Raw genomic sequence first — 69,859 nt, 5'->3', positions numbered from 1 at the left:
GCCTTAGACTGAATAGATTTCGCTTACTCCCAGCTGCTGTTGATAAATAATCGGAAGTGCGCTTACTGCGAACTAGTTAATCGAAGTCATTAACAAAAGCAAGTGTGGCGATCTGGCATCACAATAATTCTCGATCGATACTATCGATAAAACATGATCTCTCAATTACCATCATTAGTAATAAGAATACATATAGACACTTCTTAAGCTTCAGCGCGACACATCACATGTGCATATTACATCAACCTTAATCAATACAATTTTAGCAAATCATAGCTGTGTTCTAATTTAATACAAATAAATAGTGACGCATACATTCTCCACAAAAACCAACAAACAATATTTTCATAAATGGGAATCCCCACATTCACATACATTCATCAACTACACCCATAAATGGTGACCCCGAGTTCAAATACGCGCCGTTGGTTTTTCACTAAATGAGCTTCTTGATCAGCAACACACGCTGACGATCACTTCGGTAGCAAACATTTTAGCTACTTATTTTTACATTACCAGTGATCTCAAAAAGTTTTATCAACAAAGAAGTGCAACAATTTCACAGTTCGTCGCAGCCGTCTCGACATACACACACATAGCCAACACGCGCTATTTCACAACGAAGCGACGCGCAAAAAACCGATGCGGAATTACCTACAGAGAATACTTCCAACATGAATGCCATTTTAAGCAAATTACCATTCCCTCAACTAAATTCAACAACATCTATCGAAATGTTTTTCACCAAACTCGAAGGCTGGTTTGAGCTGCAGGGCATCGGTACGCGTAAAGAGCACGAGAAGTACACTGCCGTTATAACCTACGCAGATCCAAAATATCTGGAGCAAGTGCATGATCTAGTAGTGAACGAGCCAACTTCAAATCCATACACCACGCTGAAACAATCAATTCTCGCCAAATTCGCAGAGTCTGAAATGGTTCGTCTTGATAAGCTCGCAACTGGTATTCAACTCGGCGATGGACGCCCTAGCCACCTGTTAAGTCAACTACAGCAAACTAATGCCACTAATGACGAATCTGTTGTTCGACGTTATTGGATCAAACGATTACCACCTTCAGCTCGAGCTGTCATCGTTGGAATTCTTCAAAGTGCACCAAACACCCCACTCAGCCAACTTGCTACCACAGCTGATGCTGTCATAGATTCGCTCAATTACTCAGGTGACAACATCCAAGCAGTGAGGTCTATCAACTCTGAGGACACGTCACTGGCGACTCGCATGAGTCGTTTAGAGAAACGAATCGACGACCAAGATAAGTGTCTCCAGGAGATAAGCAAAAAGCTTTCACAAAGCCTTAACAACAACAACAATCGTCGATCTCGCAGCCGCTCATCAAGCAATCAACGCAATACTTCACAACAGAGCAACGCGAATCAATATTGCTGGTACCACAACAAGTACGGTAGCAGCGCTCAACATTGTCAAGCTCCATGCAACTTCAAGTCAAACAACAACGGGACAAAAAACTAATCACTCCCATCGAGGTTTCAAAAGGCAGCGTCGATGGGCAACCCCAACACGCCTTTCAAAATAGCCCAAAACTTAAGGTTGAAGTACATAGCATTTCCACTTCTAATCGTTTGTTTATTCCAGATGCTAAGTCTGGTCGAAAATTCCTCATCGACACAGGAGCAGACATATCTGTAATACCCACCTCAACAATAAACCGACGATTAAATATCTGCAAGGAGAATCCACTATTTGCAGCCAACGGATCCACAATCAACACATACGGCACAACTCGCCTTACACTCGACCTTGGCCTGCGTCGTCCGTTCACATGGAACTTCATCATAGCAGACACCACTATACCAATCCTAGGATCAGATTTCTTGCAGCACTTCAACTTACTCGTCGACATTAAGCAAGGAAAGTTAATCGACGCGCAAACACTACTTGCACGCAGCGGCATCTGCAGTCTACAATCGCCGTCCTCTGTCAAAACGTTTGACACATCATGTCAATTCGCCAAGCTTTTGGAAGAATTCAAGGACATCACTCAACTCAACTTTGCAGCACCCAAGCCCACAACATCGGATGTCACACACTGCATCGACACCCGAGGGCCTCCCACTTTTGCAAAGCCACGTCGACTAACTCCAGACAAATTTAAAGCAGCAAAAGCTGAATTCGAATATCTGCTCAAAATCGGCGTTTGCCGACCATCAAAAAGTTCATATGCATCTCCCTTACATATGGTACGCAAACCCTCAGGCGATTGGCGACCATGTGGCGACTACAGAGCTTTAAACGCACAGACAATTCCTGATCGGTATCCGTTACCTCATATACAAGACTGCACCCATATTTTCTATGGCAAGAAAATATTCTCAAAAATAGATCTCAACCGTGCCTTTCATCAAATTCCAATAGAACCTGGCGACATCCCTAAAACAGCTATCACAACACCTTTCGGTTTATTCGAATTTACATATATGACGTTTGGATTATGCAACGCTGCCCAAACATTCCAACGTTACATGGACACCGCATTCAGAGACATGGATTTTGTTTTCGTCTACATTGATGACATTGCTGTAGCATCCGCCAGCAAAGAACAACACAAACTTCATCTCAAACAAGTTTTCGAACGACTTCGACGCTATCACCTTACAATCAATCCTGGTAAATGTAGTTTTGGTCAAACCTCAATCAAATTTCTGGGACACAACGTTGACTCCAATGGCATAGCACCTCTGCCTGATAAAGTCAAGACCATCATCGATTTCCCGTTGCCCAAAGTAGCAAAGGAACTTCGACGCTTTCTGGCAATGATCAACTTTTACAGAAGATTCTTGCCCAAGGCCATCATACATCAAGCACCGCTGGTACAGCTCATCCCGGGAAATAAGAAGAACGATTCTTCGCCTATATCCTGGACCGAAGATACCATCAAACATTTTGAGGAGTGCAAACAGTCATTAGCCACTGCAACTTTACTGGTACATCCATCACCAGACGCTAGTCTCTCACTCAGCACGGACGCAAGTGACACAGCAGTTGGCGCTGTCCTTCATCAAATCATCAACGAAGAACGCCAGCCATTGGGATTCTTCAGCATTAAACTTACTGATGCACAACGCAAATACAGCACGTACGACCGTGAATTGCTAGCCATCTATCTCAGCATTAAACACTTTCGCTACATGTTAGAAGGACGAATATTCGATGTGCGCACAGATCACAAGCCACTAGTTTTCGCTTTTACGCAAAAGCCCGAAAAAGCTTCACCTCGTCAACTTCGTCAGTTGGACTTCATAAGTCAATTCACAACATCAATTCAACACATAGCTGGAACTGAGAACACTACAGCAGATACATTATCTCGCATATCAACAGTAGATTCAAATATAATCGACTACAACAAAATCGCTCAAGCGCAAATCAACTGTTCTGAACTGAAGACGATTCTCAAAGATAAGACTACAACTCTACAACTCAAGTCAATAAGCTTACCTCACTCTTCAACTCCAATCATATGTGATTTCTCCACTGACACTGTACGCCCATTCATCCCTCAGCCATTGAGAAGTACAATCATCAGCAAAATGCACAACATTGCTCATGGAGGCGTTAAATCAACACTTCACATTATCAAACAACGTTTTGTTTGGCCCTCCATGCACACCGATGTCAAAAACTTTGTTAAACATTGCATACCATGTCAAAAATCAAAAGTTACACGTCATGTCCACTCACCACTTCAACAATACGCACTCACATCTCAACGATTCGAACATATCAACTTGGATCTGATTGGACCACTACCCCAATCAGGACAATACAGATACTGCCTCACTATCATCGATCGCTACACCAAGTGGCCAGAAGCCGTACCTATCGAAGATATACAAGCAGAGACAGTTGCAGCAGCATTAATCAACACTTGGATCTCTCGTTTTGGAGTTCCAGCCCGTATAACTACAGATCAAGGTAGACAGTTCGAATCTAAACTTTTCAACGAACTATCGCAACTCCTTGGCATTAACCACCTACGCACAACAGCCTACCATCCACAAGCAAACGGAATCATCGAACGTTGGCATCGTACTCTCAAAGCTTCAATTATGTGCCAAAATAGGAGCGGGTGGCCCAACAAGTTGCCAATCATATTGCTCGGACTACGATCAGCATACAAGCCTGATATTCAAACCACAGCCTCACAACTTGTCTATGGCACAACGCTACGCCTGCCAGGAGAATTTTTCCATATAAATAGACAGTTTCAACCACAAACAGAGTTCGCACAAGAGCTAACAAGGATCATGAGTGATCTACGACCAATTCCAACAGCCAACCATGACACTACTAAGCCATTCGTTTTCAAGGATTTAGCAGAGTCGACACACGTTTTTCTACGCAATGATATGGTACGCGAGTCATTGCAACCACCATACGATGGTCCATTTGAAGTTAAAAGCAAGCACCCAAAATTCTTCAACATCATCATCAAGGGACGAGACACTAAAGTTTCTATCGACCGTCTCAAGCCTGCCTACATTGAATCAGAAAGACAACTCACACCTACCATCGCAATCACGCCATCATCATCACCTCCACCACAGCCAGTTCCTCAACATATGCCAAATCAACCAACTGGAAGACCTCGCCGCACAATTAGACTTCCCGTTCGCTTCACAACTTGAAGTCTAGGAGGGAGTACTGTGGCGATCTGGCATCACAATAATTCTCGATCGATACTATCGATAAAACATGATCTCTCAATTACCATCATTAGTAATAAGAATACATATAGACACTTCTTAAGCTTCAGCGCGACACATCACATGTGCATATTACATCAACCTTAATCAATACAATTTTAGCAAATCATAGCTGTGTTCTAATTTAATACAAATAAATAGTGACGCATACATTCTCCACAAAAACCAACAAACAATATTTTCATAAATGGGAATCCCCACATTCACATACATTCATCAACTACACCCATACAAGTATATATTGTTTAACTGAATATGCTGATATAAAATAGTGGTCCAGTAAGTTTAATGGATCCCATATCCTTAATCAGCTCACCTTGCACTACGACGAAGTAAAGCACTTCCATCTAAGCTACAGAATTGATTCCTGCTAATGAAAATGGAAACTAACAGCACAATTTCGGTATTTAAAATGTATCACATGAGTCCTCAGTTAATCTCGAGTTCCCCATATCCCATGGGTCATGCAAGCCAACAAGAGGGGGTAGAGATCCCCAATCCAATTCGCTTGGAACTACTCCCATGTATTTAAATCAAATCAGTCCAGTTCACTTGGAACTACTTCCAAGTATTGGCAATAACTAAATACAGCTTTGTTAATGGCCCATATCCCATTCCCTTGGAACTACTCAAAGTATCAGCTTACGCCCTGAAGATGACATTAGAGACTGGTCAAGCAGTTCCATCCGAAGATGAAGTTCGCAATGAGCTGGGCTTTGGCTGTGCTTTAGTGCAACTCAATTGCGTCCTTCTGCTGCTTTAAAGGCCTCTCAGCTATTGCTACGAAGAGCCTGCTTGTTTGTCTGATTGTATGAAAGGATATTGTTATCTTTGTTATTGCAGCTGCGTGTGGCAAAACGTGGCAGCAGTCGACCGAGGGACTCGGCCAAGGAATTGCCAAATTTTGTATTGAGCTCGATTATTGCAAAGTGAATCTACTCGATATATATATATATATATATACACGTATCTACACTTACATACATACATCAAAGTTTTCTTGTTGGTCTATGGACAGCGACAGCATGAGCATATGCCAGGGTATTTAGCTTTCAGCATTCCCAAAAATAGTCATTTTTCCTTGAATTCCAATTTGGTTTGCTGTGTGTTGCTCTCTCTATGCAAATAAAAGAAATCAATTCATAAAATTGAATTCAATAAAGCTGTTTGATGATATTCGCTTTGTTTTTCACAACAACAATTAATATGCGCAGCCAAAATAAATACTGTAAACGTATATAGATATCAAATATATATAAAGATATACACTATATATATATATATATATATTTTTTTTTTTTTTTTTTTTTATATATTTTTTTTTTTTATGTGGTGACAAGAATTGTTTTACTTTTATTGCAGTCTTTAATATGTTTCATACATAATTCAATCAATCGCGGACATCGCCATCGTTTTCACACGTTGCAAATCGCATTGTCCTCTCGAAATGATAAATCGTTGTCTTTCTCTCATTAATATACACATAAATATCCAAAGTATTCACTTCACTCTATTACAGATTTTTCATATTTATTATGAACTGAGTATTTATGTTATATTTACGCCTGATTGACAGGGTCACTTACATGGCCTATAGACCGAGAAGTGACGTCCTTATTATTCAGCGCATTCCAGTGGATCCAAGTGGATGCTTTGATGGCCTTGTGCTCGAGTTGCCAGCCCGACGAACGAAAGTTTTCATTGTTCGGCTCTACCCTGTAATTCGCATCGGCTGCAGACTTCAATTTCTACTTGAGGGCGTTCCAAATAGGCGTGACAGTTACTAAAGCCCCGACCGAGACTGAGACTGAGACTGAGCTGAGGCTGTGGCTGATGCTGATGTTGATGTTGTGCCTGCGCCTGTGACTGGGACTGTGACTGAGGCCGATGATGTGCCCGTAGCTGAAGGAAGGCAGGACTTTCACTCAATAGCAACGAGTTGTTAGGAAAACTATTTTACCGCTCAATTGATTTTGCAATTTATTTGCGCGCATTATGCAAACGCACACAGACATAAACAGAGGAGCACACACGGGCGATGGGCGATGGGCAATGGGCAATGGGGCACGGGGAAAGGGTAAGAGGGTACGGGTATCGGGTTACGGGCAAAGGGTAACGGGCAGGGGGTATTGGGTATCTCAATGTGTACGAGACAGCAGCAGCAGCAGCAGCAGCAGCTCACGTGTCCTCAGCCCAAAGCGAGCTTTTGCCAGTGACGGGCGCACTTTCAATTCTATTTACTCCCAATAATCATCATCAATGTCAGTGGCGCCTGCATTAAAGTAAAATAACAACAGCAGCATCAGCAATATCAATGGCAACAATGGCAACAAGAGGAACAACAGTCTTCAGCACTGCACAAAAGTAAGAACGGCAACAGAACAATTCACGGTGTTGCGGTCGGGTATCACTGACTCTCAGTCAAACAGTCTGTCTTCGTAAGGAAGACTGATTTAAAGCGCATACTGAACTAACTTAACGCATTCACTTTTTAAAGAATTGCTGAACGAGTGAGGATTTGATTATTATTATTATTAGAAATATTCAAATTGGGAACTTCTGCTCCATTCGTTTACAAAGGCAAAAAAAATAAAAATAAAAATAATAATTACATACAAGAAGGCTCTAGGCGAGACTGCTCGACTAGGAGATACCCTGAACCCTCCAAGCTGATATTCTAATTATTCTACACTTCTTTTATACAAACATACATACATATGCATTCAAACGCAAGTATAAGCCTACGCTCTGCTAACTGCGCAGTAAGCAGCGACTGCGCGTGAGCTGCGCTGCAATCTGGGTCATACCCTAAGAACTTACTTGTTGAGTAATTTCACTTGCAGTGGGACTATCTGTATGAAATTAAATTGTATATTCCGAAGCACTAGTCTATACTACTTAAAAAACGTTTTTACACGTTGTTCTGCAAATGTATATAAATGGTAAATCTGTAGTCTCAAGGTTTAAAAGTGTTCAAATTAGGCTGAAAAAAAAACAAAATAAATTTTTCGATTATTCTCGATAAAAAAGAAATCGGATGAGTTATCGAAAAAATATGAAAGACTTGTACTGCTTATGGTATACATGAGTATGCATACAAAATTTCAGCTCTTTAGCTCGTATAACTTCCGAGATCTAGGCGTTCATACGAACGCACGGACAGACAGGGCTATATCGACTCAGCTCGTCGTTCTGATCAAGAATATTTGCACTTTATGGGGTCTGTCATGCCTCCTTCCGCCTATTACATACATTTACAAAACCACTATACCCTGATTTCCTATTGAAAATGGGTTCAGCGTATAAAAGGTTACAACTATCACCAATATAGCAGCGCAGCGAAAGAAATATTAACTTAAGAGAGCTTCACCTCACTGCAATTATTAGCTTGTATTTTGTTGAATAAATTTGTAGGATTTATAGATACGAGTTCCAGTGGGCGTGCCTGAGACCACTACAAAGTGTTCTGTATACATTTTAAGCACTGCACACATTATACTTCATCACTTGTGTTGGCAAGATAAAAATAATACTAAATAATAAACTAATTTTAAATGCCCTAAATTGTAATAAATTAAAAAAATACCATATATGATTAAGCTATCACAAAAACAATTATTATTTTATTCCTCATATCATTTATTTCAGATTCAATTGATATTATAACAATGTATGTCGTGAGAAATAGATTAAAATAACCAACAAATGAAAAGTATTTATGAATTACTGAATCGTTGCTTCGTGTATACATGTAAATTAATCGACATCTCTCATTCCACCATCCAATCATTAATCTCCGTAAGTTGCTAAATCATAGATGTCTCAATTTAGGCTTTTTTATGTCTCAAAAAATAATATATTTGTTGGTAAGAACTGATTTGATACAACATTCGAGTACCATAACTCCGGCCCAGTATCGAAGTTATTCATGAATGCATTTTCCATGGGTCGGTGAGGCTTGAGGATAGAAAGTGGACATAAAGTGAGCAGCTTATGGGTGTGTGTGTGTGTTCTCTCTCTATCTCTCTCACACACACACACTCTGTGTGTGTAATAACAGGTTCTGTTTACGAGGCAAAGATCCCATACGCCATTTGACGTAGGGACCCTCAGCTTTACGGCACGGCGCACCTGTCCAACGTCCCAACGTGATCCTGGCAAAGTTAAGTGTTTCTTTAGCTTAATAACGGAAATATTTTAGTTGCTGGTTGCTGGTTGCTGCTTGGACGATACACGCTTACACAAAAACACATTTAAATGCTTCCGGCGATGTGTTAAAGCTGTACAAGGACGTTCTTTTGGCTGCTGCCCGCCTCTGCGCTCTGGCCGTCTTTGGAAAAAGGCCCTCCACTGCCTGTAAATAACTCGCAGCTGGTGTCGGCGTCATGGTCGTCGCTGGCTCTGGTACGCCCTCCGTGGTGGCGCTCAAGAAGACGGCCAAGCTGCAGAGTCGACGTGCGACTTGCGACTTGCAACGTCCGCAGTCCGCAGTCCGACGTCCGACGTGCGATGTGCGATGTGCGATGTGCGACGTGCAGCCGAAGGCAACGTTTTCTTTTGATTACACGCCGTGGGGTCTGGCCATTGTTCGGCCACCCGCTCGCGGCCCCCTCCAAGCCAAGCCAGGTCTTGCCCACAATGTAGGTGTAAATGCAAGTGAGCATGAAAGATGAAATATTAACGCGTCGCCTTCCAAGTCCCTGGACAGTCTTCGGCGACCAGCGCCCTGCGTCCTGCGTCCTGCACTCAATTTCAAAATGCAATTTCTACTAAGAGCGCACATCCGCCAATCGAGCGCCCAGCAACGAGCTGAACAAGTCAGCAAGCCAGTCCCCAGTGAGGCACCACACAACAAAAGAGCTCAACACAGATGAAAGAGCTCCGGTCGAGCATACCAGACCGACGAATACACTCTCTATATATGCAGTGCATTGATTCAGTTGGAAATGCCGAACAGCCCAAAAATAAGTTTGGTTTACATTTCTGGAGACGAATCTCTCTCTCTTTCTATATATATCCTTATATCTGGGTATACCAAATGTTTTCTTTTTTAACTCTGTCGTTAAGCTCCTTTGTTAATTAATCAAAACCATTCTCACATTTTTGGTTTCTTAAAGCAGAGATTTGTGTGTTATGGGCATGGCCAGGCTCTATCTAGAAAGAAAATATGAAGGACTTCTGTTAAAAATGTTTCGTATAGTGCTAAATTCAAAACTCCCTTTGCTAAATTCTAGTTATATGAAGCTTGATATAATACTTCAAACGGGGGTGGGCCCTTCGTACATTAGACATTTGCAATCACAGACTACCGCTATGCGCTCTTTTAGTATCTACTTTTCAAGAATATACTTTTTTGTTCAGTTTCTGTGCGTCCGCTGGCAATCATAACGACCCTGACCGAATAACCTCATTAACCATACATTCGGCAATACATATCTTAGTGTATTTACCTTTCTCTCTCTCTCTCTCTCTGTCTCCCTCTCTCTCTCTCTTTCTATCCCTCTTTCTCAAACTCAAGGGCAACATGATAATATGATTCGCAAATGCAATCGGATAGTAATTATAAAAACACCCTCTCCATTCTACTTCTAAGACTTGCACGAAGACTGCAGTCACGAATCGGCAAACTGAAATGCGAGGCTCTAGACAAAACAAAGTGATACGTATAGTATTGTATGTAATAATTCACTTAGGTTTTGCAAGTGACGCAAAATCTTAATTCAGCTAGAACCCTACTTCAAGTAAACAGAGTACAAATAGTCTAACTAGAGCTAGCTAGCTAGAATATTTGCTAGGAGTGCGAGAGCTTGTGGACCAAAGTTCTTCCAAGAGAATACAAGTTTTTCATCAAGAATCGAATCGATTACTTTTGTGTCATACTCATATTCACGAATATTCAGTTCAGTTCAACCAATCACAGTACGTAAAGAGCTGGATTAAAGGTATTAATTAATAATAATTTTTAAGTTTCATAATCAAGCCGAGCTGCAAGAGAATTCAGCTCAAATAGGGGTAGGCCATCAGCTCTGGCGCCACTCAGTCCACCTAGACTCGATGTCAAGCGAGATACAAAGGTGATTGTAGAGCAATTGTGAAGCAACTGAACTCATTCCTGCTTCCCTAATAGCCGACACGATACAAATTGATGTAGTCGGAGTCAGCTGAGCCAGCAACAAGTTGAAATTCACAGCGAGCTTAAGGCCAACCACAAATGCCAGAGTGTCAACGACACATGCAAAAATGTTCAACAAACCTGGCCAACATGTTGCACGAATCGCTCGATTAGGCAGCTGGCAGCGGCGACTGCTTAATGCACACAAATGCCTCCCTTCTCCCGTTCACATTCTCCTCTGATGACGCCTGCTGCAATCGCTTTGACCAGTGCTAGTCGCTAGTGTGTGTGTGTGTGTGTGTGAGTTGAGTTGCTTCTTGGTAGACCACATGATATGTTCATTTAATAGATTTGTCATCAAAATAATGAAAGCACAGTGAAAGAGAGTGGAGAGACAGAGAGAGAGAGAGAGAGAAAAAAAGATATAAAGAGAAGTTCAGATTAAATATTATTTCACTTCAAATATGCTAGCATATGATGCAAGCCAATGGAGATGAATAATTCGGGGACCGCAAACAACAGTTATGCACTTAAAAAAATTGAGTTTTATAATAAAAATTTTAAATTTAGAATTTAAAAAAAAATTGAAGCAAAGGAGCTAGATCATATATGTATAGGCATATATATATGATCTACGCATTCATATTCAGATGATATATAATATGTATGTAAATATGTACATATATATATATTTCATTATACCCTGTGCACTTTACAGTACTTAACAGCATGTAATGTGTAGTCGCAAAAGAGTGAAAGAGATGGATTTAACTAAAGCATAATGACACACGCACAGTGGGTGTCTATCGGTCAATGCATTTTATAAAAAATAATACAAAACCAAAACATTGTTCAATACTATTAGTATAAAAATCCTAAAGAATGACTTCTGGATTCTGAGAAAAAGTGTATATTAAAAACAAGTAAGAAAACTCTAGTCGAGAGTTCTCGACTAGATACTACCCTGAACCCAACAAATAAAAATGCCTATTTAATATGGCTGAAATTTCAATTTCGATGTATTTAAAAATATAAATAAAATACCAAACTCATTTAATAAAATATAAAAATATTTTGAAACAATTAAAAAAAATTAACATCAGTTGCATCGATCGGGATTGGAACCGGGACTTCTCGATCGAGCGTCATGCAGCTAACACACTAGGCCACCCCACTCCTGCTAGTGGCGCTGGCAAAACTCAAATAGATTCACTGCTGCAGCGCCATCTACCAAAACTAAACGAAACTAAAACAAGTGAGAACGTTGCAGTTGGGCGTTACCGACTGCGGAATACTCATTCACATCCCATCAACAATTTAGTAGTTAAGTTTCGCTCTAATACTGTAGAATATACAGGGTTTTACGATTTGCCACGCCCCAACTGGGCGTAGACACCTCATTTTTGGTCATAACAGTACCCTAACTGCAAAGTTTGAATGCTTACTCTCAAAAAAAAAAAGTGAAAATTACAGGGTATTTTTCGATATGCCACGCCCCTAAAGAAGCGTAAAAAATATTTTTGGGGAATCGTAGAGGAGGCTACCAGTAACTCAACTATCCAAATTTGAAGCTTCTAGCTATTATACTTTAGGAGATATAAATTTTTGCGGTTTGCCACGCCCTCTGTGGGCGGACATATATCCGACAAAGCTTTTTGGTCTTGGGTGATCAGACCGAGTATATATACAAAATTTGAGATCTCTGGCATCAATAGCGTTAAAAATATAGCAGAATTCGAAAAATCACTATATCTTCAGGTCCGATTTGCCACGCCTCTAATGGGCGTAGACTTATAATTTTGTCTTTAGCTTTTATAGAATCATAACATTAGCTGACATGCAAAATTTCAGCATTCTAGGTTTACAACTTTAGGAGACACAGTTTTATCCGATTTCCCACGCCCCCAATGGGCGGAGATATATCCGCCATAGCTCGTGATCTTGGGTGGTCGACGCGGACCTACATACCAAATTTCAGCTTTCTAGCTCTTCAACAAACATGATTTCTGGTATATCGGAAAATGCATTTTCCGATTTGCCACGCCCCTAGTGGGCGGATCGGGAAAATTTTAACACTTTATAAATCGGAGATATACACGAGTATGTGTTCCAAATTTCAAGTCTCTAGCTTCAATAGCGCCGAAATAGATTGCGTTCATACGGACAGACGGACAGACGGACGGACGGACAGACGGACAGACGGACGGACAGCAAGACGGACATTGCACAAAACCAATATACTGATTCACTTTCGTGAATGAGTATAAAAAAATTCAAGTCTCTAGCTCTTATTATATTCGGAAATCGACGCGTTCAAACATACGGACAGGCGGACAGACGGACGGACGGACAGACGGACAGACGGACAGGCGGACGGACGGACGGACGGACAGACAGACGGACAGACGGACGGACGGACAGACGGACAGACAGACAGGGCTAAATCGACTCAGTTCGTCGCCCTGATCAAGAATATATACACTTTGTGGGGTCTGCCACGCCTCCTTCTGCCTGTTACATACATTTCCACAAAACCATTATACCCTGATTTCCCATTGAAAATGGGTTCAGGGTATAAAAAGTATAAAAAGCGACACTAAAGGTCCGATTGTCCCACTGTGCAGCAGAGTGATCCGTTTAAAATCTATTTTTAGAATTCAATTTGCGATAAGAAGTGGTTAACGCAGCATCGTTAAACTTTTTGTGCGCATTGTTTCTTTTATAATTTGGTGATTGATTGCGATAAGTCGTAAACGTGATGCTATTGTCCGCGAGTTTTTTTGCTTTAAAGCGTTCCTTTAAGGGCAATTACATCACGAATTTGAAGAGACATCTTCAGGAGTGCCATGCCAATGATTACAATTAGGAAGACAATCGACAAGCGAGGTCAAAAAAGCGTGCGTGCTATTGGTGACAGTTGAAACAAAGTCATACTCAGTTTTTGATTCTGCGCCGTTTAAATCGCTGACAGACCAAATTTTTAATGGGATGCAGATGAGCCCCATTACATCACGGAATATCATGCATCACGTCACAAAAAAATATGAGCGCAAAAAGTCCGTTTTAAAAGATCGACTTCAAATGGACCTTGCTTCTTGATATTCGAAAGGTATTCTGCGTGTAAACGTCCAGTATTACAGAAATCATGCCATTGAAGTGAAGAAGAGCTGCAGCGAGAACACACAGGACTCAATTTGAGCATAGAAATCGAAAATATTTTGGCAGAGTTTTCGATTTCAAAGCAGACAATGGATGAAATGTCATACAGGCAATTGCTTGTTTGAACGAAGACCCGGAAAGTTGATCTCGAAAATGAGCAGCTGATGGACAGCAATAAGCCGTAAGATTTGTTTTAACATGCAAGGGATGCAACTGTTGCAGTGCGCGAAAACTTGGAAAAGCATTGCGCACACCGAAACTCAGGTAAGCATACAAATTAACGAATTTGAATTATACCAATGAATAGTTTTTCTCTTGTGTACTGAATTTAGACGAGCAATTTCTACCACAGCGCTACCTCTGCCTGATGATGATGATGTGCCCACCATAACTCAGGCTAGCCTGAGTTCATATGTTGAACTCCATCTGGTGGGCACATCATCATCGCAGCTAGCAAAGAAGCAATGGGCTGACATCAAAGCTCTGTTGTCTGGGCTGGAGCCGATTTCAGAAGCCATAAAAAAGCTGCAAAGTGAACAACTTTTTTTTTTGGGGACCTCTACAAGCTTTTCTTGGAAACCAAATTAATGATGAAGTCTATGGCCAGCAACATTCACAGTGAGGATCTAGCCAAAAGCTTGTATCGTGATCTTATCTTATCTTATCTTATCTTTCATCGCATCGCATCGACAAGTCTCATATGTATATCTACTTACTACAGGTTCTTCATTAGAAAATGGAACCGTTTTCATTTGATATGAGGATATAGCTTTACTCTTTAAACAAGTATCATACAGATTACAGGGTATTTCCTGCTCGAGCGCCAATTGTGGCAACAGTCTTAGAAATGGCTTAAAAATTGCTTTTCAGGGAAATAAAAAAAAAAAAAAAGCTAGCAGAAGTTGAAGATAAAACACCAGAGATATGAAACCAATTGAACGAAATTTTTGTGACACCTCCAAATGCATAGAGAGGAGAGCGAGAAGAGAGAAAGAGAGAGAGTTTGGGGGGCTGTGGGCGTAGATTCTCTCTATCTTACGTTGCATATTTCGCTTAACTTGCGAGAGACTTTTTCGCTTTGCCTTTGGCAATTTCTTACTGCTGTCGCTGCACACAATTTATATGCATGGTTTGGCGTTGATGCCACGCCTCCCGCTGCCATTGCCGCTGCCTCTGGCGCTGCTGCTGCTGCTGCTGCTGCTGCTGCCACTGGCTGCCCTTCAGTGTGCTCTGGATTTTTAATGACACTGAAATATTGTGTTGCAACTTTTGCTTTATTATCGAGCCCACAGCTACTGGCCGCTCAGGTGCCCCGAGCACCTGGCCCCGTGGCACATCTTATGCGGGAGCTTCTGCTTCTGCTTCTGCCTCTGCTTCAGCTTCTGTTGCTGCTCCTGCTCATCCTCATCCTCCTCCTGTTGGCTCTGCATTTGTTGTTGGCGTTTTTGTCTCACTTGGATGCTGCGATGATTGCAGAGTGCTCGCCTGCGCTCTACTTGAAGCGATTAAGTTTCCGGCCAAAACAAAGAGCCGTTGCGCAGCATTCAATTTCAAGCGTATACAATTTAGTTAATAACTTTTAAGCAAAGCGCATCATAAACTCTTCTCGCTGGCAGCGCTTTGTTTTAACAAATGGGCGGCAATAAACTAAACGCAGCAGATTACGACTGCTGCGACTAGGACGAGCTATCCCTCTCTCACTCTAACTCGAGCACTTTCTAGCTCGCCCCTGTGGGCGCGGCTCAACGTGTTGCTGCCACTTCCACATGTGTCAGTGTGTGTGTCCGTGTGTGTGTGTGTCCGATGTGGACCATGGGCTCGTGGCGTGGCAGTTGATATGCTTTTGCCGGCGCTAAGATGCTTTTAACCAGGCGCCGAGCGGCAGCAGTGACAACAAAATGCTGCAACAACTTAAGCTTAGCAATGACAGAAGCCCCGCACGACATTCTACGATATATATATATATGTATACACATATACACGCATGTATATATAAGCGCACACAAACGGAGACAATGCGCAAAATTGTAAGACACTTAAATTGGCTGAAAAGACTCGCCAGCAGGCAACGAGTAGGTTGATGTTAATGCGGCTGCCCATAAAAGTGAGCAACAATCTTCATTGTTTATATGCAGCCTGATGGCAGCGTATATGTATGTCTATCTATACACATATATGTTTAGATAAATATGTATATACATGGATATATATGTGGATTTCTTCCTTTCACTCTAAGCAGACATTATCTAGAAATTCAAAAGCAAAGAGGCTGCTAAAAACCCTTCACTTAGCCCTTTTCAATTTAAATGTGAGAGAAAAATAAAATTAAGAATCAATTAAAAATAAAAAATACAAATAAAATATTCTTAAGAATTCGAATGGTGCTTTACTGAAAACGCTTTAGTTTTAAACACACATTTTCGAAATTCTAATTTTAAAATTTAAAATTAGATATTCAAACAAGTTCCTCCGTTCTGTATCCCCTATATACCCAAGGCTTATATTATACATATATGCAGATTATATATATTTACATATATATAGTATATTATATATGTAGATGTGGCGATAATTCTATTCGCTCATACTAGCAAGAGTAAACATTAAGAATTTAATCAATTATAAAATGTTCGAAGTAAGTTTAAACGTAATAAAAATGTATTTTAAACTTTTTAAAAATAATATATATTTATTTTCATAATTTGTTGTTTTATTTAATTGAAAATGCTATTAAATCTATAAAGTAAATCTTTACGTTCTATATGAATAGTGTCTATATAGAAGCTATAAGCAGTGCATTTAATCTAAAGGAAGCAAAGGCCAGTAGCTAACCTGCCCCATTTAAGTAGAGCTCTCAAACCAAGAGAAACGAATGACTTTTTTTTCTCAAATTAGCACAATCTAAAAGGAATAAGGTAAAAATTGGAGTGTGTAGCTGTAAAGATCTAGGAGATATAGTAGGCCACGCGTCCACTATATGTTTTCCGTCTGGGGTTGTCGATTATAAATTCCAAAATGCAAATCTCAAGATTGAAGATATATGTAGTAGAGCACGAACAGTTCGTCGGAAATATGGACGAACTGACGAGAAAATGTCCTGACAAAATAGATGGACAGACGGATAGGTGGGAAAACGAACGGACGGATGGAGATAAATTGGCGGACACAAAGACGCCTAGCAGACAGACTAACAGATAAAAAGACCAAGACACCGACAGAAAGGCACGCCCACGGGCGAGCAGGGGGAACCACGGTTTGTCAAGCAAAGGGTCCAAGGAATGAACCGACGGACGAAAAAAAATGGTCGGACAAATAGATAGATAGATACAGAGTAACGGACAGAAAGACCATACAATATTCACTACAAATAATTAAAATAAAATCATTTTGCTCAGAAATACTAAAGTTTTTCATACAAATACATGAATTTTATGACTAAAATCACATTTTTCATGTATGGCATACCACGTTGCTTTTAAAATTGAAAAATATCTTGCTTGGTTCCATAGTTCGTACTGATATTTGAGTGCTTACTGTAAATAAGTTTATATCTTTGAAGCTTCCAGTCTTTGTCTATTCTAGCGCGTATCCATAGAATGGACGGAGAGCTTAATGCATTCCTGATGGGATGAGGACAGCCACCTGCTGCCTGTTGGGTGCGCAGGCTTGCACAAGCAACTATACGCCGTAAACCCATTGTCTAGTTAGAAATATAGATATTAATAGAGATACAGTATATGTACATTACATCAGTTGGGTGCGGCCATCGGGGCTAATCCCCGAAGGCTGTGAAGGCGCTTTAAGCCCCCTAATTACGACCGTTTGTGTACGCTGCATGTCCAGGTGGCAGTAGTTCCTGAATAACGGGCATCTCAGAGGACACTTGAAGGCGATTGGAATTCGGAAATATATTTAGCTGGAAGAGCCTGTAGACCCATGGGAATATCTTTAAGTCAACGTCTGCACTTTGGCTGTGTGAGGAGGGGTCTTCCTTGAAGTAGGGCTTTTACAATGTACGTGAATAGTTTTCATGATAGTGATGATCTAGTATGTCTCTGAAATATTTCCAAAATGGCTGCAATTAATCCAAAAATATCTGCTCATCTTTCATCTATTGTTTCATGTTAATTGAAAGCTTTTAGATTGATTTATATGATCTTATTAATATGATTAAATGCCTTGTAAGAAATATATCAATATGATTCTGGATAAGCTGACCATTGGTAAGGGTACTTTAAAGTACTTTCTGGTATTTGATGTCTGCGTGATAGAGAATCTCTCTCTCTCTCTCTCTCTCTCTCTCTCTCTTTTGTCTATCTACTATCTCTCTCTCTCTCTCTCTCTCTCTTTGTCAATCTACTATCTCTCTTTGTCTATCTACCATCTGTCTCTCTCTCTCTTTCTCTCTCTCTCTTTCTCTCCCTCTGAAACCTCGTTCTGTTGCAGAATGTTAAAAAATAATGTCTTCTATATGCAATAAATACAATGATAACAAACTGCATAGCTCCAGCTGCTTGGACAATAGACTTGGCAGTGTGAGGCTAAGGCTCTCTCGATATTCTATGGCTTTGAGCAGCCAAATGGCCATCACTAATGCTCGATGGATGTAAAACTCTAATTCCCAACTGGAATATGCATAGACACGGGCAACATTTACCATAAATACACATGTATATATCTTTATGATAGATATGCTATATATGTGGGTATATGTCGACCCATTGCTCATGTGAGTGGCAAAACTTTTGAATACATTCCACTGGTTGAAGTCAATGTGTGTGTCTCTTTCTTTCCTTCTTTCTCTTCCTGTTTTTAGCTTTCTTTTTTTTTTATTAGAAATTCATTTTTATTTTATATATTTTTTACGAGGTCTAACGGAAAGAATTTCCTAAGCGTGAAATTAAATTTGACTTGCGCCCGCGTCGATATCATTTTCATAGTTTTTTTTTTTTTTTTTTTTTTTTTTTTTTTGGCTTTTTGGGGAGGCTTTCATAAAAAAATGAAACAAAAAAGGGCTAGCCATACAATAGAGCAAAAGTCCTAGCTCTTCCAACTATTTATTATCATTTTTTTCTTTTCTGGTTTCTCTGCCTCTCTCTCTCTCTGTCTGCCTCTTCTTTTTTTTGCCAATTCTATTATCTTTTATTTGGCTGCACGCAAAGCAAAGCGAAGCGTAACAAAAGTGATGTCCACTATGGATTTTTACTAGGCACTAAAATTATATTTTCATTGTTATCTATATGTGTGTGTGGATGGGTGTGTGTGTGGGTGAGCAAGTGGCCTATGTAAATAGAGCCGGCAGCATAGTCGAATAGTCGAAGCAGAACTCCATTCTGGATAGAGTCGTTCAGAAGCGGCCGCACAGCGCATGCAACGATGTTCCCCACACGAACAGCTGCGGCGTACTGAAAGCACGAACCTAAACTTTGTGTTGAATTTGCAATTCGTGACGACGTTGCTGTGGTGAGTTTCGGCTAGAGTAGGCAGGCGTGCGAGAGAGCACTTGGAAGTGCCAAAGCAACAGTTGGTCGCTGGAAGCATTGGAATAATTGATGACTTGATGGGCAGATGGCTTAAGCTTGTCAAGCAGTTGACAGTTGTCCGCTATAATCTCTTGCAAGTGGCCAGCAGATATTAAAATAAAAATAAAGGAAAAAGAAAAAAATAAGAAAAAACAAAACTAATTTTGGTTTTTTGGCCTTGATAGGAGAGGAGAGTGCCAAGAAAATTAATGCGCGCTATTCAAATAAACGCTCGACTGAGAATTTTAGATTTTAATGCTCCCTGATTTCAAAATCCGATAATATATTACTTTTTTATCTTCCCTCGAAAATAAATTTAGATTGAATTAGATGCTAAAAACAGTTATTTATATGCATATTCATAATATATAATTTATATATAAATATAAATAGGGTATGTTGTAGTCCATCAATTCTAGCTATAACAATTTTCATTCATAAAACTTCAGATTTTTCGTTTCGCTTTAGTTACTAGCGAGTTACAGGGTATATGACGGTCGTGCACGCCCCGCCAGAGGAGTTTTCGACAAAACTTTTTGTTTTTCGTTTTGTCGGGCTTTGTTGTACGCAAATGAATATACATGTATTTTTAATACGCAAAGATATTGAAAACACGAAGCCGATAAAATATTTTTACAAATACCAAAAGCCGACATTTTCCAACTGCATATTACGCTATGCATTTTGCATTTGTAGTCTGTGTCTAGTGCACAGCCGAATGGAACGGAATGGAAAGGTGCGGTGCGGTGCGGTGCGGAACGGATCCACACACAGCAAGCTGTGTGGCTTTGCGGGGCTCAATTGAGGCGCAGCGAACAACAGATGGCGCTGCGCAGCGAGTTAACCGAAGAACAAATCAGTTAAGCTTCATTGAAACACATTACAAACAAATCAAATATACATATTTTTAAACATACATATGCAAATGTACAGTTTTTATTCAGCATTTAAGCTCTTTTAGCAGGTGCGAGCACCTACTACGCACCCCACGCGAGTTGGCCAGGCTAACAAAGTCCGTTGGCATTTTTGCCCCTGGCTGCCATTAAAGTTGATCAGAAATTGTCTCGCCTATTATTGGGGCCATGTGGTCAGCCGGCCTTTGCTCTTTTGTTTGTTGTTTAAGCCCAGTTGCCACTGCCAATGGCTAGAAGAGGGCGTCATCTGGGCGGCTGACGAAACGTGTTGTGGGCGGGGCAGCTGGACTGAGCCAAAAGAATTAAAGAGAATAATTAAATAAAAACAACCAAGAGTGCTCTGGTCGAGACTGCTCGACTACGAGATTCCCTTTACTCTTCCAGAACTGATAACTAAAGAAGATCCAATAATTATAAAGAAAAGAAGAAATATTCGTAATTGAGTAAAGGTCTATCTATCTATGCTTATATGTATCTATACTTGGTAAATGTCTATATCTGATTTAGATTTAAATCCATTTCATATCAAAGGAAGATATAAATATTATGGATTATATGTCGGATCTCAGATTTTAAAATGCAGAAAGAATATATATTATATAAAGCTCATATACATTTCAACAGGAAATTATATACCCCGTGAACACACCACAAAATAGCTAGAAGTTTCAGACAATTTTTTCAAAGATATCCCATCAATCAAAACTTAAGCCTATTGTATTTCGATACTAAAAGATTTATTTTTCTAAACATGCGAAAGTAATCAAGGATAGACTAAAAAGCTTGCAGGTACAAGAAATGCCAAAGGTTTGTACAGGGCATCTAACAGTCGACTATTTACTGTTTCACGTGTCGAAAAACTAAATAATTTGAATATTGAAAAATATTTTCGCATTGAATTCTTCCTGCCTTTATAACTGTTTTGACGCTCTGCTCGTAATCAATAAAATGTGTGAGCAAATGAAATTTATAGAAATGGAACAGAAAAAAATTTGTAATGCTTCCTTCAAAAAGTCAAAAAATAGTTATACAGATAAATACATATGTAGATTACGAAGTTGATTTGATTTTAGCCACATATGCATGAATGGATAACATAGTTTATACATATGTATGTATGTATATTTTTATTAAGTTTAATCAAAATATCTTCCAGACTGATTAATCATACGATAATCCATGTCCATATCTAGAGAACTTGTTTGTTTTGTCTATTGTCTTTTATATTCACATTATAAAAAATTTTCATAAAAACCAATATACCTTATTGGGCTTTTAATAGGTATGTATGCGGGGGAAACTTCATCCATACGCTAATAGATTTCATAGTCAACTTTTCGTAACATTATTCCCAGACTAGTTGACGGTATTACGCATGTTACAGTAAATACTGAATTGTTATAACTTGAAGTCATTTGAGCATTTGCGATCTTTACTTCACCCCATAGTCAAACACACTTACATACAACCATATGTACATACATATGTATGTACATATGTCAACTGCATTAGTGAAGCATTCCAGCCTCGAGCTTTAAGCTCTCCATTGTTGTTCTTCGCGCGCTCTTCATTCATTCGCTTATGCTCGACAGTCTATGCGTATGTACATGTACAGTTACATCACTCATGCACATGCAAGCACACACACATACACATGTACATGTATGTATGTAGGCATGTACTCTCGCTATTGCTCGCCGACTGCTCTTATGCAAGAGCATAACTGATAAATAATAAAAGCAAAATAAAAGCGAAACCTGCCCTGGCGTTTGCATAGTCGCTATATGAGTAGCTGGTGCCGCTTACACCGTTTACTACTTTACAGAAGTTGGATGAGAGGTGGGGTGGGAGGTGTGTTGCTCATGCGGTGCAGCGGCACAGCTGCGCAGTTGCCGCCGTTGCCGTTGCTCGGTCAGCTGCGCAGTCGTCGTAGATGCCGTTGCTGCACTTTGAATAGCCCGAAGACGACATCGTCCGCGCTCTTCGTCGCTCGCTGCTGCTGGCTTCGTACAGTGGTTTGATGTCGGCAGTTTAATGGATGAAAGCTGAACTGTGAAGAGCAAAACTTGTGATATTCATAAGAATAGCTCAAATGTTTAAAATGTGTTTCTAAGCAATTAAATAGCGGAATGATATTAGTATAGTAAAGAAATGGTAACCAAAATTAAATATAGCATATGTATATATTATCTTTAAATAACAATTTGAATATGAAAATGTTTATGTAATCTCTCTATTATATAATATATACATCAAGTGTAACTCTCATAATTTTTATTTATTTTTGAGCTTACATATTTACATGTTTCTTGGCATGTAAGAAGTGACGCGAATGTGGTGCCACTGTGCGCAGTCCGGTTCGGACGACGTTGTCAGCTCGGCTGTGGATAATTTACTTATTTTTGTTATTTCTGCTTTTTTTTTATTTTTTTTTTTATTTGGCTGCATAGAGCTTAAACAATTTGGTTGTCGTTGCGTTTAGTTCTCTTTCGCGTGCGTTTAAATCAAGTAATCCGAAAACATTTTTATGCTCGGTGCTCGCCCAGAAATTCAATTCGTTTTCGGTTACACTACAATATTTTGCTTCTTCTTTTTGTTTTGGTTCAGTTTTCTAAATAAATTTATTTATTTATTTTCATTTTTGTTTATTTTTGTTTTCGTGTGTGCGTCAAGTGAAAGCGAGTGAGTTTATTTTCTGTTGCTACAATGTGATCCAAAATATTTATACTTTAATTATTGTTGTCGGCCTTGATGTGTGAGCTGGCTGGCCTTTCGATACTAATCGGTTAGCCATCGAATGTGACTTGTGATCTGTGAATAATGAAAATAGTTGGAAGGATAAAGAAGAGATAAATTTTGAATATATATGCATTACATATATACTATATACTAATGTACAAAATAAAGCTTGAAGAATTATCATCTGAAGATGATTAATCTGCCGGTTTTGATTACTATTTGTGTATAAAGCCTGACCCAAAAATTTCTTTAAAATTCATGTGCATATATGCGGATATATCCTCTTTCCAAGTACACACATGCATACATACATAAATAAGTCGACTGAAGTGAAGACTGATAAAAATCGATATATTTGTATCTAATTAATTTTAATATTTGATCAAAAATCGGTAATCAAAAATATATATTTCGAAAAATCGATTCAGGCGCAATTTCAATTTATCGATAAATTTATTAGCTCCATAATTCGGATGTGGCCTAGTAAGCAAAAAGCGAATACCTATTATAGTGCAAATATAATAGTAATTTATAAATAAACGTCGACCATTTTGATAGTGTAATTATAATATTTTTATTTATAAATATGCAATAGATCGAGTGGAGTGGATATTGATCAAATTTGATAAAAAATGAAATATGATTATGGATGTCTGTATGTTAATAAATATGTTAGAAATCAATATGATATTTAAAGCGTGCGCAACTGACACTTAGGAAATATCGATTTCAGTTTATATATTTACATACATACATATGCACATACAGGTGTATTTGTTTACTCCCTTTCGGAACAAGTGCAGTTGCAGAGCTCCTAAAGAGATATTTAAACAAATTGGCGAATTCCTCTAAAACTTTGTTTAGCTTAGCTCAATTTGGTAATAGTTGTCGATACGATTAGCCCAACTTGTTGTTATTGTTGGTCAATCCGCAAAAAATACAACCAAACAGTAAATAGTAAAGAAAAAAATAAATAAAAATTAAAATAACTCATAAAAAAACTCACTGACCTCGGCATATTTAACGCTGCTTAAGTCAATGTCTATTGAGTCACCAAGTCGACTCGAATACCATAAAAATCAAGGTTAAGTGTGTGTTGTTTAAATGCTCGTTTAGCGAGCGGTAACGGGCATATTGGCTTGTCTAATTGAATATCTGCATAAATGCAAATCCTTTGCTTTTTATATTAAATGATCAAAATGAAGTAGAATATGCAGAGTGATATGTCGCCGAGATAGTTGTAAGCGCGCATGGCGCAGTCGGTGCCACCCGATATGAATCTGATTTTTGCTATTTTTTCATGTTTGCTTTGTTTCATAGATCGTCTAGCAGGTGGCACCCGGCCCGAATTAAATTTCGAGCATGCCAAAGCCAACTACAGACAGCACATCATTTGCTTAGGCAACTGTTTGACAGGTGGCTATAGCCGACTGCAGAATACTCTGTACTCTATACTTTGCTATCTCTCTTCTGTATATTGTCAATCAATTTTTTTACGATCTATTTGACGCTTTAACTTCATTCAAAATTGAAAGAGTTGGGAACGAGTAGTTGATCTATAAATAGAGCTACACACAAATCTTGAGTATTATGAAGGCTAGGTAATATAAAGCAGCTGAACAGAGCACATCATAGGCATATACATATATAACCATTCAGCTTTAATCTGTCAAAGCTCACAGTTTCAGCTAAATTTCAACTTTGGCTCTTACCTTTGGTCACCATTGACCAATTCGTCAGGCAGAACGAATTCTATCAAACATATGAATGTTGAATGTTGGCATTACTTAAAATTCTAGCATATTTCTGCTTACCATACACATACACACACACACACCCATGCACACATGTCCTGCCGCTCGATAGACACGTATGTGTATGTATTATTTATTGAGTTGCTTTTGCTCGAGGTTGCTCTTGAGCCATTCGGCTGCTGCGGACTCTGCTCCAGACTCTGCCCGGGCTCTGCTCTGACAGTTGGCACGTACATTGCCAGTCTAGAATGACGTGCCGGACATGGCTGCTCCGAACGCAGCTCCACTTCGAGCCTGCGCCACGCAGCGTATACGAAATGTGTGATTTATAAGCCCGCCTCGGCGATCACGTAGCCGACCCGTTTGCCGTCTGCCTGTCTGTCTGTCTGTCTGTCTGTCTGGCAGTATCATGCAATAATGTTAATATAACAATTAAATTTGAGGCGATGCGCGCTGCAGCGGCCGATTGCATTGCGGGCGCAAATTTAATTACAGCGGCGCAAACAATTCGCGAATTGCAGAGCAGCAAAAAAAAAAAAAAAAACAAAAAAAAAAAAAAGACAAGAAAATAAAAAAGAAAAACTAAAGGAAATAAACGGGTTCAAACAACCAATTCCAGCTAGTTGTTTTTGTATTTGTTAACTTATTGCATACCCTAACTGAGCGAGAGATCAGTGTGAAGTGTGTCGGACTTGGCCCGAAAGTCTCTAGGGCAACAGGTCGAATATGACTTAGATATATGGATGGCTGACCAAGCCAACTAACGACTTATCAAACTTGAAATCATCTCAGATTGGGTTTATTGCATTTTCAGTGCTTTTGAACACTTCGGGTCTTGAGATGAAATTCAGATGACGATAGATTGAGACTGAGTCGCTATTGGCATTGAGTCAGCATAATTCATACTCTGATACATACACTATTTTACTATATACTTACTTAAAGCTATACATCTTCTTTTTATAAGGCACACTTTAGTTGATTAAGTTGAACTTAGGACATCAATCAAGTTTTATGCTTACACTAGGTCAATGCCATCATGATTGTGCTTGTCAATTCATTTGAAATAATAAATCGCAAATTTATTTATTTGTTTAGAGGCTAGAGATAATAGGAAATCAATGCTTTATAGATCTACTGCTTATAGAAATATATATCAAACAAGATCCATCGTTATATCACAATAATCATGTGATGAGTATAGAATGACACATGGTATATATATACTTTTATCGTTCGTTCCAGAAAGTAAAGAAATCAATTTCATTGTTGATCACTGATCAGGGATCACACAAATATAGCCTTGGCTATGAGTTTATTACGATCTTAGCACTTTAAGGAATCGGAAATGCAAAGAAGATATATTCGTTTGTGGAAAGTTGCAGAAATTTACATATATAAGAAATTTCAGCAAAGTATATCGAATAGTAACAAACAATTGTTCATAGTATGATGTCAAATATATTTATATCGATTCAAAGTTTTCACAGCTGCAGCATTTATGATATGGCTATAAAGTTCCAAGTCTTACGGTAATTTTGGTAGTTGATCAATCTAAATGAGCTGAATGAAGCATATGTTATATTTAGTTCGGGATCAGATAACGATTTCATCAACCACTTTTTGGCCATTTCTGTTGCTATTAGTTGATCACTCTATAAGAACTGGGGTATTGTTTGCATATGCTAGAAATAGCTCAGGATCAGATACCAATTTCATCGACCTATTTTTGGCCTCTTAGTTATATTTGCCAAAGTTCTTATCGAGCTGCCTTGGGCTGGCAGAGTATATTAGATGCGGCCAGCTGATTATTCTGTGCTGTTGTCTTCGCCACTGTTGACTGTTTGATGTTGCTGTCTGGCGGCCATTAGAGTCACAAACATAAGTCAAACACAACGGCAAAGGCAAAGGCAAACGCAATAGCTACGGCTACGGCCAGCGACTACTCAGCGAGAAAAGCAATTTTCCGGTTGAGCTTACAGAAACCGAACGCCTTGCCCTGCCGTGCCCAGAAAATAAATAACATATCCCACTGAGAGTGTGTGAGAGAGACAGAGAGGGAGAGAGAGAGAGAGAGAGACGGCGAGAGGGGGAGAGTGAGACAGACTGTTAGACTGGTCACCTTTATGAGTTGCGTGAGGCAAGCACGCCGTCGCCTGCATGTCCCATCCAGGGTATACATATATATTGCTGATGCCTGCGATAGGATTGTCGCCGTCGTCGCTGATGGAACTGCTGGGGCTTGAGGTGTGGCGCCGCCTCAGCCCCAATGCACTCTGCATAGTACAGCAAGTACAGCAAATCCCCTCTCGCTCAATCGAGCCGCACATTAGTTGCTGTTAATATACGACAGTTATGAATCGCTATCCATTCGCTAAATGAAATTTCGTGCTGTTTTTATTTGCGCTGGGCCCACAGGCAGGTGCCAGCCGAAAAACACGTTCAAGCACCAGCCATACGTATGCATATAATGTATATATGTATGCATATGTATATGTTTAAAACGTGACACACACATGGTCAATTGTGGCAGGTCCTTTTGGTGTGCGGCAACTATTTTCGGGGCCATCGTCGTAAAGCATTATTTACATTTATTATGCAACCCGTTCTATGTGCCAGCTGGGTCTAGCTCGGTCTAGCTCGGTCTAGCTTTGGGCCTCGGTTTCGGTCTCGGTCTCGGTTTCAGTCTCGGTTTGTAGTTGTGTTTTATGATCGCCTCCTCGACCTTCATCTTTTAATTTAAATAAAAATACATTTTATTGCCAGTTTGATGGGCCAGCACTGCCATATGCTGCCGCCCCGAGCATTTGAATTTATTTCTTTCCAATTTAATTATAGCAAGTATTTTGAGCGCCAGGTCGCAATTAAAGACCAACTCGCCTCTCGCACGCTAGCCCAGAAACTTGGGAGCGTCATTTGGGCGCCAATAAAACCACATATGGCTGTAACGAAATTAATTGGCCCCAGCTAAGCCAATGCCAATGCCGGCAAGAAGCAACCAAAATGTTGCATTTATTTCCAATTTCATTGTTTTTCACACGAACTCCAATGAAAATCAATATTCCGACAACTTGATGGAGAACCGAATGTGTATACATACGTACATATATATGCATATATTGATGAAAAGAAATTAAATACAGTTATATGTATGTATGTGTATGATGTAAATTAAATAGATACAATTAAATCATCGGAAAAGCAAATTTTGTATCTACTTTGACTAGCAGGCATTACCAGGCGGTGCACGGCACTAGCTTATTATATTTCGTTCCTCTACTCCGCCCGTTTATCGGTCCATTCGTCTGTTTATACATCCGTTCTTACATCCGTATGTCCGTCCGTTTGTTTATGTGTCCGTCTGACCATTCTTCGCCCATCCGTCCGTTCCTGATCGTCCATTCATCAGTTCGTAAGCTGTCCGTCCGTCCGTCCGTCTGTCCATTCATATGTATAAGCGAAAACCCAGCTAATGGTACTTGAAGATGTATATAATCTACCATAAGTTGGTAATAATAATGCAAATACTCCTGTTAATTTGGCTATCTTTTAAGTCACAAATATATTTATGATATATTGTATTACTGTCCATATCATTATTATATTATATTGTATATCACCACAACTGAGTTGTTAAATAGTGACGTTCGCTCATGTTAGAGGTATTTGCTTACTGTGAAGTAGATCCAACTGTAGTCGTACGATTGCCAAGGTGTCACAGCTTAGCTAGAATAAGGGCGAGAAGAGGAAGCCTAAGTAGTAGAAGAAGTTTACATTCTGTGAGCGTTAAACCGAGCTTATTGGCTCATTAGCCATTATCAACGAGTACAATGCAATACTATATATGTATATATTTATGAATAAATATATACACATAAATTCGTTAGTGGATAGCTATTGCTTGGTAACATCATTTTAGACTGAAAAGGCCTTTAACGACGAATAGAACAGAATTATGTCTAATTCAATGAAATACCACAAGCCACAATATGTAGTGTAAGTAAATATATCGGAAAGAGACTATGGTTGCAAATGAAAATTAGATACCAAAATCTAAGATACCCTAAAAAAGCAGTCATTCAAGAGAACGAGAAAGAAAGAGAGAGAGAGCGAGAGAGTTGAAGAAAGGAAGAAGAGCAGAGCAGGAAGGGAAAGAAAGAAAAGAAAAGTAAGTTCGAGATAGATAGAGAGAGAGAGAGGGCGAGGGACAGATAGATAGGTATGGATATAAGAATACTTGTTTATAGATATTTATAAGTATATTTATATAGAGGGTTTGAGATATATATAAAGAAAAAGATGAAGCAAAAAGTATTAGATATGGAAATAGAAATGACAGAAAGAGAGATATCGAGAAAGAGAGAAAATGAAAAATAGAGAGATAGAGGAAGAAAGAAGAATAGTATTATATATTTTAATATATGATTAAAATTTTAATTTTGAAAATAAGATATTTATTGACTAAGCATGGTTGGAATATATTCGTCACATAATATAATAATGAACTCACATCAAGGACCATCTAATAGTATTGACTATTTCGTGAAAAGAGAGAGAAAGAGAGAGAGAGTTAGACAGATGTCTCTGTTGGACTGCTGCATAGATTCATAAGAAGTCCTTGCTGTCTGCAAATGTAAATCAGCTAGTGACGATATGATAAGATATGATATACCACAGAGCTCACAGCCAACATACCCGAAGTGACATTATGATATTATTCTGGATTTGTTCATATTAGAGCAAGTTATGAGATCTGTTTTTCAATTGACATTACTTTCAGCAGATGCGCCAATGCAGCATTAGGCCAAATGAAGGATGTGTGCGCGTGTGTGTGTTGGTGTCTTTAAATAAACATGTTTGCTTGTAAATGTGTTGGTGGTGGAGAGTGAAGAGGCTGCTGCTGCTGCTGCTGCTGCCGGCGTAGCAACATATCGTCAACATTTAACTCAGTCTTAAGTCCTATTTAATTGGTACTTAACATGCAAATGCAAAATGAAGCGAGAATCCAAGCAAAATTGTCCTGACGTGCGCTATCTCCCTCTCCAAGAAGACGTCTCTGCCATTTTGTGTGCGAGTGTGTGTATGTGTGCGAGCATTAAAATTATAAGTTGACTGAACGGACGAAGCAATTCAGAGCTATTGTTGCGAGCATAGAGAAAGCCGTGTGGACAGTGGTCGTTAGATGTGCATGTGCATGTGCATGTGCATGTGAATATGAATGTGAATGTGAACGTGATTGTCCTGGCGACGGGCGCAAGAGACGGAGGAGCTAGGCTCGCTTGTTGGTGCTCCTTGTCTTGGCCACAATCAAATTAAATTAAATTTAATTGAAATGCAATGCAAAAATTTCGCACCAGCATAAGAAAATTGATTGATTTTTGACTATTGCAATGCTCGACTTCATGCCAGATGGAATAAATTTATCGCACACACATAGACACACACACACACACATAGACACACGTCGGCCAGTTTTTTCTCTCCGTTTACGGACGCTGCTTGTCTGACCAGCAGCAGCTATTCATTGATATAATTACAAAGTTTTGTTGGCCAGTTGATGAGCCAGTTGGAAAACAAAATCAAGAATGCGATTGCCTTGGTCGCTTTTCCGTTTGCCGTTTGGCCAAAAAGTTTTAATTTCAAAATGAAGTTTGTTTCAATGCTCAGCTCAGGCGTGGCTTGGTCTGCACAGCGGCGGGCGGGGGCGTGGCGGGCTGGGGTGGCAATAAAATAATCAAAGCGTGCACAAAAGTGCAACGAGAATTGCCGAAAAACTGGTAACAAAAGTAAGCGAAAGGCGGCAACAGGAAAATCAGGAAAATCTCTGCCAAGCAGAGCGCAGCCCGAATGCCTTGCTCTAGCAAATTTGGCAAAATATTATTATATGAAAATGGGAGCAAAAAACAACGAGATATATGCATATATATAGTACATATAGATCAAATTGCAATGATAATTTAGAAAATTTAAATTGCAATTTCAATGGAAGTGAAAAGTGTGCAGTATAAAGCAATAACAGTATTTACTAAATTCCATTCTGTGCATTCTGAGCTGAATAAATTTGACATTGCTCGAGCTATTGCATATTATATATATATTAATTAATTCTATAATAATAACAATATATTATGCTGCTTACACCATCGAAAAATTACTAGTTTTACACAAAAACATGGCGCAAATTTCACAATATGATTATAAAATATAATTGAAATCACTTGAAAATTTCTGGGAAAAATATATTGTAGATTCTGCCTTGACTATGACAATAGGCCCTTGCTCTAGAAAAACTGAGAAAATATTATTATTAGAATGGCAACCACAATAGATGAAAAGTATGTAGTCTATGGTAAAGTTCTCTAGAATAATAATGCATGAAAAGATCTCTTAATATGAATAATCTATAATTGAAAAATAATTATACATATAATACAGATTCAGCTTTGGTTATAACAATAAGCCCTTCCGCTGTGACCCGAATACCTTGCTCTAGGAAATGTAGCAAATATTATTATTATTACTATAATATTAGAATGGGAGCAACAATAGATGAATAGATAATACATATTTTAAGATCAAATTTAAATGACTAGTTAGATAATATCGACTGTATATTCAAATAGAAACACAACTTTCTATGGAATACTAAGATGTCGTAATATTAATAATCTCTAATTGAAAAGTTAATTTATATTACAGACTCGGTTTTGGCAATAACAATAAGCCCTTCAGCTTATACCCTACACTTGGCAGGTTGAAAAGGCAGAGTTTTCGCAGAGATAGAGAGAGCCAGAGAAAGAGAGGGAGGGAGAGGGAGCGAGGAGATTTGCACCTAACTGCGGGCCAGTGCAAATTTACCTGCAAACAGTGGGATGGACGGCCTGGACGGGGCAGGACGGGCAGCAAATAGCTATTCGAAAAATAGCTAAAGTTGTGGAAAGTGGCAGCGGCAGAGGGATTCCGAAGCCAATGAAGTTCTTTGGGGCGTAATGAGCAGCTCGCAGCTCGCAGCTCGTCGCTGGCCCAGCTGCCAGTGGCGAAGTGGGGCTGGACTCGGAAGCTGGAGACAGATACAGAGGTGGCTGTTATGCGCCATTAGGGTATAATTAAAATACTCCAGTTGCACAGCGGCTGCTGTGTTGCTGCAGCCTGCTGCCCAAATGACGAAGACGCTGACAACGACAACGGACAGCAGACAAGAGACAGCGACAAAGGCAACAAAGTTGCCAATGCAAACTTGAGCTGGCCGAGGAATGAGGCGTGGCTAGTAGCTTGGCTTGAGGCTTGCGGTTGTCAACAATCGTGATTTGGTCATGAGAGCCGAAACACCTGGCCCGCCATGCTCCACTCTCCCCCTCTCTCGCTCTCTCTCTCTCTCTATCACTGTCGAGGGCTCTACAAGTCGACAAACTCAAGACACTATATGCAGATATCATATGCGGACAGCAGCATATTTACATATCTCGATTGAGCTGGCAAGTTTTGTGATGAAAGTCAATTGCAGAGTGAAATGTTTTTCTACTGATTGCCTTATGCTGCAGTTAGCAATCGATATACACATATGCGCATATATGTATGTATAGAGACGAGCTAGGCTACATACATACACATACAGATATGCATGCGCATGCTACATATATGTAAGCTGCCCGCCGAGGGCTTCTATTCGCTTCTCAACTCTGTTCATTTCATTTCATTTCGTTTCGTTTCGTTTCGTTGCATTGCGTTTGGTCTGCTTTGGTTTCGTTTCGATTCGTTTTTGCTCAGCCCAAAAGGAAAAGTTAGCACTTGAAGTAGTTTTTTCCTTTGGCTTGTTTGTTTTCTGGTTTTATGTGTATTACTTTCGATGCCTCGCTCGCCTCCGTTTTGCTGTTGTTGTCGTCATCGTCGTTGTTGTTGGGCCTGATGCAGCGCCCGTCTGGCAAACAGTTAAGCACTTAAGTAGCATTAAAGCAATCACGATGGTCCAAAGGATTGCCAGTTACGGCCACGGCCAACTGGGAACAGCAACAGCAACAGCAACAGCAACAATATTCAACATTCTCGATGATGAATTTTTTCTCTTTTTCTTTGGCCATATTCCATCATATGTGCGTATGTGTGTCTGAGTGAGCACTGCAATAATTGCATATGCATGTTTATTACCTGCAATGCGAGATAGGCAAGTGCAGACCCCTAAGCCGGCAACTCTGGTTGACTTCCAAAATAATTGGCGTGATTTTAATTGAAATTGTGCATTGTGCATGCAGCACTTAGTCAAATAACTGACACACTCACACACACACATTCACACCCACACACGCCAAGCTAAAGAGAAACCTTTCGCACATATTAATTGAGCGCAAATATTTACCAGCAATTTATGCATGGCCCACAATTGACAGGCATGAATCATTGGTCGATGTTGGCTGAGCTTCCATAAATGCGATACAATTTATTTGATGCCTTTCCGTATGTTTAGGTTATTAATCTGCCCAACAACAGTGTGAGTCTTACTTGGCGCTCACGCGGCGTATGCGCAATTTGTCAATTTGGCAAATGGCAACTGTCAGAGCGCCGTGGCGGCAGCTGAAATCTGTTGTTGCGCACTTATTTGCCAATCGTTTTAGGTAAATTTGTTATTGTTGGCCCTTCATCATGTCGGCTGGCAATAAAAGGTTAATATTGCCCCACTTTAGGGCCAATAAAACAGCTCGGCTTGCGAGCGAGTCTGATATGGTCGTTATCAAGTAAGTCGAGGATGAAAACTCTAAGTGAACAATTGAATCTCGAGTGGAGTAAAGCGTAAAGTATAGTTGTTAAGGTTAGTTAAATATACTTTTAAGCTATATACCCATATATGTACATATTTTGGTATGAAATCGCTGAAGTGGCGAATCAGAGACCTCCCGTAAGGTTTACTGTCTCAAAAGATAAACTTATCTGATAAGATATTTTGGATATTCCGGATTTCTGACTGGCTCTCTGGATATTCTGTGATATCTGATTGGGATATCTTATTAGCTAATCTGGCTATTTATGGATATCGGATAATTTGTTCTGGATATTTTTAAGATATTGATAAATTAATCTGGATTTTTCAGTAGGTCTAATATGTTTATTATTATTCTATGATATCTGATTGCATTTTCTAGATATTATTGCTGATTTATATTCTAAGATATTTAACTGGATAATCATGTGTATTTTATTAGCTAATCTGTATATTCCAGGATATCGGATAATTCATCCTAGATATTATTGGATATTTATAAGTTAATTAATATGTTATACTGGATACTATTGGATAAGACGTTCATATTGTCTATTAATATTCTATAATATCTAATTTTTTAGATATTATTGAATTTTAATATTTTATGATATCTTCTTGGATTTTCTTGAAATTTTGAAATATCCGGGTTGTCTTATTAGTCAACTTAAATACTCCAGGATATCGGATAACTCATTCTGGCTATTCTTGGATATATTGTACATAAGATATTCAAGGATTGTGAATTCGGGATCTTTTTGGATATCTGCTAACTTATATCTATTGTTATGTCAATACTCGGCTGAAGTCTGTTCGCTGATAAAGGTGCCACTTGAAGGAATATTTTTTAAATTTCGATTTTTATTTTTTTAATTTTCAGAATGAATCATATGAGAACCAATCGACTGTTAGCACTGCTTTTGCTAGGCAGCTGGCTGCTGGTGCTGGGCTTGGCTACAGCGACTGAACAGGTGGAGCGACTGCCAGTGGCTGCCAGCGATGAGCCGCACATTCGCAACAAGCGGGGCATCTTCTGGGACTTCTTTCAGAAAATGGTCATAACCAAAAATCTGATTGTCGATGTATGTGAGCCAGGCTGAATTGTAATTCACTAATTAACAAATTCTTCACAAATCTATCTATTTACATGACCCGACAGCAATACACAGACACGCGAAACACTCTGAACGACATCTACAACACCGTAAATGAGCAGTTCAGCGACCCGGCTCCAGCGAAGCCGACATCGCAGCCAAGAGTAACAACCGAAAAGCTGGTAAGACGCTAGATGAACAGCATTTAGAATACTCTGCTCGCATGCCTATAATAGCAAAGTCTTTTTGTGCAAGTGCTGTATACTATATATTTATATCTAAATATGGACATGGGTTAGCTTGAGATATTTCCATGGTTACAGAAAACTAGGGGAGCTGTGCTGGAGAACGGCGTAAATACCGTTAAGAATTTAGTCTACATAAGTAGATGGGAATTCGATATACTCGTTCATAACATAATAGAGTAACGTATGCCTTGCCTTCCGTCCCTTTTGAGATCAAGATTACTAGACAATTAGATAAACTTATGTTTTACCTGCATGGACAGATTAAAGCTGAAATTATGGAAAAGAACTTAAAGTTTTTTTGATCAAGATCAAAATCGGTATAAATGTTCAGTCATTTAACTCCATTTTTGATCTTTACACACAATGCCAACTTCTATTTCTTTCTATTAGCCATTACCGACTAAATGTGTTATATTTCTATAAAAATGAAAGTTAACTTCCGATATTGCAGGCTCTGAAAATTATTATGCTCTTCAATTAACAAAATTGATTAAAATATCTTTTTGAATTTATATATACATATATATAAGTATATTACACATGGAAGCTGAAGAAAGACAGGAAGTCTATCTATCTCTTCCAACTACCGATTCGTTGAATCAATTCTTAGGTATTCCTCAATTAAAAATTGTTAATTTCCCAGTTGAATGTAGTTTTGTTAATTATTCATATATGCTCTTTATATAATTCATCATACCATACATTCCACTTGCAGCCATCCAGTGACGAAGATGATCAGACAGTGAAAACAACGACAGAGGGCTTCGCCATTTCCCGGTACGAGCTGGGCCGTATCCTGGGTCGTAACTTCCGCGGCGTACAGCGCCTGGCCCAGATCGAGTTCAAAGACGCCCTCAATGTAAGTCGCTAGTATATGGTCGTGTATACGCCTTTATTTCGCTCTGTTTGCTCTGTTGCAGGCGACCCACTACAATCTTCAGCAATACAAAATGGAGGCGGATAAACAGTTTGCCAACAGCGTGGGCGTCGAGAAGAAGAACAAGCTGAAGAGTCTCGGCCTGGGCTGAGCCCAGAGCTCCCCCGACTTCTCTTCTCCACTGCCACAATTGTTGTAATTGTTGTTATATAAATTGTTTCTTTGTGGGCGTTGATAGCGCGTTAATTAACTCACCTGTGTACATATGTTACGGTTGTTACTATTTCTAGCTTATAAGTAGCATAGAGGACCCATTAGAACTAAAATTACCAGAGCTAGCATAAGGCCTTGTATATATCTCTGATTATAACTATTTATTGTACAAATTTCCATCGAATAAACTGCGTTGAAGGGAGCTAACAGCTAGTGTACATATATCTTGTAGATTGTTCTGGTTTCTATAAAATTATTTTTGTGTTTTGGGCGATGGTTTCTAACTCATCTATGAGGTAAGTGTTGCAGCCTGAACTATGGTGACTTGTATAAGCAAGAAAATGAATATCAGGTAAGCTATAGATGACAAATGTATTGAATCGAATAACTTCAAAATAATTCACAGTTTAAGCACTACAGCTGCCGTTCTAGTTCTAGCTAATAGAACAGTCTAAGTCAATCCCTAGAGCCGTTATTAACGAAAGTGTTACATTTGAGGAGTAAGGCTCAAAAACTTCAGAAAGTACAAAAGGTATCAATAGAGGAGCTCAACAGCAACTCAAAAATAGAAACTTTAGCTTTCAACTCTTAATCGAATTTGCCACGCCCCTATAGTCTTAGTTTGTAGAGCTGAGGACTTATTTATAATAGTTATGAAATTAATGGTAATATTACTAGTGTGCCAGATATAGTGATTGCTGATTTTCACTCATCTGTATGACTCGGGACAGACAGACGGACGGGCGAACGGTGGAAATAACAAATAACAGGACGCGTTCACTTCGTACGTAAAATAAAATAGCAGCAATTTATTAAAATTCCTCAAAAATATTAGCTGAAAAATACGATTTTGTTGGCCCCTTGAATAAACATAAAAGGTTTTTTTTTATGATATTTTGAAGCTCCTAAGCATTTTCTGTGGAATACATTGTCTCTTCATTATTCGCCTTTAAGTATTCCAGTATAAATTGCTTAAACTTATGGCTTGGGAGGCGTGTGGGTGGTTCTGCTCGCCCGACTTCATATTGGAGAATTGTGTGTTGGCTTTGATTTATGTCAACAGCTGTAATGCAATGCTTGAAATGCAGTCTTAGGAACCAGGACCAGCTGCAGGCGGATCGAATCGATTCGATTCGATTCGATTCGGCTCGAATCGATGTTCGTGCAACTTTGCAGACGTTGCAAGGAGCGTGGACAGCGGCCGCAGCCGGTGAGGAGCTGACGGCCTGTGACAGCGCTGCGGGCGAGGTCAGCAGGCGGTGCTGAAAGCGGACAGACTGCTGATATGCATCGCCGGCCGGCCCGAGGCGCTTGCCATTGGCAGAACAACAGACGCAACCTGGCACTCATTATCGGCGTCAAAGTTTTTGGCCAACGTACTTTCGAGACAGGCATCTCATGGGCATCGAATTATGACACTTTTAGTGGTTTTTGCTAACTATGCGAGTTGCCTTCTGCCACTCGGGACTGCCGCAGAGTGCCACACAGACTGGCTCCGTCTTTTGCTCTCGCCTTTGCTTCTGCTCTTTGGGTTTACTTCAAACTTTACTTCGATTTCACAGCCAAGAACAGCAACATTGTATGTATGTGTGTGTGTGTGTGCACATGTACAGGCATAAAGGAACCGCATTGTGCTTATGTGTGAGAAATATTTATACCCTCTAGAACACCTCTGACAGTAGGAGGTAGCTGCTTTGAACGACGTATTTGCAAAGATGCAGCAATCTATGAAATAAACTATTCCTTCATATTTCTCTCATCTGATCTTTATTTTCATTATATAATTCCATATCCATATTCTTAAGGTCTTCCCTCGCAGAGTTCACTTCACAAAGTATGCAGCATTTTATTGTTATTGTTGTACATTCATGCAGGGTATTTTCAAGTCTCTCTAGTTCTATGTACTCCTTACCGTCCCTTTGTTTTGGCTTATTTTTCCACTAGAGTGCCTCAGTGGCAGCAGCACAATCACGAAGTCAGGCTTCGATTACCAGCAACAGAGGCAAAAAGTTTTCTATTTTTTGTTTTCATACGTATATCATTTTAATTAATTTCGTTTTTGTCATTTATGAGGGTTTTCCTTTTTTTTTATTTTTTCGAATGAAGTAGCACTCTAAAGGTTAAAAGTCATTCGAAATATGGACGACTTAGAACTGCTTTTAGCCGTAGGTCAACTCTGGCTAATGGAGCCACATGATATTTATTTAGAGCGATTTCCATATTGGGCTAAGTGCATTTCCTAGTTGAGAACACTTCACATAATCACTTCAATTTATGAGAGTACTGTCATTTTGCATATTGATTTTGGCTATTGCTCGTTCAAGCGTTTCAAATATACATTATGTATATGTATATATATATATATATATATATATATATATATATATATATATATATATATATATATATATATATATATATATATATATATATATATATATATATATATACATGCACTTTCGGACTCTTTGGAAGCTTTTGAAGAGATGCAAATTGTGGTAGATTCTCATATGTAGCTTCGTCCAATGGTGTTCGAGTATGCAAACTGTAATATTACTCCAACTGAAAACAGTCCAATAGGGGCGTGGCAAGAGTTAGTGTTAGAGTGAGAGACTTGATCCTGGCACGTGAAGAAGTCTTTTTTGTTTTTTCACTGTGAATGATTCAATGTTTTCAATTTATGTTAAGATCTTAATCGGTTCCATCTTGATCATGTATAACTCTAACATGTTGTACGTAATTTAGTCAGCGACAAATGTCTTTTCACTTCATAAGCTGTCGCAATTAAACTCAATTGTATATAAGTGTCATATGAATCATATTTGTTATGTGTGAATTTTTTAATTTTTTTTTTTTTTTTTTTTTATTTTTTTTTTTTTTTTTTTTTTTTTTTTTGGGTACACTTGTTAATTTAATGGCACATTAAATATTAAAGCTTGCAAACTAGAGAACTTGATCACTTGTCATATGTTTTGTTTTGTTTCGTTTTTTTTTTTTTTTTTCAAGTGGCATTAAATCCGTCAAAACGTTTAGCTATTGTTGTATATACACACACACACACACACACAAACTCATGCACACATGTCCATGTGTGTTGACAACAAATTATACCATTTGGTTGTTAGATAGCATGACAAACATATGCATATACATATATGTATGTATGTATGTATGTATGTATGTATGTATGTATGTATGTATGTATGTATGTATGTATGTATGTATGTATATATATATATGTATATGCGTATAGCATTTGTACAAACTACTTATAATTGCTGTAATTACTTCACGTGCAAATGGACACTTGTACGTGTATGTGGCGGGCTACCTCTATGTATATGTATGTGTATATGTGTTTACATTTGTATGCATAGTGTATGTTGAATTGTGTCGATTAAAACTAATTGAAGGTTGACAGCATCAAATGCTACAAATAATATCAACCACTTTAATCGTAAGCGAATCAATGTAAAAAAAAAAAAAGAAACAAAACATATTCATCAATCATCCTGCTTAGAATATGTTATATATAAAGTGATCGACTTGTAGATACTCTAGGTATACTTTTTATTGGTCGCGCTTTAGACTCGGCTAACTTCTAGTAATAACTCCTTAGCTCCAAATGCATTATTCATTATTCATTCCACCTTGCGTGATAATGCTGTATATACATATATACATATGTATATGTATATTTGGCATTAAGCTTGAGTAGACTTTAAACTAATTTACATTTAAGCCTACAGTGAATAAGTTCGCAGTACTCGACTCAGCTGACTCAACACGGCTAAGGTCAAGCACTTTTATTGTTCAACTCAGCCAAAGGCTAAATCTGATTATGCATTCCCGGCTACAATGACCCCCGGAACCGAATCCCAATGCTGGGCAACAGCAACGACAAGGGAGCGAGGCGGAGCTGGCAGGGTATTGCAAAATCAAAACATTTCAGAGGCAAATACTAAAATATGATTACAAAATAGCGCGAGCCCGATTCAATCAAATCACGCAAAGCTAATTAACACTTTAAGCTGTTGCACAACCAGCCACTGACAATGGAGCGACAGGAACTACATCAACTATGACAAGTGGGAACATTTCACTCGGCTTCCACTCGATGCGCTTTAGCAAAACATCTTCGAAAATGACAGTCGAGCCGTCTGCAGGTGCCGATGTTGGCAATGCGATAGTTTGTCAGCCAAAAAGTACGCCGATTCGATTATTGGTGACTTAATTATGTTATTTACCTTGCATCGGCTTTGAGCAAATCTGGGAAGTTGTTTATCCAAGACGTGCTCAGCAGAGCGCATTTTGTTATTTCAATTTACTTTTTCCTGTTTGTGTGGCCAAGTTCTGGAAATGGTGGATTAGTCAACCATTTTTGTGAGTAATAGCCTTCAGTCTTTAGCTGGCCTGCAACGTCTTTATCGAGAGAGTCTTTATATAGAAAGATATAACAGATTGTCCTGGGAGAGTCCTGGAGAGTTCACATTTTGCTTATATCGGGCAGTTTTGGCTCCAGAGTCTGCAGTGTGAAATGCCCAAAGACACGACAGAGATGTTTCTGAATCTGAAATTATTCTTTTATATAGGATCTTATTTGATTCAGAGATTCTAGAGAGTCCGTTGTCTCAATTTTCATTTCTGAATCTAAAAATTGTCAATAGATGCAAAGAATAGGCTCCAGAACCTTTATCTGCGTAGGATCATATGTGACCATTTTAGATCCACGTTAGATTCCGTTGGATCCACTATAGATCCATAAAAATTGTTGTTTGCTCTAGGTCTATAATTGTAAGATAAATGAAAATAACATACGGACAGGGCCAAATCGACTCAGCTTATCGCCCTGATCAAGAATATATATACTTTGTGGGATCGGCCACTCCTCCTTCTGCCTGTTACATACATTTCCCATTTTCAATGGGTTCAGGATATAATAATGCCTATTAAATATGCAAGCTTTGCAAGTTCTGAGTGGTCATCGTTTGTCGACTTTCAGCTAGAGCTTTATACGATGAAGATAAACAAGGTGCAATGATGATCATAAGATCGATATCATATAAATCATATTTGATTGTTCTAGTTAGAGATCTTCATCGAAGATTATAATAAATATAATGTAGAGAAAACGCGTTTGGAAGACGGTATGAAGAAATTTACTTAGTTGGTTATTTAAGCCATCAACAACCACTGCATATATCATCCGATCCATAAGCGATCTGAAATAGTACTCTTCTGTGAATATATACTTATATGCATGTACTCTCAAACTACACTTAGCCCCAAATCTGATCCAACAACACCGTAAAAAATTTGAAAACTCAAATCATCCTTATCAACCGTCCGTAAGAGTTAACTTTGCATAGCTCAAATGCCAACAGTGCTCTAGCTGCCTTTGATCTTAACGAAGAAATCACGAAAATCATATAAGTAACAAAAATCAATTTCGATTCAGGTTTTTTTTTCTTATTTTAGAACAAATATCAAAAACAAAATAATATAATAGGGAATGAAAAAAAAAAAAAAAGAGAAGGGTTAGCTAAGTCAACAACAAGTAAGTCCTGTATATATGGGATTTGGCCTTGCGAAGATTTATCCAGCTGAAAGGTAAAAGCAGAAAGCATTTATTGTTTTTGGTGTCAGGATACTTGCAGTCAGGACTTACCAATGGGTTGAGCGTTGCCCACAATTTCAGCTGGCACGGTTGGCGCAATGGGCGCCAGGGGCACGCGCTCCGTCGGCGCGTCGACTTGGGCGACGAGCGTGCTCTTGGGCGTGGAGGCATCGTCGGTGAGGCGGTGCTTCAGCTCCTTGTACTTCTCGACCACGGAGCTGCCAAGTTCCTTGGCGCCTTCACCAATCTTGTCGGTGTAGGGCTTGGCCGCATCAGCGACGTCCTCGGCGCCCTGCTTCACCTTGCAGCCGATGCTCTTGAAGAAGTTCTTGAAATCGCTGTCCTCCGGATTTTTGACCTCGTCGCAGTCGGCGGCGCGCGCTTGGCCACTGAGCAGCGCCAGGCAGAGCAGCGCGCAAAAGATGATTGTTGATTTCATTTCGGCGTTTGTTTATTGCTGGACTGTTCTCCACGAGCTTGGCAATGCGACTGAGCGACGCAAAAACTCGACTCGCAATCGTACGGGGCTGCTTAGATTAGCGGGCTATACCGGTTTATCAGCGTTTCGTGGAACTGCCTCCGGTTGGTCCCGCTCTCCGACAAGCCCTAGCTCCACTCCGACGTTTACTAATTAATAGACCCGACAGTTTCAATCGTACACACACATGTCTGTACCTGACATACATACATATATAAAATCTTGGTTTACTTGGAACGCAAACTAGGGCTAATCTATCTTGGCCTCTGTTTCAGAATAATCCCAGCTGACCTATTGCAAATTTGTAGAAATGCGACCGAGACTGAGCGCAGCTAATGAGAGAAACTCAACGATTTCAAAATATTCTTTCACCATAAACCGAAGCAGTCGACTGACTCTGGAACGAATGCGATAGTTTGAGAAATTGCTTACAGAGTGCCGATCAACGTCAGCTTCGATATTGACGCTAATCACTTGATCAGGTTATCAGAGACCTCATATACTGCGACTTATACATCTGATGTTATCATTGAATGATCTCCAATTGCCTGAATATGCAATTGGCTGTAAACTGTATTGTGTTTGATCTTTCATAAATAGTAGCAAACCATCCGGCGTAATTGACGAAGTTGAACGGACAGATGCGATAATTGACGCTGTCTAAGACTGGAAACTTCTATACATATCGAAAATATCAAAGATTTTCGAGACTATATCCTTAAATACGCACACTCATACATATACGTGGACATAGTATCAAGCGATCCGGCGTAAATGACAAAGTTTAACAGAAATACACTAGATGGCGCTGTTTAGCAATGGAAACTTCTATGCATATCCGAAAGGTCAAAGATTTTCGAGAATATATCTTGAAATATTTGTAAAATATACATGAATATATATGTATTTATGTATGCATGTATGTGTGTATTTATGTATGTATGTATGTATAGTTATAAATGAATATGTATACATACATATTATATATAGGTACGTATACGGATGTATGTATACGTATGCATATGTTTATGTATGTATATTTACGATACATAGGTATGTATGTATACGCATGTATGTTTTCATTTATCTACATAGATATTCACAGATAAAAAGAGAATACTTGTTTACAGGGTATCTCTTTGTCGCACACTCGAGTCCAGAGTGCACTTACTCATTTATTACACGTTTGTCAAAAAAAAAAAAAAAAAAAAAAAAAAAAAAAAAAAAATAAAGAAAGAAAATAAAATCATGTTGTTGTGGTTTGTGATTCACACCGTTTGACATCTAAGACTACGAGTACATTTCATTAGCAGTAATCTAAAACTAGATAAATAAATATATGTATGTATATATAAATTGTGTATGTATATGTAAATTCGCTGTGGCAGGCGCGTCTACTTGAGCGGCTCTTGATTTGTAATTTCATTCTCAGCCTCATTGGGAGCGAGGCCATTCGCTGGCGATTCTGTGGAATGCGTCACCTGTCCAAGCTCCACATCGGCGTCTGCCACAGCGTCGCGCTCCGTGCTCTCAGTGGGCGTGGCTAGGGTCGTGGGCTTGCCGGGATCAGCGCCTGCTGAGGGCTTCCTGTTGCCGACCGTGCTGAGCAGCGAGTCAATCAGATCCCCGAAGCGATTGACGATGCTCAGGCCGACGCGCTTGGCTGTCTCCTCCAGGCGCTTGGCCTCCGTTTCCAGGTCCTCGATCCAGGGCTTGGCCTTCTCCAGCGTGCACTGCACATTGTGCAGAAACTGATTCACCTCGCTGGGCTTGGGCGTCACCTCGGCGGACTCCGACGACTTGACACTCGCCTGCCCATCCGATCCGCAGATAATGGGCGCGGCCTGCAGCTGCCCGAAGCAGATCGCCAGCAGGAAAATCAGCAGCATCCGCGTCTGAGTCATCATTCCAATTGCACCAAAGTTTTCTTTATAGTCGGAAATAATTGCTCTGGCGTCTGGCGTCTAAATTGTGGCGTCTGGTGTCTGAATTGTGGTGTCTGGCGTGTGGCGTGTGCAGCAACTGAGACCAAAAACCTGACTGAAACTTGTTTGCAGCCAGCGGCAGCAATGGGCTGCCCAAGCTTGGCTTTCAGCTGCAGATGGGTTACAGATCGTTCGACGGCAAGCTTTTTAAGAAAGTCGTCAAGCCAGTAAGACGCCAGACAAAGCCAACGAGAACTTTCAAATCGGGTGCAATCGACCAGCAAATACGCTGCTCCAGGAATGTTCGAGCAAAGCGAAGATTGGCCGCAAGAGCTGAGGAAGGCAGCCAACCCAAAGCATATACCGAATATTAATTATAAGATCTTCAGTCCATACTTGGGCCAGAAACCAATATACTCTGCTTGCTGCGAGCCAGTGCACGCAAAGGGAAGTCTGGACTGGGACTGCAAGCAAATACACTCGAGACTCTCAAATTGTTCTTTAGATAGACTTGCCGACCTCATTTACGATCGACGGGAATGACAAATGGGTCTTAAAACAAGCCAGCCAAGCCAAGCAGCTGGTCATGTCAATTGAAGAATATGCTGATGGAGTACCTAATTGGATAAACACATATCGTGTCTAGCGATAATACGCATAATCAACTCTTTGATTATACTCAATTGTTTAGCTGTAAATGGCTAAAGTGTGGCGGACGCACCAACTACTTTTATTCCCTTAATCCGATAATCGAAATGCAATTTTGATTACAATATTGGCACGCATGCCTACGACTCGACTAGCGAATACTCTGCCGCATCAGAGATGGCGATGGAAGTAGACCTAAAGGCCGTCTCTCTGTGTTATGATATGATACCCATACAGTGAAATAAAAACAATTAGCTCTTTATGTTGCAAAGCGCTTGCTTTTATTTTTACTTAGAAAACAAAACAAAAAATAAAAAAATAATAAACACACAAAAAAAAAAATAAGAAGAAGCATCGACTTCGAGCGGCTGAATCACTTCCTTAACTTGCTGCAGTTGCCCAAGGCGTCCAGGATGTGTCCGTGTCCGCACTGCTGCTCGCCCTTGAGCAGGTCTGGATTGATGATCTCGACGTTGGCCAGGAAGCCGCGATCTTTGCTCATGTCCTCGGCCGAATCCTTGGACAGCTTGTCACGGAAGTCGGCGATGCGATCGCTGATGTCGCTGCCCAGATCCTTGGCGCGCTCGCCCAGCTTCTTGGCGCCCTCCTTGATGTCGGAGCCCAGATCCTTGGCCCTCTCGCCCAGCTTCTTGGCGCCCTTCTTGATCTGGCAGCCGACGCTCTTGAAGAAGTCGCGCACCTCATGCTCCGAGCTGCTGCTGCTGCCCGTCATCTCCGAGAACTTGTCCCCGATCTCGGACAGCACGGCGGGCACCTTCTCCTCGCAGTCCAGCAGATCGGCCTGGCTGTGGGAGAGCCCCAGCAGGAGCACCGTCAGCACACCAATTACAAATAACTGTCGCATGTCGATTTATTTAATTTGAAGAATAATCGCTATAATCCCGTTGTCGTTAAGTTCCTGAGGCGCCCGTTTCCACACTGAACCCGACAATTGACTGCGCTTGACTGGCTGCGAGCGAGGACTGTCCACGCGTTTTATCTACTGCCTCGGTAGTGGCAGCCGAGGCACAGTAATAACACTATAAATAAAGGCCACAGCAACAACAACAACAACCGCAGCAACAACAATGGCGATCGTATAACAAGTCAGCCCCGTATTTGTGAAAAATTGTCGCCATTTGTTTGTTAGTCTGTTTGATTGTTGCCCAGATGCCTTCGCCTTTCCGCTTAATTCAATTTATTGGCTGACGCCAAGTCGCAGTCGCAGTCGCAGTCGCAGTCAGAGTCGCTTGTTCGCTTTTCTTAATTCATGAGTGCAAATTCAATTACAGACTCTACAGCAACATCAACCTAATAACAATCAAGAGCGCTTCCCGCTTGCCCGATGACTTCCAGCTGCAGCAGCATCCAAATATGCCTACCTGATCTCAAGCGTCCAAATATGCCGTCATATATGTACTATAGATTACCTTATCTAAGCTCTCCAAATCTGAACAAAACAAAAAAACAGAAACTGTGCACAGCTATGCCAAATCTATTCGCAGCTTCGCCTTTTGTTCGCATCCGTGTCTGAACTCTGATAAGGCAGCGCCTCAGGCCTGTAGATCATCATATAGAGCGTATCTAGCCTCTTCATATCTCTTGGCACACTCACTCACCGTTTGTTTATGTTCGACGGACTGGGATAATCATCAAATATATCTTCCTACGCTCTGCTGACGCATGCACTTGAGTCCAGTTATGATTTTGTTTATACTAGGCAAGCATGATCAGAGCTACGCACGAACGTTCCATTTGTCACATTCCAGTTTTCAATGCGCTCAACTAGACGCACTTCTCGCCAAACCAACAATAGACTGCGAGTGCTCTAATCGGCACTGCACGATTGGATGATACCCTAATCCTGCTCCCTATTATCACTCCACGCACACACAAAAGTACGTATCTAGGAAACTACGCAGTTTGCGCAGCGGCTGCGTTGCTTCTGTATACAGTGAACTACAGCTAAGTTGGTTATTATGAATCCTAACATAATTTGATTCATATTTTTATACCCGGAACCCATTGAAAATGGGAAATCAGGGTATAATGGTTTTGTGAAAAAGTATGTAACGGGCAGAAGGAGGCGTGGCAGACCCCACAAAGTATATATATTCTTGATCAGCGCAACGAGCTGAGTCGATATAGCCCCGTCCGTCTGTCCGTCCGTCCGTCTCTCCGTATGAGTGCATCGATCTCAGAAGTTATAAGAGCTAGAGAGCTGAAATTTGGCTTGCATACTCGTGTGTACCATACGCAGTACGAGTTTGCTTTATTTTTTCGATAAATCACCAAATAACTTTTTTATCGAGAATAATCGAAAAATTGACATTGTTTTTTTAGATTAATTTGAACACTTTTAGACCTGGACTCTTCGAATTTGCGTTGTATATAAAGTTAATCGATATAAAGATTTTGTAATTTACAGATTTTGGATACCACGCCCCCTTTTAACTCAATTCGTAAAAAACGCATTTCAAGTACTAGAGATATGTGCTTTAGAATGTACACACATTTTTACTATATGATTACGTTCTGAAACGTTCATTAAGATCGTATGTCTACAAAAGAAATTATTCAACAAATAAATTCTCATTATATTGCCCACACTGCAGCGTAGCCTTATGCGTGTATGTATCTGTGCATAAAAGAAGTGCAGAATGATTAGAATATCAGCTTGGAGGGTTCAGGGTATCTCCTAGTCGAGCAGTCTCAACTGGAGCCTTCTTACTTGTTAGGATCATATGTAGTACGTATGCACCAAAGCCCCAGATTCTATTTATATTTATTTATACGTATATGTGAACGTGAACGCCTGGTTCATCAAATGTCATTTTTGTTTACTCACTGTATTTACATTTATTTATTTCTTTACATATATGAACACCTGTTTATTAATTTTCAAAATTCTTGTTTACTCGCTGTCAAAATGGGAGAACAAAAAAAAAAAAAAAAAAAAAAAAAACAAATTAAAGAATATTTCCTTTATTTGTTCTTTATTCTCCATACTGAGTGTCAGTGTCTGAGCACTTTGAGTTCCCTCTCTTTTCAATATTGTGATTCTGCTTATCACCCTTACAGCCCACGAGTTAAGCGTACCCTGATTTGTGTATATTAAGGTTTCAAGGACGGAAAGTTCTGGGCCATCTTATAACCGATCGCTTGAGGTGTTGAAAAGCAATTGTAAATTGGCAATATTTTATTATTGTATGCATTATTAATTCATCTGAATTTATGATAATGTGCAATCCGACAGTTAGATACAAAAATGCACAAATACAAAGACATTGACGAAATTAATGCTGAGCTTATTATATTTATAATTAGGAACAAGAGGTTATCAAGAGGAAGGACCCTATGTGGTCATATCGTTGCCGCCAATGCTGCCGCTGGGATTCGAGAACTCGTCGGCGTCCACATCGATGTCAGCATCCGGGTCATCAACAACATCCTCGTTGTCCTCCTCGTCGTCCCCCTCTAAGACGTACGCGTCCTCCGGCTCTTCGTCGGGCGTCTTCTCGATCTCCGTTGAGAGCGTTTCCAACAATGGCAGGTCGGTGGTGGTGGTGGTGGTGGTGGTGGTGGTAGTGCTGGTGGTGGGCTTGCCGGTGGTAGTTGTGGTTGTTGATGCTGGTGATCTGTCGCCGCGCCAACTGTTGCTTGGCTCACGGTGGAACCTGATGCCTGTCGTGAAAAGAAATGAAAAGGTCAAAAGGCTTCACGGCCAATAGTTGCTCCGGTGACCCACTCACACTGGGGCAACGTGGGCTCAAAGTCACATCGTATGCGCTGTTCCATTTCGATGTCGTCCAACCACTTGATCTTTTTGGGCGGCGGCGTTGGGCGGCGCACGACGTAAATCTCGCGCACCTCGTACACCTCCAGATCCGGATTCACCGCAGACGGGCGATGACGAACGTAGCGCTTATACTTGATAGGATTGGGGGGTATATCGGCCGGATATGCCGCCGACTCTAGCAACAGGCTAAAGCCGCAGAGCAGCATTAGACTAAAGAAAGTCGACAGTTTTGCCATTGCTGCAGTATGTGAAGCACTGACTTAAGAACCGCCGGTCGTCGACTTGAATCGACTTGGTTTCCTTATCAAATGAGATGTTGCCCACAACAGGGTCCGATAACCTATTGACTCAACGCCGAATTAACAGGCAATGCATACTTTTGGGCTGACGTTTTAATATACATATGTATTTCCAATAATTACAGCAGGTAATTAATTCGACTTGGTGCGATTTGTTGTTTTCTGTTTTCTCGTGGCTTAAACATGTCAAATAATTCGAGGCAAGTGAATACGAAACACTCCAACTAGACTCAGGCATAGTTCAAGCTGTCGTGTCCGGAATTAAAGGAAAATTTTGAATTACCAACAAGATTACAAAACTGGAACCCAACGAAATGGGATATCTGTCTATACAAAAGTGTACAGGGCGTATCAGACTATTAAGTACTTGTAGCATTGTCTGAATGTACCAAATATCCAAATCACCAAAAAAAACGTGCAGCAACATCTATTTTCCTCTCTTTCTATGTATCTCTCTCTATCTCTTTCTGCCCTGTCTCTGTCCCACTCTCTCTCTCTCTCTCTCTCTCTCTCTCTCTCTGTATCTCTCTCTCTCTCTCTCTGTATCTCTCTCTCTCTCTCTGTATCTCTCTTTCTCTCTCTCTTCCCTATATCTATCTTTTTCTGTATATCTCACTCTGGCTCTCTCTCTCCTTCTCTATTTATCCCTTTCCAATTATTCCTCTCTCTCTCTCTCTTTCTCTCTCTATCTCCTTCTCTCTGTATCTCTCTCTCTCTCTCTCTCTCTCTTTCTCTCTCTGTATCTCTCTCTATCTCCTTCTCTCTGTATCTCTCTCTCTCTCTCTCTTCCCTATATCTATCTTTTTCTGTATATCTCACTCTGGCTCTCTCCTTCTCTCACTCTGCTTCTCTACCCCTATATCTCCCGTTAACTCTCTCGCTATCACTCCACTACGATTCAATACAAGCCTCAGACCCACGCTATAAGCTATATTATAACATAGGTATATAAAGAAAAATGTCAGGAACTCATTTATCGAATTTTGATGTTTTAGCAATAAATATGTTGAAGTTGCTTTGTCTGAGTCTCGCAGTTCTTAACCATAGATAAAATCAGCTGCTCTATTATACAACATTTTCATTCAGTGTTCAGCGGCTATAACATACAATATGTATTTTCAATCAGTATTCAATTCAAATCAGGGAACTAATAGGTAATATCTTTATATTGAAGCAATTCATTCAGATTTATAAGTTACTTTACTACGTTGAATAACACCAATAGATTTGATAGGCTGACGCAAGGTCTATATATCCTATATACCCTAGCCCGCTTCAAAGACTGCAGGGTATATAGAGATTCATTTTAAGTCAAGCGCATCGTGCTGCATTTGTTTTGCAATAGTTTTATCGCATTGCCCAATGTACCGGAATAGGTACAAGAAATTATCTACTTCCCTCAAATCGCATCACGTTGCACGTCGCTGTCAATAGGCAGCGAGTGGGCAGTTGGCTGTCAAAAGCGCATTGGAAGGGCATGATGGGCTTGCACCAGCAGTTTTCTTCATATGTCTCATGATTGTGCATTTTATCATGGGAATCGAAAAACTGATCAGCTTGGGCATATATAGAATAAAGCCATTCACATATGAGTATATGCTTGATAGGAACCGACTTGGAGGCACCATGAGCACAAGGCGAATATAAGTATTTTTAGGCAAAAGCCAAATCATTATTTATTTTTTTATGCCGTACGACAAGAAATACATTAAGTTTATTGATTATCACTCAATGTTTATTTCGCTAAGCATACTTGATCAGCATTCAAAGTCTTCGGCTTTACAATGTATAGATGCACAGTAAAAAATTTATACCATATTGACAAGTCAAACATTTTCAATTACAGGGTATGACTATTTTTGCAATATATGTATGTATACAATTCACAAATTTTGGAAAATTGAAATGGGTATTCGGATTTTATTTATAAAATATAAATGTTTATATATGTAGATGTATTATATATGTATGTATGTATATATATGTTTATAGTAGCTTAAGTTCACTAACTTATGAATTTAATAATAGTGCATACAACAATCTCATTCATATTTCTGACAGGGTATAAAGAGCTTTTCATTTGTTGTCTTTTTTTTTCATTTTCATTTTCTTTGTAGAAAACAGCTGCCCCAAGAAGCAAGCCATTGGCATTGTGAGAGAGCGTGAAAGAAGCAAAGTCGCAGCGGCATTAAATTAATGTTGCCCCCGGCTCCTGCTCCACCCACTTGGCCACATTTGCGACCATAGCATCGCTGCTCCGGCCACTGCTCGGGGGCAGCGATTCGAGCAGTTGGTGGCTGCTTTCGCTGGCGGGCAGACGCGCTTCACACACGAGCACGAGTGTGTGCCGACCAGCTGATCGCACAGAATCGAGAGAGAGGGCAACACTGAGAGCGGGAAGGCACGACGAGCGAATCGGCCGTGAGAGAGAGCGCCGCGTGCGTTGGAGCGAGACGGACAATTCGCTCTCAGTGCTAAAAATATTTGATTCTTTTTTTTACGCGAATGTGTGTGTGTGTGTGTATGTTTTTTTTCTTGTTACACAAATTGAATAAAACTGTGTTTGAAGGTGCATTCAAATTTGTAGTGCAGTGTGGCTGTTGTTGTTGTTGTTGTCGAAAGTGGCACACCTAAATGTCACGGGAAGGCAAGCAGCAGCAGCAGGTAGCGGCAGTGAATGCCTACTAAAAATATACCCCACATACTAAGAGCGCAGAGATGAAAGCATCCAAGAGCGCGGCGCGTGGGTAGAAGAAAAAAAAAAAAAAAAAAAAAACAACACAAAGCAGAAACGCCTTTCATTTCATGCACACAGACAAAGAGAGGCGGCAGTTAATATATATACAGAAGGCATACATACAACATAGTATAATTGTTAGCATAGCTGAGATAAACAATAAATTGGCAGCCAGCCAGCCGTAGGGCGGCCAGGAAAAGCGCTTACGGCGTACTCTCTGGCTGGCGCGTCGCGCAACGGACAGCAAACAGGTGGAATCGTCAACAAAGGCAGCCAGCTGCCAGCGCTGCCTCAGCCAAGAGCAATGTCAAAGCAGCTGCACCAGCAGCTGCAGCAACAGGAAGAACTGAATACAGACTCCACGTCCGACTACGAGGAGCAGCAGGAGCTGGACCAGCAGGCGGAGCAGGATGCGTATGACCCGCTGTCCAATCTGCTGCGCCTGCAGCTGCGCAAGCCCAGCCACTGGAACTGGGAGCTGAACACCTCGCGCAGCTGCAGCAACATAGCACTGCCCCGCATACTGCTCTACGATCACACGGGCGCCCTGCTGGTGAACGCGGATGGGCACAGCGAGCAGACGTACCGGCCCAGCAGCGCGCAGGACTGCAGGCGCAAGCGGGCCTCGAGCAGCCTCAGCAGGAGCCTGCAGCAGGCGCGACTCGCCGGCAGGCTGAATGGCCTCAGCATTGGCGAGGCGACGGCCAGCAGCGAGACGCACTCGGCCCTCCGCTCGCCCGCGAGGCAGCAGCTGGCCGGCAGCTGCATTGAATTCAGCACCCACGAGCTGCCCGACTGGCAGCCGCATGAGGTGGGCAGCTCGCGACGCTCGAGCTCGCTGCGCGGCGTGCGGCTGGCGGTGGAGGACGAGCGGCAGGCCAAGCCGCAGCGCACACAGGAATCGGCGTACCCCACGCCGCCGTCCACCTCGACGCTGACCACTACGGCGAACTCCTCCTCGTCCGGTCCGCGGGAGAAGCGTCGCTACCGACGCTCGCATAGCTCCGGCCAGCACTCGATACTGGAGCGGTTCAGCATGACGCGCGGGCGGCACTCATCGCCCGAGTATGCCCAGGAGCAGGAGCTGGAGCACAGGCCGCGCTATTACCTCTGCAGCAGCAAGGCGGGCACCCTCGTCATCCAAGAGGACAGCTTCAGTCGCGTGCGGCAGCGCCGGCGCCGGCAACGGCACTCCTCCGCCGACAACGTGCTGTCACCTCATGGCAAGAGCCCCGCGGATAGCGACGTGCAGGTCACGGCGCCCAAGCGTCAACAGTCGCAGCTGCGCTGCCGGCAGGCGCCACCATTAACATCCGACGAGGACGCCGACGCCCTAGGCCAGGGCCAGAGCCACAAGCCATTGGCGAGGCACTCGCGTGGCAGGCGTGGCAAGCGCGCTTGCGGCAAGGATTCGCCGGCGCCAGGTGAGCACTGTTTGGAGCTAGACCTGTCTGTTCTCTGGACAGCTCAACTATTTCCTCTCTCTCTCTTTCTCTCATGTTTCCCAGAGCTCATCACGGTCGATCCAGGCAACTGCATCTATAGAGCGGAGCCCTGCGCGACGCAGCGCTAACTCGCGGACGGGATATGCTCACGTGAGCATCGAGACAACTTACTGTTACTTACATATATAAATATATGGGCCACCTCCTGCTTTGTTTTGGTCTTGAAAGCCAACTCTATGTAAATTAATGCAAATAAAAAGAATAGCACACACAGTGAATGGCAAAGCTGCGTATGATCTACGGGCATATCGAAATACCGTTACGTATACGCCATGTGCACGTTTAGAGATCTGAATGAACAAAGCAAATATCGAGGCAGTTGGATATGGATGGACATGGCCTGGCCTAATGCTATATAAACAGTTTAACTATCAAGATTTAGGCTTACCTGTTACCTGCGATATACTTCGATTCTCAATGCCAACTCATTATCTGAGTTCTAAAATAATAACCTAAGCTTGGGTGTCATTATAATTACTAAGTAAGGTCACAAGTCAAAAAGAGTCTTACATTATAGATATGCCAAGATTTAATGTTCTTATTTATATTATAGTTGACTCAATCTCTCGCAGATAATCTTACACTGCAATGTTCTTAAGCCTATATCCCTAGATAGCAACATTGTTATGATGTTCTATTAGGTTCAGGAGCTGAGATAAATTCCAACTTTCTCAAAATCTAACGTGTCAAAAGGCTTTTACATTATTCAACTGTGTTAAATATCTATATATTTGATATGATGCCAGAAAATTTCTATGCTATGCAGAGAAATCTATGATCAAATGCTCTTCTTCTACAGTCCACAAATCAAAAGAAACTCAACCCATTCGAAGCAGAAACATCTTTCATGTATACCCTCTACATAGATATATATACATATACTACCTAACTAGTATATTAGTATTATTATTACGAAGGAAATACAATTTATACCACTGGGCAACAATATGCGCAAAACAAAGCTTTTTATTAGACATTATAATTTAAGTGACTTTTAAACACATTCTCGAAGTGAAATTCAATGTACGTTTTGCTGTCTGTCTGTCCGTTCATTCGCCCGTTCATATGAACGAAAACCATTTCGTCACCAATGGGGTTAGATACTTTAAATTTGGTGTGTATATTCCCGTGGGTACATTCGTCTATATAGAGAGTGAATATTTCAATATGCTTCTTAATTCGGACAAATATCCGGAAAATATGATATTTTGTTGGTTTTTTTTTTTAATTTTTTTTTTTAATTCATTCAAAAGGTTGATAGTACTAGGTAGTAGGCGTGGCATACAATTAAAAGCTCCAATTAAAGATGTTAGTGAAATCTTATACATGTATGTCACGATCATTGGGGGCGTGGCGCATGTGAAAGACATATCTTATATCCTATGCATTATTGTGAGGTCTGTTAAGGCTATAGAATATTATAAAAGTATATACATATGTACATATCAGGCAATGATTTGACGGTAGAGCGCAACACTTAAGTTACTACAGACTCCTTTCCGATTACTTTACCAAAAGAGATTCCATTGTCGGTGACCGCGAATGGGTATTGTGCAGTCGGTAGCGCTCGCTCGCAACATTCTTACTTGTTTTCCTAATTAATTTCTTAACTCTCAATAAAAACTTATTACAAGTGCAGCAACAAAACGTGCATAAACAGAAAAGCAGCGTTTGTTTTCTCAGCCGTATTGTCCCCCAATTTCAAATGCTGCAGCAACAGCTGTCGCCGCAGTTCGCTGTAAATCGAATAGAATTATGCGCCGCAAAGTATGCAATCAAATCGAAATAATCAATTGCGCAGTGTCTTAGCTGACGGCGGATTTCTAATCAGCGCTGACAAAAACAGAAGCGTGGCCAACGAGTCCAACCGACTGCACGATGCGCTGCTAGGCTCAATACTAATGACAGCCAATCAGTTGCAGCTTTCGGGCATACATCCATCTTCTATATAGTTCGGAAATAGAGAGCATCAGCAGTAGCTCTGCTCGACTCTCGTTTTAGTTTGCAGCTTTCATGTCGTGTGAGGGCAAGCTAATACAGCCTGCTTGGATTAGCTGAACAGCGCATTGAGAGTGTTTTGTTAACTGTAAACAGACTGATAAGCGAATGGGCGATTTGGGCGAAGGGAGCGCGAAAGGCGACGCGACGCAGAGGCGAGCACACAGACTGAGCGTGTCAGCAGCAAGGTCCATATCGAATGTGGATTCTGGGTGCGTGCTAAACGGTGGTCAGACAGCGACGTGCTGGCTTAAGAGAACGAAGATGTTGTTGCGCTCGGGACTTCTGTGGCGGCTGGGCGTGCTGGGCGTGCTCTGGGCAGCGCTGATGCTGTGCCAGCTGCGTGGCAGTGCAGCGCGCGTGATCTACTTCAATGCGCTGAGCAGCAATGAGAGCTTGGCGGCCCGGAACGACAGCCTGGATGCCGTGGGCAGGGGCATGCTGTTCGAGTCACGGCGGATGGGCTGCAGGCGTGGATACATGTACGATCATCACAATCGCTGTCGCCGGGTAAGTGAGGCCACCGGCCGTGTGAATATTCGAATTTCCGTGAATTGACTCGCTCGGTGCCGATTGCAGATTGTGTAGCGACCTTTGGACTGGGGCTCGTTACCTTATCGCTTATCCAGAACTCATTAACGTTTAACAAATACATTAAACATACAAAATATAAAAAAAAAGAAGAACGACGTCACAAGACAACCGCCAGCCCATATTTGTCATGATGAAATTACGCGAAATTTCACGAACTGCGCTAGACACTCCATAGATACCAATGCAGATACAAAATACACGACTACAAGATACACAGTGTTCCTAGATAAAGGGAGCAACCGCACGGCGCTGACTCAGTCGTGCGCTTTCGAATCGATAATGGAGCATTTGCCTGCCACTGGCTCGATCACATTTTTGGAAACTTCGATTCATATTGTCATAGCAGCTGCTCTGTGACGTAGCCGGGGGCTTTCTAGGAAAGCCATGAGGCAACCACTGCAGTTGATTACATCTATCGTGGCCCAGCGAGTCATGCTGCCGACGGTGTTTTTGGCCCACAATATGGGCCAGCGGTAATCCCCTCTAATATAGCTCAGTTCGCTCACTCTGCTTTACATTGTATGAGGTTCATACATATATGGTTATGTGGAAAACATATCTCCAATTGCTGATTGCTGTTTAATTAGCTTTATGTTGACTGGTCAGCCGATCGGAAACAAAAACAAGTCAATGTAAGCTAGTTGGAATTAGTCGTCTAACGAATACCCTAGACTAGCATGGCGCTCATTAATGTTAAGCAATTTTTCCATCAAATTCGAATAAGTTTTTCCTGCAATATTATAAGTAAACATAGCCAATTAGTTTATTACATTACATTCACATATATTTAAATTTTCCCCCTTCAAATTTACAGCCCTAAAACTTAATTGATAATGATTTCTCTAAATAAGCGATTATATTTTCAACAAAAATTACATTTCTATACTTATACTTATGCACATTTTTTTCGTGAATTTTGTAGTTTATCTTTCAAATTCTAGCAACAAATTATTATTAATACAATAATTATAATATACTCAAATACTTTGTTCAATAAATTGAATTAAAATTTAATCAATTACTTCTGCTTACTTCCTGGTAAAATTGCCAATTTTTTATTTTCAATAAATGTCTTTGGGATTACTTTGGGCAAAAGATTGTAATAGAGACACAATGGAATTGCAATTAGCTTTTTTAAGTATCCAATGAAAACATTAAGTGGGCTGATTGAAATGTTGTCACATTGCCAAAATTTTCGTTTCTATTTAAGAGCCCGCCGTAATATTTGTATCTCCTGCAGGGTATCTTGAAGTCGACAGGCGAAGGCTCAAGCAACAAATTTTGCAACTTATATTAACGATTCTAAACAATATTAATTTTAAAGTTTACGCTCTTTATAAATGTATATGTCTAGATAAAATAAATATATTTATAGTTGACATTATTCACATACAATTAAACTCATACTATACCAATAAAATTTCATTCATCAATACTGCGTTCATCGCTATCTTATATATTGTATGTTTATACATATGTTCTGGGCAACAGGTGACCGAATTCGTATTGACTAATAAGCAATACGTTGCAATGATTTTCGGACTTTAAGTATATGGTAAACTCAAACGGCAAATGGTATTTATATTTATTTCAAATACGATTTTACTTAAATTTTACTTAAAAGTTTAATTAATATATGAAAAATTAAAGTCTATTATACTTGATTGACTACTTGCAATTAAAAAAGTATTTTTCGTCTGTATATTCAATTTCATATAACACGAAATGGCATTACAATTTTAATTTAACAAAAATATTAGGGAGTTACGAATTTTAGGAAAAAAAAATTAAGCTCGGAATTTAGATGTGAATTCTTATTTGATCTGAATCTACTTTTTAGCTCACGTGATAGAGTCTAAGGTGCAGGGTATTGCATCTTCGGCACTCTGGCTTCTCTTTCTTCTCTTGCAATCTACAATTGGATAGAAGCTCTTACTAAAAAATAGGTATTAGCTCATATACTATTTTCGAGGATCTGCTCGATTGGAGCGATGCCAAATGGTTTTATATTTAGAAGCGCTGCCGCACGTTCCATGCAATATATCAATTAATTCTAATGATAAGCTTCGTTTCTTTGTACCGATACCTAAACTGAAGTTGGGCTTCGCGCGCTGATTTTATTGTCACGTTGAATATTTGTTAAGTACGTAAGGCAAGGCAAAGCAAAGTAAAGCAAAGCAAGACATTCAATTACCCAGATTGCGAATGACATAGTAGCGGCTCTCAGATAAGATTCGCCCATACAGGGTGCTGCCCACAGTCACTCAGTCAGTGGAGTAGCCTGTATAGTTTATCAAGACGGAGACGGAGACGACGCCAATGCTCGGCTGGCAGGCAGAGGCCACTTTTACTTAAGAACTGCTTGCCCAAATCGTATATAATCAGTTAATTGACGGCGTTGGAGCGTATAACTCGGTTGCTACCAGACCAGGCCTACTAGAGCTCCAGCCCCCAATAGCGATTACACAATTTCACATTCTCACGAAAGTGCAACCAACGAGAGAGAGAGAAATATAGTGAGAGAGAGAGAGAGAGAGAACAAGAGTTGAACACAGACAGCAAAAGGGAGTGAGTGCATTGTCACGAGAGAGTGATCAATATCGATAGAGAGAGAGAGCGAGAGAGCCATCAGTAAAGGGAGAACGAGATCATGATGCTGCATCGCATCCATCAATTGCTTCTGTATGCGCTGTGTCTACTCTTCGTGGTCGTGTTGTGTGCTCCAGCACCGAGTGAATCGCGCCGTGTGATCTTCTTCGCGCCACCCGGCATTGCCCGGGGCCAGATACTGGCCACGCACGGCCTGGAGAAGCCCTGCCAGAAGTGCCACATGAGAGACCATCGGGGCAACTGTCGGCGTCTAATATCGTACAGTTCAGGTGTGTATTGAGACCCAGGCCAATGGCCCAGTGTCTTATCTCGAGTGTGCTCAACTCGCTGCTTTTGCCTCTTTCAGATGGCTCGCACTGTTGACATCGCGACCGGATATCGTCAAGCGCTATCAACTGAATCTCCAACTCTCTCAGAAACTAAACATAAACGTCATCAAATCTATTTATTCGCGTTCAGTGCACTATTTATTACATTACTTTCACACCCTACGTTTACCCAAAGACAGTTTTATGGATGTCTGTAACAGTTTTTATTTTATTTTATTTTATTTTATTTTTATTTTTTTTTTGTTGCTTATTACTTAAATAGTTCCTAATAATATATGTACTTACCACAACATTACACAAAAAAAAAAAAAAAAAACGTATTTTTCGTGGCGATTTTTATACTCTAAACATGGCTGAAAATAGGTATTCAGAGTATAGTGGTTTTGTGGAAATCTTTGTAACCGTGTCGATGCGACAGTCCCAAAAACCAAAAATAGCTAGAGCATTACAATTTAAAAAAAAAAAATATTTGTGCAGCTTTGAGTACTGTAGAGTCCTGTGGTGAAATTAGAGGTTTTTAATATTTTCTCACTTAAGTATTGTTTCCTGGTATACATTCATGCATGAAGCCGAAAATGATTCCAAGATCAGATTTGTGTCAGGGTAACTTATAGTCGGTGCTGGCTATGTATGTGTGTGTGATCATAAAGCTTTCAAACAAGTTCAAACAAGTTGTCTTCGGAAAAGATTTCGATCATTTCTTCTAGAGAAGAGTAAGTTTTTGTATAATTATCTTGACGGTTTTTTAAATCAGTTCTGTCAGAAAGTATAAAAATGCCGATTTAGAATACTTTCATCAAGTCAAATCAAAGCTTTTCTGATAAACAAAAACTAGCTCAAGCAATATCCCTTTGTTACATCTGACTTAAGTGTGGATTATATCTAAAGATCCCCATGCCACACTTTACATTTTTGAAGATATCTTCATGGCTAATTATGTACGTAGTACACCTCACAGACCATATCAATTCGAGCCACGATAGCTTACATCGTATCGAAGTAGTCGGTCGGAGAAGCTTTTGTATTGAAGTGGTGCCAGTAAGCCCTTTCTTTACATGGGAATTACTATATTTTGCGTGGCAGTAAAAAGACATTGAACCGCACCAGTAGAGGGAAGGATAGATGAACGTGGTTTTACTAACCTTATATCAAAACAATAAATAAATGAACTGGCATATCAGCATTTTATCAGATAAGTAGAGAAAAGAACAACTGAGCATTCGATTCTCCCAAGGCTGATGATTGTTTAGATTTTAATGTGATCAAGAAAATCTTTTGAAAAGACTTTTAAGATGTCCAAATCAATAAAAGACAATGTATTAGCATTGTTGAAGTAATCCTTGGTTTTCTGCTCGTTTGCCTACAAAAATTGAAGGAGAACTCTGAAAATTTACAATAAGTAGATTATGACCTACATCTAATAATTTTTATACCCTGAACCCATTTTCAATGGGAAATCAGGGTATAATGGTTTTGTTGAAATGTATGTAACAGGGAGAAGGAGGCGTGGTAGACCCCACAAAGTATATATATTCTTGATCAGGGCGACGAGCTGAGTTGATTTGGCCCTGTCCGTCTCTGTCTGTCCGTCTGTCCGTCTGTCCGTCCGTCCGTCTGTCCGTCTGTCCGTATGTATGAACGCGTCGATTTCAGAAGATATAAGAGCTAGAGACTTCAAATTTTTTTTTAAATGTTCGTAATTACAGCGCGCATATCAAGTTTATCATTAAAAATCGATAACTCATCCCGATCTTTTTTATCGATAAAAAACCTTATCGAAAACCAGTTAGAAAATTATATCTTCTACACCTTTATTGCTAGTCTCCAAATTTTTAATGTATGCTTATATGCAATTTATACAATTTCGGTTTTTGTTAAAATTTACCCCTCACCCTCACTTTTGTAAAAAGCGTATTTCAATAACTAGAGACTTGTGCTTTAGCAATTACATGCATATCCGTGTCATAATCATAATCTGAAAGTTTCATGAAGATCGCACGTCCACAAAAAAGTTATTAAGCAATTAAGTTCTCAGAGTAAGCGCTCACTGCCGCCCATGCGTGTTTATGCTTGTGTGTGTATATGTATGTAATTGTTTGTGTATGTGTGTGTGTGTGTGTGTGTATGTGTGTATTATGTGTGTGTATGTATGCCTGTGTGTGCGTGCGTGCGTGCGTGTGTGTGTGTGTGTGTGTGCGTGGTTCTTGTGTAAGCTGAAAGACGCGAAAAATTATTGAAATAGCTATTACTCCAAGGGTTCAGGGGATCTCGTAGTCGAGTAGTCTCGACTAGAGCTTTCTTACTTGTTTAAAATGGCATTGGGGTATGGGGCATAAGAGAATTCTGCATAGATTCCATTTTTTTTTTTTTTATTATAATCTTGTTTTAATAACTTGAAATTTTCGTATAGATTGACAATAAATATAGATATAAACATTATGAACTACGTTACGCCGTCTGGGAGTATCCACATATATCTTTAAATTTGATCTATATTTATATTTGACAGTTATCTGAACTATATGAAATGGGAAAGTGACCAAATATTGATAGTGTATTGATTTAAATCATGCTAGACTTTTTGGGTATTGATATTAACAAATTTTGGAATGATGTTATAATTTATTTTTTGTAAGTCGGTAAGCATACAAGACAATAGAAATATATCGATCGTTCTGAATGTCAAAATATTGAATTTTAATTCAATACAACCTGCTCATCGTGGCAGCTCCATTTTCCAGATCTCTTCTACCCACATTCTTGAGTATATGGAGAATACATAAGACTCATTGCTATCATCAGTCTTGGTTCGGTTAAGAGCCTAGATTGTATAAAGTATATTTTTTGAATTTTATCAGCGTAGAGCAAGATGCTGAAAGATTTTGTTGATTTCCACCTTTTTATGAAAGATTATCAAATGTCAAATGACTCAATTCTAGTCAAGGGAAGTATTGCGAAAAAGAACATATTTTACACACACTAACTAACGGCTATTTCAGCTCAGCACGCAACAAAAATACACTTTTAAGAAAATCTTTATGATGCGATAAAGCGAGAAAGCGATTCAGAATCGATTACAGCGATTACATGTAAGCGATTCAAGCGATTAAATGTAAATCTGCATGCAGAGCTCTCTCGCGAATTGTCGCTCATTATCGCATCGCTTATCGCGTCCACTCTGACATCATTTATATATCTGATTACCAATAAAGTATTTAATTTATAACAAGTAAGAAAGCTCTAGTCGAGACTGCTCGACTACGAGATCCCCTGAACCCTTCGAGCAATAGCTATTTCAATCATTTTTCTTTCTGCTTACACAAGACTAACGCACACACACAAACACACACACGTTTATAGTATTTGAAATACGCCTTTTACAAAGGAGAGGGGGTAAATTTTGACAAAAATCTAAATTCCATAAAGGCAAGTTATCGATTTTAAAGCAAAGCTACTACTACTTTGCTTGACCAGCTAGTAGCTAAAATAGAATAACTTCACAACAGAGAGTCATCTGACATAACTATAGTAACGGCTAGAAAATCCAGAAATCAATCGCAATTCTTAAAATATGCTAGAAGGCACGCTCTGTACGCATAGAATAAACGGTGAATGTGGGCACATGTGTATAGAAAAATCGCCCTAATCTGTAACTAGCTTGCAGCCGGTATCCAAAATATTTAATAATTATACTTGTAATTTAAAGATCCTATTTGCAAAGATATACTAAATATAAATAGAAATAGCTATCAATGAATACGAATGCGTATTCTGCAATCGGTAACGCCCGACTGCAAAGTTCTTACTCTTTGTTGTTACAATATAAACAGAAGATCTAATTGTTTATTTAGTATTTTAGGATTTAGTATTAAGTATCTAATCAATTCTATTCAATATATAGTATTTAGTATCCAAACAGTGAGCTGTTTTATTCTACGTGAGTGTAATTATAAACGTCAGTTATATAATGAGATCACTTTTAACAATGTGTATATGTTATTTAGCATTTAATTCAGGCTGCGATCTATTGCAGTCTTTTATTTTATATTTTATCCTACTTCGGTTTGCTCAAGTTGATAGCCAGCCTTAGATCTGATTAGCATATTTCTGGTTACACATGGCAGAAACGAAACTGACGGGGAGGGGTTGCCGATTGCAAAGCTTTCGATTCCCAAGTTTTGCAGTATATTTTCAGGCATGAGCTGCAATTGCGAATAATTTTGTAGGAATATGGCCGGAAGTTTGATTTCACGGACCATGACGTAACCGATTTGTGGACGCAGCGCAACGCATTGTCGTGGAATTCGCCGAGTGAATTCCCGCACGCTTTCGTCACAGACTGTGTGTGCTGGTGTGAGTGGCTGGCGGCTGTTCATTACTAAGATACAAAAATAGAAGCGACTGGCCGCTGCCAGTAACAGTCCAGGGGCAACAAATGTGGTTTCCACTGGCTGGTATGTAGAGGAGCTCGCCAGCCCATGCCTATCGCGTATCTTATCAGCGAGCGGATCGTGTGGAATGCCCTTATCTAATCTGACAGCGGCGCATTAAGTATTGAAAACATCGACAGGGCAGCGTCGACTACAATTACGACTACAGCCACAACATCGACGATCGCATGCAGTCGTAGTCAGTCCAGCGTCGAAAGAATCCCGCACGCCCGGTCCGAACAAACAACGAAAATAAGCAAAACCAAAGCCAAAGCCAAAAAAATAGCCAAAGCCAAAACCAAACCAAGTGAACTCTGCCATCTCGCCAATCCGCCGATCAACATGCAACTGCAACGCCTGATTCTCGCCGTGGGATGTGCTCTCATACTGCTGCTCGGCCAGTGCAGCCAATCGACAGAGGCGCGTCGCCTTATCTTCTACAGTCCGCGCAGCAAGACGCTAACCGGCCAGCTGCTCATCTCAAGTCGGGTTAAGCGACCCTGTCCGGCGGGTAAAATGCGCGATCATCGTGATCGCTGTCGGCGCGCCGTGATCTTTGCGCGAAACAAGTGAAGTGAGTGGGGCAGAGAAGAGTCGTATTCTTCGGGTTATTATTATAATTTTTTTTTTTTTTATTCGCTAGGCACTTACGATTTAATTTATTATAATTGTACTGTAGTAGTTATACTATGTTTGTTTTTAGTATTTATTGATTATTGTAATTTATGCACATCCACGCAGTAGTATTAACAGTTGTAAGCTGTGTAATGCATGTAACGAACATGTAGACAAATAAACGATACCTATACCTCATAAAGATAATGCACTTTTCCGGGCTATATTCGACTATACAAATATTCTATACAAGATTGTGAACAGTGATATTTGTGCTTCGATTAGAGATGCGAGACTACAAGTGTTTGCCAATGTTAAGGCTTGGAGATCGTGTAATCTTAACCAAAGACGCAAAATTTCTCTCATCTGGAAGTCGCAGTCTATATATGTGTATACTTAATGGCTATCATTCCGTCTCATCTTAGATCAAGATTCTAAAAATATCTGTAAATTAAATGAAGTTCATACAAAATAGATCTCTGTAAATTTAACAAGAGTTACTGAAACAATAAAAGTCCAACTATGATCAGAGCATCCAGTTTGTAATATTTCTTAATTTTCAGAAAGATAGGATGTAATCATGATGTGAGTAGACGATTCAGTAGCCAGCGACGCTTAGACAACTACTCGGCTCATTACCCTGATTAACAGTGTTTTCCAGTATACCCTCTATTAGCTCATGATGAATGGGTAAAAATAATAAAAGCCCATGTATATGTTTTATGAACAGTGCTGGCAGTGACTTGAAGCTGTCGTATGTTTGGCTGCGAGGTATTACCCTACTATGATTGGCAGCTCGCTGATGTCATCAAAACTTTCCATCAAATTGAATAATCTTTAGTTTTCAGCCAATCAACTGATGATTTGTTTGTTCTTTCCTTGAATGTCCGTAGCTCGTATCTAAGTCATAGGCATAGTATTTAATTTAAGGCTGTTCTTTCATCTAAGACAAAGACTCGTATTGATCGACTATTGAATTTGCAAGGGGCAAGGGGATCGATCTTATCGAATAAAGTCAGCTGGAGAAAAGAAATGATTAAATGGAAACAAAAACTTTGAATTTCTAGGGTTTTAACTTATTTTCGCTTATACACGAATTCAACAATTTTTTTTATCAAATTTATGGTATTTGACTTGTGGCGTTATCTACGGAATGACCCCACACAGAAAAAGGTGTTTAGCCAAGGGCTTATCGACATTTAAGGTGTTCCACAAGCCGGAAAACTAATTTCAGTGAATGCTTTTAGAGCAAACACTATTCAAATTGAAAAATTTAATAAAGTCGCCCGATAAGATCGATCCGTAAATGTATTCTCTGCGTGACAATCAATATGCTCATAATTAAGGGAATAGGCGAATTTGCAGAATTATATTAACAAAACGCAGACCGTAGACCGTAAATCGAGTTAATGACGTCAAACTCCTGTTAATTACACTCTGTCGTGTGTGTTTTAAGCAATCTCTAGATCTATCAATCGTGACAAACGGCAATGCGCAGAAATCAAAATGTGTCCATTTTTAGTCGCGTTTTATGTTCGTTTTTTGTTGGTGACATAATTTTCACTAAACTCATTGAAAATATATAATATATAAGAGCTTACTTTATGAGTTCACCTATGATATTGCGGCATCAAATTTGCATATTCAAATTATCAAAATGTTCTACATTTACAAATGTACAAGTGCTTGTCTGGAAATACGAAAACTGCAGCTGGTACTAATAAATCTGTCGAAAATAGCTTACATAATACGTAGAATTCTTGTATTCTGAGAATAGTGAAAACTAGAGGCAATAAAAAACAAAACTGGTGAATCTTGAAAGTGTGGAAAATATATAAGAAATATTATTGTCGGGTATAGCCGACCTTGCAAGTGCTAGTGGGTATACAAAAGTGTGTTCCGATTTGCTTTCGTAGTTCATATGTCTTGTATTTAGAAAATATTGGGAACTTAGGACAATAATTTAAAAAATAAAAATAAAAATAAAAACAAGTAAGAAGGCTCCAGTCGAGACTGCTCGACTAGGAGATACCCTGAACCCTCTAAGCTGATATTCTAATCATTCTGCACTTCTTTTATGCACATGCATCCACACGCACGCATAAGCCCGTGCTCTGCTAACTGCGCAGTAAGCAGCGACTGCGCTTGGGCTGCGCTGCAGTGTGGGCAGTATTATGAGAATTTCTTTGTTGAATAATTTCTTTTGTGGACAAACGATCTTAATGAAACTTTCAGAACGTAATCATAATGTTCAAATGTATGTACATTCTAAAGCACAAGTCTCTAGTACTTGAAATGCGTTTTTTCCAAATTGTAGGCGAAGGGGGCGTGGTATCCAAAATCTGTAAATGACAAAATCTATGTATCCATTAACTTTATATACAACGCAAATTTGAAGTCTCCAGGTCTAAAAGTGTTCAAACTAGGCTGAAAAAACCAAGTCGATTTTTCGATTATTCTCGATAAAAAAGTTATCGGATGAGTTATCGAAAAAATAAAGCAAACTTGTACTGCCTATGGTATACACGAGTATGCATGCCAAATTTCAGCTCTCTAGCTCTTATATCTTCTGAGATCCTTTTGCTCATACGGACGGACGGACGGACGGACGGACGGACGGACAGACGGACAGACGGACAGGGCTATATCGACTCAGCTCGTCGTCCTGATCAAGAATATATATACTTTAAGGGGTCTGCGATGATTCCTTCTGCCTGTTACATACTTTTCACAAAACCATTATACCCTGATATCCCATTTTCAATGGATTCAGGGTATAAAAATAAAATAAAAATAAATAAATAAAATTGTGAATTGATAATTCGATCGAATATTATCTCTATAGAATGTTGAAACTGCAGAAAATATATAAGGAATATTTTAGTCGGGTGTAACTGCTTATGCAATGCTCGTTCAAAAAGTCAAACATCGAAAATGGTATTTTAGGTCAAGTCAATATGCATGCTATGAACGAGTATCGCTATAAAGAATTGAGCTGATGAGAATAGTAAATTACTATTAGTAATATAAGCAATCGGATCAACTATCACCTATGGGCCCGATTTTGCTGCAGCATCGCTGTTGCTCTCAATGGTGTGCTCGATCCAGTCGACGTAGCTGCTGACTCTGGTGTAGACGCCTGGGAAGTCGGACACTCCGCAATACCTTTTGCCATAGGATACGATGCCGGCCTGGTAGACGAAGCGTTCCCTCTGGGGCGTGTAGGCCTCGACGGTGAGCGGACCGCCCGAGTCGCCGGAGCAGGAGTCGACGTGAATGCCGCCCGAGGCGCAGAACTGGCCTTCGGAGAGCGTGTAGTCGTGTTTGCGCAAGGACGTGCGGCACTGCTCCTGCGGCTGCACATAGAGCACGGCCTTGAGCTTGACCTCGCTCGGCTTGTTGTCGTGCTCGGTCAGACCCCAGCCGGAGACATCCACAGCGCTGCCCACCAGCTGATCGGCGCGCGAGCCTCGCACGGGCGGCAGGCACACTGGCTCCACGTGCGGCAGCTGGCTCCAGTCGACGGGCTGTGCGAGACGCAGCAGTGCGATGTCGTGGGTCAAGTTGGCCACGTCGAACTGCGGATGCACCAGCTGCCGATCGATGCTTGCTTGGATGTGGCGCGGCGCACACTCTCGCTGGCCGTTCCAGGCCGTTAGGCAGTCCGGGTCGCTGGTCTTGTTCCACTCGCCCAGCCGGGCGCCGGTCAGTCTTCGATGGCCGCCCACGAAGCTCTGGTGCACGCAATGCGCTGCGGTGAGCAGCCAGCGCTGAGCGATGAACGAGGCGCCGCAGCTGTGTTGCTTCTGTCCGCCGGCGATCAATGTATACTCCAGCAGCGTGGTCCAGGGAAACTCCAGAAGACCCGTTATGTGGCCGCCGTACACCTTGAATGCAAATGAGGTGCCGCAATGCGGGTGCCTGGGCAGTTCATCGGGCGTGGCGGGTGCAGCTGGGAAGGCCCTTCCCTGTTTCACGGCTGATGAGTTCTTTTGCGAGCGACCTGCCAGCAAAGGCAACACGCTTTGCTCACGTGGACAACAAATCTGCAAGGGATAGATCAATTCGAGTGTGAATGGCCATGGCTGTCTGCTTTTGCTGTGTGGACTCTCTGTATTTGGATGCGCGCTAGCCATAGATCGCATACTAGGTACAGCCTGTTGACAGTTTGTTTCGGCAGCTCGTTGTGTCTATAGATAACCCTCAATAACTCTATCACAGCTGCAATGTGTCAATTTTGTGATCTGATCATCCCCAATGGACTCGACTAATCCATCCCTACAATAAAGGCTACCGGCTGATATTCATATTTTCCAATTCTTGTTCGAGCCATCCACATATCAGCAATTACATTCATACGTTTACTCGTTTCTTCTTCTTGCTGTCAGTCAAGTGAGTTGATGTCTCTCTTTCTACCCTTCCCTCCACTATCCATATCAGATGGACGAGTTCCCGTTGACTAATTGTATCGACCTAGCCACATCATGTCTATTACATAGATGCTAATAGTTTCTGCCTTCCGCTGTCTGTCACTCCCGACACTGAACTCACCAACTCAGGGCGCTGCTGTGAGCGACAAACCCTTTTGCCAGCCGCCTTTAGCAAGTTCACATCGTAGAAATCACAATTGCTGCTGTAGACACAACGTCCGGAGCCGTAGTTATCCGTATTGCAGTTTCCGAAGTATACCTCTGCTAATTGGATAAGAGTTGTATGACTGCATATTCCCAGGCTGATCTACTTACTACTCGCGCTGTCCGCTCCAATCTGCTGTGCCCTCAGCTGGGCGGCCGCCAGCAGCAGTGTCAGCGACAGCAGCGCATGTGACGTCATCGATGGCTGATTGCAGCTAACCACAATTCCGGAGCTGATACTAGAGCTTGATTGAACTCAGCGATTGAATTGCGCTAAATCAACTATTCACAGCAGAGCTGGCAAATCGACTCAGAGACAGCGCGAGTGGAGCTGACCTCCGAGTGGCTGGCGTCAGATTTTGTTGCTCTCTGCCTCTCTCATTGATTAGCAATTACACTAACTCATTTTCAATTGAAAAAACCAGCTTAGGTGTTTGATTTCTACGGACTTACACTGCAATTAAGCAAGATGGCTTTGATCGGTAAAAGGTGCAAAGCTCAGACGAACCTAAACGTATTCCATTATATATGTACATAGCGCAATTCGCATTATGTAAGAAGTTCTCTTGCGACAAACATTTATTACAATTACATCAAGCTGTAGTTACAGTAGCCAAACCCAATCACGTTTGGAATAAAACAATATCATAATCTTTATATAATTATAATTACATTAAGCATATAAAAGCATCACCTCTCTCTCTCACTCTCTTTTCGGCTATAACATATTTCCGATTGGCTCTAATAGGGGATCTACAATTAGCTTACATAGCATCAAATTTATTGACATAAAAGTTCACTTTGATTGAAATTTACCTAAAAATGTTTTTACATATAAGTTAAGCTTTGGGTTTATTTTATACTTGAGATATACTTTAACATTTTCCATATTTGTTATATATATTATACAAGCTCTTTTCGACATTATAAAATGGTGACACACTGACATATATAATACGCAATCTGAAGAATAATTAATTAATCGAAATATAATAATTGAAAACCATGTCAAATAAGCTCTTTAAAGACCTAACGATCTCTCCTATACTCACAAACAAGTGCCTTTTTAACATCTCATTGAATATTCCAATACAAGTTGCTGCATAGCAATAGCAAACTAGAAAAGCATTCAATCAAACCTTAAATAAAGTCTAGTTTTCCATTTTAATATATGTATACTAGTAAGAAAGCTCTCGACGAGACTGCTCGACTACGAGATCCTTCTGAGCTGATATCCAATAATTCGTTGCGTCTCTTCACATACACACATACGCATGCATCATGGTCTAAAAAGGGTTTTACAAATGGAACATGACCACCAGAACATAATACATTATGTGGTCTTGCATTTCAACAAACCCAGTATAACCTGATTTCCCGTTTTCAATTGGTTGGAGGTATTAAGAGAAATTGTAACGACAGTCTAAGTAGTGTTAAATAGAACACTGAACAGACAGCAAAATAGCGATTTGTTGGAGTAAGTGTAGTGAATAATTTCATCAAGCGAATA

At 40.3% G+C, this 69,859-nt stretch overlaps 10 protein-coding genes and 1 long non-coding RNA gene across 16 annotated transcripts; 6 read left to right on the top strand and 5 right to left on the bottom strand.

Annotated features, from left to right (window-relative positions):
* The first annotated feature begins 13,827 nt into the window (after window positions 1-13,827).
* Window positions 13,828-14,913, top strand: LOC122757611. The gene is made up of 2 exons (XR_006357713.1): window positions 13,828-14,282; window positions 14,351-14,913. It is a non-coding gene; the product is annotated as an uncharacterized LOC122757611 (long non-coding RNA).
* Window positions 14,914-22,911: 7,998 nt separating this feature from the next.
* On the top strand, window positions 22,912-36,349 carry LOC6584915. 3 transcript variants are annotated; one of them, XM_015161219.3, is made up of 5 exons: window positions 22,912-23,136; window positions 34,580-34,781; window positions 34,859-34,975; window positions 35,757-35,900; window positions 35,962-36,349. In XM_015161219.3, the coding sequence occupies exons 1-5, from the start codon at window positions 22,982-22,984 to the stop codon at window positions 36,067-36,069; spliced, it is 726 nt and encodes a 241-aa protein (XP_015016705.1). In that variant the 5' UTR covers window positions 22,912-22,981; the 3' UTR covers window positions 36,070-36,349. The 3 variants fall into 3 exon arrangements, with proteins under 3 accessions (XP_015016705.1, XP_015016704.1, XP_002010555.1); XM_015161218.3 differs by lacking the exon at window positions 22,912-23,136 and adding an exon at window positions 23,607-23,676; XM_002010519.4 differs by lacking the exon at window positions 22,912-23,136 and adding an exon at window positions 23,692-23,752.
* A 4,925-nt stretch (window positions 36,350-41,274) lies between these two features.
* On the bottom strand, window positions 41,275-42,249 carry LOC6584914. The gene is made up of 2 exons (XM_002010518.4): window positions 41,800-42,249; window positions 41,275-41,734 (listed from the first exon to the last, which is right to left on the bottom strand). The coding sequence occupies exons 1-2, from the start codon at window positions 42,185-42,187 to the stop codon at window positions 41,727-41,729; spliced, it is 396 nt and encodes a 131-aa protein (XP_002010554.1). The 5' UTR covers window positions 42,188-42,249; the 3' UTR covers window positions 41,275-41,726.
* Window positions 42,250-43,454: 1,205 nt separating this feature from the next.
* Window positions 43,455-44,289, bottom strand: LOC6584913. The gene has a single exon (XM_002010517.4). It carries the CDS (start codon window positions 44,131-44,133, stop codon window positions 43,621-43,623), a length of 513 nt encoding a protein of 170 aa, XP_002010553.2. The 5' UTR covers window positions 44,134-44,289; the 3' UTR covers window positions 43,455-43,620.
* A 761-nt stretch (window positions 44,290-45,050) lies between these two features.
* Window positions 45,051-45,794, bottom strand: LOC6584912. The gene has a single exon (XM_002010516.4). The coding sequence runs from the start codon at window positions 45,662-45,664 to the stop codon at window positions 45,173-45,175; it is 492 nt and encodes a 163-aa protein (XP_002010552.1). The 5' UTR covers window positions 45,665-45,794; the 3' UTR covers window positions 45,051-45,172.
* Window positions 45,795-47,983: 2,189 nt separating this feature from the next.
* Window positions 47,984-48,858, bottom strand: LOC6584911 (activating signal cointegrator 1 complex subunit 2 homolog). The gene is made up of 2 exons (XM_002010515.4): window positions 48,552-48,858; window positions 47,984-48,483 (listed from the first exon to the last, which is right to left on the bottom strand). Exons 1-2 carry the CDS (start codon window positions 48,832-48,834, stop codon window positions 48,155-48,157), a joined length of 612 nt encoding a protein of 203 aa, XP_002010551.1. The 5' UTR covers window positions 48,835-48,858; the 3' UTR covers window positions 47,984-48,154.
* A 2,305-nt stretch (window positions 48,859-51,163) lies between these two features.
* Window positions 51,164-53,357, top strand: LOC6584910. Its single transcript, XM_002010514.4, has 2 exons — window positions 51,164-53,058; window positions 53,143-53,357. The coding sequence occupies exons 1-2, from the start codon at window positions 51,939-51,941 to the stop codon at window positions 53,205-53,207; spliced, it is 1,185 nt and encodes a 394-aa protein (XP_002010550.1). The 5' UTR covers window positions 51,164-51,938; the 3' UTR covers window positions 53,208-53,357.
* A 1,949-nt stretch (window positions 53,358-55,306) lies between these two features.
* On the top strand, window positions 55,307-56,745 carry LOC6584909. The gene is made up of 2 exons (XM_002010513.4): window positions 55,307-55,647; window positions 55,717-56,745. Exons 1-2 carry the CDS (start codon window positions 55,402-55,404, stop codon window positions 55,723-55,725), a joined length of 255 nt encoding a protein of 84 aa, XP_002010549.3. The 5' UTR covers window positions 55,307-55,401; the 3' UTR covers window positions 55,726-56,745.
* Window positions 56,746-58,109: 1,364 nt separating this feature from the next.
* LOC6584908 lies at window positions 58,110-58,917 on the top strand. 2 transcript variants are annotated; one of them, XM_044011439.1, is made up of 3 exons: window positions 58,110-58,320; window positions 58,362-58,610; window positions 58,688-58,917. In XM_044011439.1, the coding sequence occupies exons 2-3, from the start codon at window positions 58,382-58,384 to the stop codon at window positions 58,702-58,704; spliced, it is 246 nt and encodes an 81-aa protein (XP_043867374.1). In that variant the 5' UTR covers window positions 58,110-58,320; window positions 58,362-58,381; the 3' UTR covers window positions 58,705-58,917. The 2 variants fall into 2 exon arrangements, with proteins under 2 accessions (XP_043867374.1, XP_002010548.1); XM_002010512.4 differs by having other exon boundaries at window positions 58,111-58,610; window positions 58,688-58,916.
* Window positions 58,918-63,176: 4,259 nt separating this feature from the next.
* On the top strand, window positions 63,177-64,246 carry LOC116804499. The gene has a single exon (XM_032732364.2). It carries the CDS (start codon window positions 63,443-63,445, stop codon window positions 63,671-63,673), a length of 231 nt encoding a protein of 76 aa, XP_032588255.1. The 5' UTR covers window positions 63,177-63,442; the 3' UTR covers window positions 63,674-64,246.
* A 2,276-nt stretch (window positions 64,247-66,522) lies between these two features.
* Window positions 66,523-68,655, bottom strand: LOC6584906 (serine protease easter). 3 transcript variants are annotated; one of them, XM_015161652.2, is made up of 4 exons: window positions 68,461-68,655; window positions 68,267-68,409; window positions 66,766-67,761; window positions 66,523-66,710 (listed from the first exon to the last, which is right to left on the bottom strand). In XM_015161652.2, exons 1-3 carry the CDS (start codon window positions 68,546-68,548, stop codon window positions 66,766-66,768), a joined length of 1,227 nt encoding a protein of 408 aa, XP_015017138.1. In that variant the 5' UTR covers window positions 68,549-68,655; the 3' UTR covers window positions 66,523-66,710. The 3 variants fall into 3 exon arrangements, with proteins under 3 accessions (XP_015017138.1, XP_015017139.1, XP_002010546.1); XM_015161653.2 differs by having other exon boundaries at window positions 66,523-67,761; XM_002010510.3 differs by having other exon boundaries at window positions 66,523-67,761; window positions 68,267-68,406; window positions 68,461-68,654.
* Window positions 68,656-69,859: the final 1,204 nt, after the last annotated feature.

The sequence above is a fragment of the Drosophila mojavensis genome, unplaced genomic scaffold, assembly GCF_018153725.1.
Source record: "Drosophila mojavensis isolate 15081-1352.22 unplaced genomic scaffold, ASM1815372v1 contig_136, whole genome shotgun sequence".
NCBI lineage: Eukaryota > Metazoa > Arthropoda > Insecta > Diptera > Drosophilidae > Drosophila > Drosophila mojavensis.
Note: the sequence above shows the minus strand (reverse complement) of the source record. Positions and strands in the feature narration are given on the sequence as shown.

What these genes read in the sequence shown, in the direction of transcription:
- LOC6584915 (XM_015161219.3), top strand. Translation starts at nt 22,982, where the DNA reads ATGCTCGGTGCTCGCCCAGAAATTCAATTCGTTTTCGGTTACACTACA. An exon ending in CCAAAAATCTGATTGTCGAT is followed by an intron (nt 34,782 to 34,858) that starts GTATGTGAGCCA and finishes ATGACCCGACAG; the next exon opens with CAATACACAGACACGCGAAA. An exon ending in GAGTAACAACCGAAAAGCTG is followed by an intron (nt 34,976 to 35,756) that starts GTAAGACGCTAG and finishes TTCCACTTGCAG; the next exon opens with CCATCCAGTGACGAAGATGA.
- LOC6584914 (XM_002010518.4), bottom strand. Translation starts at nt 42,187, where the DNA reads ATGAAATCAACAATCATCTTTTGCGCGCTGCTCTGCCTGGCGCTGCTC.
- LOC6584913 (XM_002010517.4), bottom strand. Translation starts at nt 44,133, where the DNA reads ATGATGACTCAGACGCGGATGCTGCTGATTTTCCTGCTGGCGATCTGC.
- LOC6584912 (XM_002010516.4), bottom strand. Translation starts at nt 45,664, where the DNA reads ATGCGACAGTTATTTGTAATTGGTGTGCTGACGGTGCTCCTGCTGGGG.
- LOC6584911 (XM_002010515.4), bottom strand. Translation starts at nt 48,834, where the DNA reads ATGGCAAAACTGTCGACTTTCTTTAGTCTAATGCTGCTCTGCGGCTTT. An exon ending in TGAGCCCACGTTGCCCCAGT is followed by an intron (nt 48,484 to 48,551) that starts GTGAGTGGGTCA and finishes TTTTCACGACAG; the next exon opens with GCATCAGGTTCCACCGTGAG.
- LOC6584910 (XM_002010514.4), top strand. Translation starts at nt 51,939, where the DNA reads ATGTCAAAGCAGCTGCACCAGCAGCTGCAGCAACAGGAAGAACTGAAT. An exon ending in CAAGGATTCGCCGGCGCCAG is followed by an intron (nt 53,059 to 53,142) that starts GTGAGCACTGTT and finishes CATGTTTCCCAG; the next exon opens with AGCTCATCACGGTCGATCCA.
- LOC6584909 (XM_002010513.4), top strand. Translation starts at nt 55,402, where the DNA reads ATGTTGTTGCGCTCGGGACTTCTGTGGCGGCTGGGCGTGCTGGGCGTG.
- LOC6584908 (XM_044011439.1), top strand. Translation starts at nt 58,382, where the DNA reads ATGATGCTGCATCGCATCCATCAATTGCTTCTGTATGCGCTGTGTCTA.
- LOC116804499 (XM_032732364.2), top strand. Translation starts at nt 63,443, where the DNA reads ATGCAACTGCAACGCCTGATTCTCGCCGTGGGATGTGCTCTCATACTG.
- LOC6584906 (XM_015161653.2), bottom strand. Translation starts at nt 68,548, where the DNA reads ATGACGTCACATGCGCTGCTGTCGCTGACACTGCTGCTGGCGGCCGCC. An exon ending in TGGAGCGGACAGCGCGAGTA is followed by an intron (nt 68,410 to 68,460) that starts GTAAGTAGATCA and finishes TTATCCAATTAG; the next exon opens with CAGAGGTATACTTCGGAAAC. An exon ending in CACAGCAGCGCCCTGAGTTG is followed by an intron (nt 67,762 to 68,266) that starts GTGAGTTCAGTG and finishes TATCCCTTGCAG; the next exon opens with ATTTGTTGTCCACGTGAGCA.